Below are 71,509 nucleotides of genomic sequence, written 5' to 3'. Positions count from 1 at the left end.
AGGAGATGTGATGTCAACAAGGCTTCTAGACTGTGAGCCCGTTGTAGGGTAGGGACCGTCTCTATATGTTGCCAACTTGTACTTCCCAAACAGTACAGTGTTCTGCACACAGTAAGTGCTCAACAAATACGACTGAATGAATAAGGCTTTGAAGTATTGTAGTATTTGTTAAGCGCTTATTAGGTTCTAGGCAGTGTATGAAGAACTGGGATAGATACAAGTTAATCAGGATTAACTTCATTCATTCAATCGTATTTACTGCACACTTACTGTGTGCAGAGCACTGTATTAAGCACTTGGGAAAGTACAGTACAACAATACACAGTGACATCCCCTCCCCACAGTGAGCTTATGATCTAGAGGCGGGGAGATAGACATCAAATACAAATAAAATTACAGATATGCATAAGTGCTGTGGGACTGGGAGGGGGGAAGAGTAAGGAGAGCAGGGCGAAGCCGAAGGGAGTAGGAGATGAGGAAAAATGGGGCTTAGTCTCGGAAGGCCTCTTGGAGGAGGTGTGCCTTCAATAAGGCTTTGAAGTGGGGGAGAGTGGTTGTCTGTTGTAATAAAGGAGGGAGGGCATTCCAGGCTAGAGGCAAGACGTGGGCTAGGGGTCTTGTAACGAGACAGGCAAGATCAAGGCACGGTGAGAAGGTTAGCACTTGAGGAGCGAAATGTGTGGGCTGGGTTGTAGGAGAAAAGTTGGGTGAGGTAAGAGGGGGCAAGGTGACAGAGTGCTTTAAAGCCAATGGTGAGGAGTTTTTGTTCGATATGGAGGTGGATGGACAATCACTGGAGTTTTTTGAGGAGGCGGGCGGTGACATGTCCCGAACCTTTTTTAGAAAAGTGATTCAAGCAGCAGAGTGAAGTAGGGACTGGAGTGGGGAGAGGCAGGACTCTGGGAGGTCAGCAAGAAAGCTACTCTGTGTCCCACTTGGGGCTCAGAGTCTTAATCCCCATTTTACAGATGAGGAAGTGAGGATGGGAGAGCTTCATTTTCCAAGGATGGATAATGGATTTTGTGGTTTGCCTGCAGCAGATCTTTGAACTGCAACCAGTTGAGGAGTCTGTCTTCTCTCACGCCATCACACCAAGAGTCTGCAGTAGTAACTGTTTCTTCGCATCACCCAAAAGAAATGGGGCCCAATGTATCTCTCCTTTATTCAGTTAGCCATATATCACTTCTCCTTTTCTGTTAGCACAGGTAACTGAGGGTTGACTGTGTAATAAATCAATGTCCAGACATATACATTATCTCTCCCAGTGAACCATGGAGGAGGTGCAGTTTCTGGAACCGTTAGGATGAAGAAAAGGAGGAGGATTTAGGGAAGAGGTTCCTGGCTTCTGAAGCCCTGTTTAATTTTAACATGCCATTGCTCCTTATCTCATTAGGAAGGCAATGGTCTTGGTGAATTTTTTTTTTTTGTGTGTGTGTGTGTGTGTCCCACTCGAGACTGTCAGCTCCTTGTGGACAAGGAGCTTGTGTACTCTCCCAAGTGCTTAGTACAGTGCTTTGCACACAGTAAGTAAATATGATAACTGACTGACTGCATATGTGTATTGGAGTTGCCTTTTGTTTGAACCAGTGCATGCTGTGCAGATTTAGCATGGATTGCTTGCACACTCATTAGACTTGTAACCACCAGAAGGCAACAATCTAGCTGGGCCAGTGTATCAATCAATCAATCAAACAATCGATGGTATTTATTGAGTACTTACTATGTGAAGAGCACTACACTAAGTGCTTGGGAGAGTACAATACAAGAGAATTAACAGACATGTTCCCTGTTTGTTAATAATGATGGTATTCGTTTAGTGCTCACTACGTGTCAAGCACTGTCCTAAACACTGAATAGGTACAAGCTAATCAAGTTGAACACAGTCCATGTCCCACGTGGGGCTCACAGCTTTGATCCCCATTTTACAGATGAGGTAGCTGAGGAGCAGAGAAGTTAAGTGAGTTGCCCAAGGTCACACAGAAGACAAGTGGAGGAGCCAGTATTAGAACCCAGGTCCTTCTGACTCCCAAGTTCCTACTCTATCCTTTAGGCCATGCACTCTCTCTAGAGAGAGGAACTGATGACCAGATCTATCCCTCCTTCCTGCCCATTCATTTATTCGTTCAATCATATTTATTGAGTGCTTACTGTGTGCAGAGCACTGTACTAAGCATTTGGAAAGTACAATAAAGAAAGACAATCCCTGCCCACAATGAGCTCACAGTCAAGAGGGTTGGAGACAAACATCAGTACAAGTAAACAGGCATCAATATAAATAAATACAATTATAGATATATGCATAAGTGCTGCGGGGTGGGGGGCGGGAGAAAGGGTGACCCCAACCCCACCATGCACACAAACTCTGCTATGCCAAGGACCCTGCCCACAAACCTGGTGAGCCCCTTGACATTTTTAGCGTGGGCAGATTCACGGACCCAGAGGACTTCTGGATAAGCCCCTTGTGGACCAGGAACATGTCTACCAAGTTTCCAGTAAGTGCCCAATAAGTACCATTCATTCATTCATTCAGTTGTATTTATTAAGCGCTTACTGTGTGCAGAGCACTTTACTAAGCACTTGGAAAGTACAATTCAGCAATGAAGAGAGACAATCCCTACCCACAACAGGCTTACAGTCTAGAAGAGGGGAGACAGACATCAAAACAAGTAAACAGGCATCAGCAGCATCCATATGAATAAATAGAACTATAGATATATACACATCAAAACAAGTAAACAGGCATTAATATAGAGTTATAGATATGTACATATATACACACGTGCTGTGGAACAGGGAGAGGGGTGGTAGAGCAAAGGGAGCCAGTTGGGGTGATGGGGAGGGGAGGAGGAACTGAGGAAAAAGGGGGCTTAGTCTGGGAAGGCCTCCTGGACCAGGTGAGCCTTCAGTAGGGCTTTGAAGGGGGGAAAGTGTGATTGTTTGGTGGATTTGAGGTGGGTGGTTGTTTCAGGCCAGAGGTAGGTTGTGGGCTAGGGGTCAATGGCAGGACAGAAGAGAACAACGCACAGTGAGAAGGTTGACACCAGAGGAGCAGAGTATATGGGCTGGGATGTAGAAGGAGATAAGGGAGGTGAGGTTGGAGGGGGCAACCTCTATTGAAGCCAATAGTGAGGAGTTTTTGCTTCATACAGAAGTTGATAGGCAACCACTGGAGATTTTTGAGGAGGTGGGGTGACATGCCCAGAACATTTCTTTAGAAAGATAATCCGGGCAGCAGAGTGAAGTATAGACTGAAGCGGGGAGAGACAGGAGGTTGGGAGGTCAGAAAGGAGGCTGGAAGCAGTAATCCAGTAGGGATAGGATGAGTGATTGCACTAATGTGCTAGTGGTTTGGATGGAGCTGAAAGGGAGGATCTTGGCGAGGTTGTGAGGATTCATTGACTGAGTGACTGACTGACATCAAAGCCATATAAAGCCGAATCTGGTTATCAGAAGAATGTGGCTTCTAATCAGCTTTGTCACTTGTCTGTTGTATGATTTTGGACAAGTCACTTAACTTCTCTATGCCTTAGTTACCTCACCTGGGGATTAAGACTGTGAGCCCCATGTGGGACATGGACTGGGTCCAATCTGGTTAGCTTGTAACTACCCCAAGCGCTCAATAAATACCATTGATTGATTGAGTGAATCAGTGTGGCCTAGTGAAAAGAAGATTGGACTGGGAATCAGAGACCAGCATTCTAATTCTGATTCTCCCACTCATCTGCTGTGTGACCTTGGATAAAAATCGAAATAAATCCAAACAGCTTGGCAGGTTGGTAGACCCCAGTGTTGGGGAGGAGAGAGATGTGCCATTTCTGCATCATCCTGGTCAGAAAAGGTGCACTGCCACAGCTCCTCTGTACCTCAGTTTCCTCATCTGTAAAATGGAGAGCAAATACTGGTTCTCCTTCTCTTTTAGACCATGAGCCCTATGCGGGACAGGGATTGTATCTACTACTACTAATAATAATGATGGTATTTGTTAAGTGCTTACTATGTGGCAAGCACTGTTCTAAAGTGCTGGAATAGATATAAGGTGATCAGGTTGTCCCACGTGGGACTCACAGTCTTCATCAAGTGCTTGGCACATAATAACGATAATGGTAGTTGAGTAAGTGCTTAACAAATAGCACAATTATTACTATCAACTGGGCAGAGTGAGGCTCAGTGAAAAAGAGTAGAGGGCTTGTGGAGAGAGAAACAGGACAGATAGAGAGAAGGGACAGAGGACATAGCAAAGGAAAGAGAGGGCAGTCAAGGGAAGAGGAGAGGAGGCAAAGAGGGAGACAGAGTGAAACACTCTGAAAAAGGACAGACTGTAATTGTACCAGAGAGAGGGTGACAGGCGGAGAGGGAGATGGGCTGTAGTTAGGGACTTGGAAAGCAATTACAAGACCAGAAGAGAAGTGGGACCCAGAGAGGGACAAAAGATGGCTGGAGCACCCAATGGTGGTTAGAAGGGAGAATCAGAAGTGGAAATAAGAAGCACGAATTCAGGATAAGAGGAACAGAGAGTTGAGAGGCAGGAGGGCAGGGTTAGAGAGGGACAGATATGGACAAAGGCAGGTAAAAGGGAGGCAGTGATAGATCACAGGAGAGTTGATAAGAGGCGAAAAGTGATAAAAAGGACAAGAAGGAGAAAAAAAGGGAGCAAGGAGGAAAACTCTGGCATCTTTCTAACTTGGACAAAGAATGGGAAAGTCTACTGATCGCTCTCTCTCTCTCTCTCTCTCTCTCTCTCTCACACACACACACACACACACACACACACACAATGTAATGATTTTCCTTTCATTTGAAATAGCGGTCCAGACGTAAGCTTGAAGTTAAAGTTGATCCTTCCAATTTATATTATGAGATTATTGGTGACCACGTCATCTTCATCTGATGCCGAATGCCGAGCGACGCATTTCTTCTTTCTCTTTTGATCTCTCCCATTGAAAAATGAATCACTTATTGTCCCAAAGGGGGATTTTTAAAGTCAACCGAAGGACAGGTGGTTAAATACTGTTTTCCCTACTTAGTGTTTTCAAAGATGAGCGGTGTATGAGCACAACCTAGTGGTTAATACGCTCAGCACGTGAAAGCAGAGAGCAAGAAATACAGGAAGCATTATTCCGAAGTTTTTCAAAGAGAATCAATCATATTTAGCCAGGGCTTTCATTCATTCATTCATTCATTCATTCATTCGAATTTATTGAGCGCTTACTGTGTGCAGAGCACTGTACTAAGTGCTTGGGAAGTACAAGTCGGCAACACATAGAGATGGTCCCTACCCAACAAGGGGCTCACAGTCTAGAAGGGGGAGACAGAGAACAAAACAAAACATGTAGAGAGGTGTCAAAATCGTCAGAACAAATAGAATTATAGCTACATGCATATCATTAACAAAATAAATAGAATAGTAAGTATGTACAAGTTTTTGCTTGATTCATAGGTTGACAGGCAGCCACTGGAGATTTTTGAGGAGTGGAGAGCATTGTACTAAGTGCTTGGGAGAGTACAATATAACTAAGTTGCTAGACGAGTTCCCTGACCTAAAGAGATTACAATACAATACAGGAGACAGACGTTAAAATAAATTGAAGCAGTTTTGATCCTTTAATATTTTGTTCCTCTAGCAAAATAACCCTGCTCATTTTGGGTTTTGTCTATGTATTTGTCTCTGTGTTTAAATCCATCCTATTTATTGAGTGCTTACTGTGTGCAGAGCACTGTGCTAAGCGCTTGGGAGAGTACAATATAACAGAGTTGGTAGACATGTTCCCTGCCCACAACGAGCTTGCAGTCTAGAGGAGAGTGTAAAAATATGTTCATAAGCGCTGTAGGTGCTGAGGTGTATTAAGGTGATAAGTGTTAAGGGGTGAAATGCTCATGGGGTATATAGGAGATGCAGAAAGGAGGGTGAATAGGGAGAGGAAATGAGAGATGAGTCAGGGAAGGCTTCCTGAAGGAGATATGTTTTTAGTAGGGCTTAAAAGAAGGGGTTAGTGGTGGTCTGTAAGATATGAAGGGGAGGAGAGAAATGAGAAAGGGGTGGACGGTGAGAGAGATGAGATTGAAGTACGGTAAATAGGTTAGCATCAGAGGAGTCAAGTGTGTGGGCTTAGATTGTAGTGGGAGATGAGCAAAATTAGGGGGAGAGATGATCGAGGGGGAGAACTGAGTGCCTTAAAACCAAATATAAGGAATTTCGGTTTAATGCAGAGGTGGATGGGCAACCATTGGAGGTTTTTGAAGAGTGGGGAGATGCATGTAGAGCATAGTTTTAGAAAAATGATCTGGGCAGCAAATCGAAGTATGGACCCGAAGGGGGAAGGACTGTAATAATCATACCAATAATAATAATAATGGCATTTATTAAGCACTTACTATGTACAAAGCACTATTCTAAGCGCTGGGGAGGTTACAAGGTGATCAGGTTGTCCCATGGGGGGCTCACTGTAGGCAGAGAGGTGAGCGGGGAGGCTGATGTAGTAATCAAAGTAGGAAATAAGTGGGTAGAGAAGCATGGGCCTGGGAATCCGAAGGACCTGGGTTCTAATCCCAGCTCCACCCCATGTCTGCTGTGTGACCTTGGGCAAGTCACTTCACTTCTCTGTGCCTTAGTTACCTCATCTGTAAAATGCGGATTGAGTGTGAGCCCCATGTGGGACAGGGATTGTGTCCAGCCTGATTATCTTGTATCTATACCAGCACTTAGAACAGTGCCTCACAAGACCATAATTACTATTATTACCATTATTATTATTCACTAGCATGGTAGCAGCTAGGATGGAGAGGAAAGGGTGGATTCTAGAGATGTTGAGATGGAAAAACCAACAGGAGTTGATGACAGACTGCGTGCCGTTTGAATGAGAGAGATAAGTCAAGGGGAATGCCTTAAAAAGTAACAGAAACAAATACAGAGCAAAAGGACAAAGATGTGGAAATTTTTAAATTTAGAATGGGGAAGGAGAGAGACGGGAAAGGAAAGGGAGAAGAGGGAAGAGGCAGGGAGGGAACAGGAGGCTCATAACCTGAAAGGTGCCAATACGCTCCATCCTGTCTCTCTAGAACAACCTCACTGCTACTGCCATTTCACGGCATGCGTTTGTTTTTTGTGGCTTAGTGGAAAGAATGTGGGCTTGGGAGTCAGAGGTTGTGGGTTCTAATCCCACCTCTGCCACTTGTCTACTGTGTGACCTTGAGCAAGCCACTTAACTTCCCTGTGCCTCAGCTACCTCATCTGTAAAATGGGGATTAAAAGTGTGAGCCCCATGTGGGACAACCTGATTACCCTGTATCTACCCCAGCACTTAGAACAGTGCTTGGCACGTTGTAAGCGCTTAACAAACACTATCATAGTTATTATTACTATTATTATTTAAATGGTATTTGTTAAGTACTTTCCATGTGCCAGGCACTGTGCTAAGTGCTGGCATAGATATCAGCTAATTAGAATGGACACAGTCTATGTTCCACATGGGGCTCACGGCATTAATCCCCATTTTACAGATGACGTGACTGAGACCCAGAGAAGCTAAGTGAGTTGATGAAGGTCGCACATCAGACACGTGGAGGAGCCAAAATTGGAACCCAGGTCCTGCTCTGTCTTCTGGCCCCTTCCTGAACTGCTCTGGGCACTAATTTTTTTCCATTAATTCTAAGTTCCTTGAGGACAGGGAACATGTTTTGTGCTTCAGTTTACTGTCCCTAATAATAATAATGATGGCATTTATTAAGTGCTTACTATGTGCAAAGCACTGTTCTAAATGCTGGGGAGGTTACAAGGTGATTAGGTTGTCCCACAGTATTCATCCCCATTTTACAGTTGAGGTAACAGGCCCAGAGAAGTGAAATGACTTGCCCAAGGTCACACAGCTGTCAATTGGAGGAGGTGGGATTTGAACCCATGACCTCTGACTCCAAAGCCCGGGCTCTTTCCACTGAGCCACGCTGCTTATCTGCATTTTGGTACAATCCATCTGTCTCAGGAGCTGCTTAATAAATACCACTGATTGGTTGATTGCTTTTTAGAAGAGGACTTCTTATGGTAATTATGGTATTTATTAAGCACTTACTATGTGCTGGGCACTCTGGTTCTAAAAATGGCCTGTGCAGAGGCCAGCACAGTGCTCTCCCCAGAGCTGATCAGTGGGAACTTTTGTCCAGCCAATGTGAGCCTAACAGTGGTTTTCACACTCTCTCAGCTCAGCCCTCCAGCTCCTTTCCCTGTAGACCGGTTTGAAAGGTTCCAGAACTCCAGCTCAGGGAGAATTAGGTCTAGGGGCTAGAGCTCAACTGTAATTATGCACATATATGTAATATGTACATATCTGCAATTTATTTATTTTAATGTCCATCTCCCCCTCCCCACCCCCCCGCCTTAATCAATCAATCAATCATATTTATTGAGCGCTTACTGTGTGCAGAGCACTGTACTAAGTGCTTGGGAAGTACAAGTTGGCAACAAATAGAGACGGTCCCTACCCAACAGTGGGCTCACAGTCTAGAAGGGGGAGACACAGAACAAAGCCAAACGTATTAACAAAATAATATAAATAGAATAGATATATACAAGTAAAATAAATAAATAAATAGAGTAATAAATACGTAAAAACATATATACACATATACGTGTGCTGTGGGGAGGGGAAGGAGGTAAGGCGGGGGGGACGGAGAGGGGGAGGAGGGGGAAAGGAAGGAGGGGGCTTAGTCTGGGAAGGCCTCCTGGAAGAGGTGAGCTCTCAGTAAGGCCTTGAAGGGAGGAAGAGAGCTAGCTTGGCAGATGTGGGGAGGGAGGGCATTCCAGGCCAGGGGGAGGACGTGCGCCGGGGGTCGACGGCGGGACAGGCAAGAACGAGGCATGGTGAGGAGATTAGCGGCAGAGAAGCGGAGGGTGCAGGCTGGGCTGGAGAAGGAGAGAAGGGAGGTGAGGTAGGAGGGGCGAGGTGATGGACAGCCTTGAAGCCCAGGGTGAGGAGTTTCTGCCTGATGCGTAGGTTGATTGGTAGCCTCTGGAGATTTTTGAGGAGGGGAGTAACATGCCCAGAGCGTTTCTGGACAAAGATAATCCGGGCAGCAGCGTGAAGTATGGATTGAAGTGGGGAGAGACAAGAGGATGGGAGATCGGAGAGGAGGCTGATACAGTAGTCCAGACGGGATAGGATGAGAACTTGAACGAGCAGGGTAGCGGTTTGGATGGAGAGGAAAGGGCGGATCTTGGCAATGTTGCGGAGCTGAGATCGGCAGGTTTTGGTGACAGCTTGGATGTGAGGGGTGAACGAGAGAGCGGAGTCGAGGATGACACCAAGGTTGCGGGCTTGTGAGACAGGAAGGATGGTAGTGCCGTCAACAGAGATGGGAAAGTCAGGGAGAGGGCAGGGTTTGGGAGGGAAGAGAAGGAGTTCAGTCTTGGACATGTTGAGTTTCAGGTGGCGGGCAGACATCCAGATGGAGATGTCCTGAAGGCAGGGGGAGATGCGAGCCTGGAGGGAGGGGGAGAGAGCTGGGGCAGAGATGTAGATTTGGGTGTCGTCAGTGTAGAGATGATAGTTGAAGCCGTGGGAGCGAATGAGGTCACCAAGGGAGTGAGTGTAAATTGAGAACAGAAGGGGACCAAGAACTGACCCTTGAGGAACCCCCACAGTAAGGGGATGGGAGGGGGAGGAGGAGCCTGCAAAAGAGACTGAGAATGAACGACTGGAGAGATAAGAGGAGAACCAGGAGAGGACGGAGTCTGTGAAGCCAAGGTCAGATAGCGTGTTGAGGAGAAGGGGGTGGTCCACAGTGTCGAAGGCAGCCAAGAGGTCGAGGAGGGTTAGGATAGAGTATGAGCCGTTGGATTTGGCAAGCAGGAGGTCATCGGTGACCTTTGAGAGGGCAGTTTCCGTGGAATGTAGGGGATGGAAGCCAGATTGGAGGGGGTTGAGGAGAGAGTTGGTGTTGAGGAATTTGAGGCAGCGTGCGTAGATAATAGTAATAATAATAATGATGACATTTGTTAAGCGCTTACTATGTGCAAAGCACTGGTCTAAGCGCTGGGGGGGTTAGAGTGTGATCAAGTTGTTCCACGTGGGGCTCACAGTCTTAATCCCCATTTTTACAGATGAGGTAACTGAGGCTCAGAGAAGTTAAGTGACTCGCCCAAGGTCACACAGCAGACTTGTGGTGGAGCCAGGATTTGAACCCATGACCTCTGACTCCAAAGCCCGTGCTCTTTCCACTGAACCATGCTGCTTCGTTCAAGGAGTTTGGAAAGGAATGGTAGGAGGGAGATGGGGCGATAACTAGAAGGTGAGGTGGGGTCAAGAGAGGGTTTTTTTAGGATGCCTTACTTCCTTCCCTTCCCCACAGCACTTGTATATATGTCTATATGTTTGTACGTATTTATTACTCTATTTATTTATTTTACTTGTACATATCTATTCTATTTATTTTATTTTGTTAATATGTTTTGTTTTGTTGTCTGTCTCCCTCTTCTAGACTGTGAGCCCACAGTTGGGTAGGGACCGTCTCTATATGTTGCCAACTGGTACTTCCCAAGTGCTTAGTACAGTGCTCTGCACACAGTAAGCGCTCAATAAATATGAATGAATTAATAATAATAATAATGTTGGCATTTGTTTGGCGCTTACTATGTGCAGAACACTGTTCTAAGTGCTGGGGGGGATACAAGCTGATCAAGTTGTCCCACGTGGAGCTCACAGTCTTCATCCCCATTTTACAGATGAGGTAACTGAGGTTCAGAGAGGCTAAGTGACTTGTCCAAGGTCACACAGCAGACAGGTGGCGGAGTTGGGATTCAAACCCATGACCTCTGACTCCAAAGCCCGGGAGCTCTTTCCCCTGAGCCACGTTGCTTTGAATGAATGAATGAGTGAGTAAGTGAGTGAGTGAATGGGTGAGTGAATGAATGAATGAATGAGTGAATGAGTCAATGAGTGAGTGAATGAATGAATGAGTGAATGAATGAATGAATGAGTGAATGAATGAATGAATGAGTGAGTGAATGAATGAATGGGTGGATGGATGAACGAATGAATGGATGGATGGATGAATGAATGAATGAATGAATGAATGGATGAATGGATGAACGGATGGATGGATGAACGGATGGATAGATGGATGAAGGAATGGATGGATGGATGGATGGACGAATGAATGGATGGATGAACGGATGGATGGATGGATGAACGGATGGATGGATGAACGGTTGGATGGATGGATGGATGGATGGATGGATGGATGGATGGATGGATGATTGGATGGATGATTGGATGGATGATTGGATGAATGAATGGATGAATGAATGAGTGACTGTGGGCGGAGGCCGAGAGGCCGGAGCGCTTAATAAATACCATTATTATTATTACTGTTATTATTATTATTATAGCAACCGCTCAATAACTATGACTGACTGACTGAATGACTGACTGAGGGCGGGAGGAGGAAGCCCCGGCCGCCGGCTGCCGAGGCGGTTCCCCGCCGGGCCCTCCCGGGAACTACAACCCCCAGAATGCCCCGGGCGGGAGAGGACGGCACTGCGCAGGCGCCGCGTCTGCGCCTGCGTGTCGGTGCCGGTGCCGGTGCCGCGCCCCCCAGCGGCAGCATGGCGGCCTTCGCCGACCTGAACGTGCAGCGCGGCGGGGATCCCAAAGCGCTGCGGGAGCTGGTGGAGGCCGCGGCGCATGGTGAGCAGCCACACCCCCCACCCTCCTGCAGCCCAGGGACTCCCTTCTCCCAACGCCCATCCCGCATGCTCGCCCCAGCGCTTAGCACACTGCTCTGCCAATCCCTTCAAAGCCAAGCTGGCTCTCTTCCTCCCTTCAAAGCCCTACTGAGAGCTCACCTCCTCCAGGAGGCCTTCCCACACTCAGCCCCCTCCTGCCTCTCCCCCCCGCCTTACCTCCTTCCCCTCCCCACAGCACCTGGATATATGTTTGTCCAGATTTATTGCTCTATTTTATTTGTACAGGTTTATTCTCTTTATTTTATTTTGTTAATATGTTGTGTTCTGTTCTCTGTCTCCCCCTTCTCGACTGTGAGCCCGCTGTTGGGTAGGGACCGTCTCTATGTGTTGCCAACTTGGACTGCCCAAGCGCTTAGTACAGTGCTCTGCACACAGTAAGCGCTCAATAAATACGATTGAATGAATGAATTAGCCCCCTCCTTCCTCTCCCCTGCTCACCTCCTCCAGGAGGCCTTCCCAGACTGAGCCCCCTCCTTCCTCTCCCCCTCCCCCCCATCCCCCCCGCCTTACCTCCTTCCCCTCCCCACTGCACCTACATATATGTATATATGTTTGTACAGATTTCTGGCTCAATTTTGCTTGTACGTATTTATTCTATTTATTTTATTTTGTTAATATGTTTTGTTCTGTTCTCTGTCTCCCCCTTCTCGACTGTGAGCCCGCTGTTGGGTAGGGACCGTCTCTATGTGTTGCCAACTTGGACTGCCCAAGCGCTTAGTACAGTGCTCTGCACACAGTAAGCGCTCAATAAATACGATTGAATGAATGAATGAGCCCCCTCCTTCCTCTCCCCCTCCTCCCCTCCCCATCCCCCCCCCCCTTACCTCCTTCCCCTCCCCGCAGCACCTGTATATATGTTTGTACAGATTTATTACTCTATTTTATTTGTACATATTCATTCTATTTTATTTTGTTAATATGTTTTGTTCTGTTGTCTGTCTCCCCCTTCTAGACTGTGAGCCCGCTGTTGAGTAGGGGCCCTCTCTAGATGTTGCCAACTTGCTCTTCATTCATTCACCCAATCTTGTTTATTGAGCGCTTACTGTGTGCAGAGCACTGGACTAAGTGCTTGGGAAGTACAAGTTGGCAACATCTAGGGACGGTCCCTACCCAACAGCGGGCTCACAGTCCCAAGCGCTTAGTACAGTGCTCTGCACACAGTAAGTGCTCAATAAATACGATTGAATGAATGAATGAGCCCCCTCCTTCCTCTCCTCCCCATCCCCCCCCCATCTTACCTCCTTCCCCTCCCCACAGCACCTGTATATATGTTTGGACGTATTTATTACTCTCTATTTTATTTGTCCATATTTATTCTATTTATTTTATTTTGTTAATATATTTTGTTTTGTTGTCTGTCAACCCCTTCTAGACTGTGAGCTCGCTGTTGGGTAGGGACCGTCTCTAGATGTTCCAACTTGTACTTCCCAAGCGCTTAGTACAGTGCTCTGCACACAGTAAGCGCTCAATAAATACGATTGAATGAATGAATGAATGAATGTCTGTCCCCCTCTAGACTGTAAACTCATTATGGGCAGGAAACAGTCTGCATATTCTCTTGCATTGTAATCTATCAAATGCTTAGAACAGTGCTTTGCACATAGTAAGTGCTCAATAAATACCACTGATTGAGTGCTTTAAAACTGATGGTAAGGAGTTTCTGTTTGATACCATGGTGGTTGGGCAACCACTGGAGGTTCTTGAGGAGTGGGGAAACGTGGACTGAACATTTTTTTTTTGAAAAATGATTCAGGCAGCAAAGTGAATTTTGTCTTGGAGTGGGTAGAGACAGGAGGCAGGGAGGTCAGCAAGGAGGCTTCTGCAGTAATTTTGGCATGATTTGATAAGCACTTGGGTCAACAAGGTAGCGGTTTGGATGAAAAGGAAAGGGGAAATTTTAGCAATGTTGTGAAGTTACAACCAACAGGATTTGGTGGCAGATTGAATATGTGGGTTTAAAGAGTCCGGTCTCCCTCTGTCCTTTCCCCCTTCTTGAAGTTGTTTTAGATCGTTTTCTTGAAGTAATTATTCTTTGTTTATGCGTTTATTTTTTTTTAGTTGGGTATTCAACCGTTGCCATTAATCATGTTGTCGACTTCAGTGAAAAGAAACAGGTAAAGCTTTATCTGAAATATTTTGGTAGCACGGAATAAAATGCGGTGGGGATGGGAGGAGTTGAATGAAGGAATCGGTCCAGGAAAAACTTTTTATGTACTCAGACACATAAAGAGCTAATAGCGGACAGAGTGTAGGACTGGAAGTCTGGAGACTTGGGTTTTATCCTAGCTCTGCAACTTGCCTTTTGTGTGAGCTTGGGCAAGTCACTTAACTGCTCTATCTGCTCTTCCTCCTCTGTTCTCCTTCTCCCCGTAGACTGTGAGACAGAGACTATGTCTGGTCTGATTATATTGCATCTCCCCCAGCATTTAGCATAATACTTAGCACCTAGTAGACACATAATGCATTCCACAATTAGTACTATTAGGTTATTCAACTGCAGAGCAATCTACTGGAGAGAATACTGGCTGGGGACTCTGGACATCTGGCTTCTAATCCCACTCTGCTCCACCACTTGCTTGCTATAGGGCCTTGGCCAAGTCACTAAACGTCTTTGTTGCTCAGTTTCCCTCAGTGTGAGCCCCATTTAGGACAGGAACTGTGTCCTGATAATCTCGTATCTACCACAGTGCTTAGTACAGTGCTTGACCGTGGTAAATCCTGAACAAATATCGTAATTATTATCATTATTACTCTTAAAGAAAAGCAGCGTGGCTTAATGGAAAGAGCACAGGCTTGGGAGTCAGAGGTCATGGGTTCTAATTCCAGCTGCGTGACATCAGCTGTGTGACTTCAGGCAAGTCAGTTAATTTCTCTGTGTCTCAGTTACCTCATCTGTTGGGTAGGGACTGTCTCTATATGTTGCCAACTTGTACTTCCCAAGTGCTTAGTACAGTGCTTTGCACACAGTAAGCGCTCAATAAATACGATTGATTGATCGATCTGTTAAAAGACTGTGTGCCCCACGTGGGACAAACTGATTACTTTGTATCTACCCCAGCGGTTAGAACAGTACTTGGCACATAGTAATAATGATGGCATTTGTTAAGTGCTTACTATGTGCAAAGCACTGTTCTAAGCTTTGGGGATGATACAAGGTGATCAGGTTGGCTCACAGGGGGCTCCCAGTCTTAATCCCCATTTTACAGATGAGTTAACTGAGGCACAGAGAAGTTGAGTGACTTGCCCAAAGTCACACAGCTGACAAGCGGTGGAGCTGGGATTTGAACCCATGAACTCTGACTCCCAAGCCTGTGCTTTTTCCACTGAGCCACGCTGCAAGTGCTTAATCAATCAATCAATCAATCAATCAATCGTATTTATTGAGTGCTTACATTAGTACAGACCACTGTACTAAGCGCTTGGGAAGTACAAGTTGGCAACATACAGAGACAGTCCCTACCCAACAGTGGGCTCACAGTCTAAAAGAGAAGTATCATCATTATTAGAAAAGATACTGGTGTATATGAACTATAACAAAGATGAATCTTAAATCTTGAATTGAATTGAACCTTGAATCTGGGGGAAGCAGCGTGGCTCAGTGGAAAGAGCCCGGGCTTTGGAGTCAGAGATCGTGGTTCAAATCCCGGCTCTGCTGAATGTCAGCTGTGTGACTTTGGGCAAGTCACTTCACATCTCTGGGCCTCAGATACCTCATCTGTAAAATGAGGATGAAGACTGCGAGCCCCCCGTGGAACAACCTGATCACCTTGTAACCTCCCCAGTGCTTAGAACAGTGCTTTGCACGTAGTAAGCGCTTAATAAATGCCATTATTATTATTTAAAAAATGTTGTTTATGTTTAGAGAGATTTTATGTTTACAGTTGCTGCGTATAGATGAAGACTAGATTTATGTGAAGGAAAGCAGATGCTGGATCTGCCTCATCTCTTCCTTGGCTGACGGTTCTCCAGAAAAGCATTACAGTTTCAGTGGTGATGTGACCACAGTTTGTGGAAATTTAATTAAGGATCCTAGTTTACTTTGGATCACTTTAATGAAGCCAGGGCCATTGGCCTTAAAGCACATCAGTGTCTTTGCTTGAAGTGGGTGTAAAGAGAGTAGCCTAGTAGATAGAGTGCGGGACTGGGAGTCAGAAGTACCTGGCTTCTAATCCTTCCTCCATTATATGTTGCCAACTTGTACTTCCCAAGCGCTTAGTACAGTGCCCTGCACACAGTAAGCACTCAATAAATACGATTGATTGATCACTCATCTGCTGTGTGACTGTAACTGCTCTGGGGATTAAGACTGTTAGCCCCATGTGGGACATAGACTGTGTCCTACGTGGGGCTACATGCTACTTAGCTTGTATCTACCCTGGCACTTAGCAAAGTGCTGGCACATAGTAAGCGCTTAAGAAATGCCATTAAAAAAAAAAAAGATAACGGCTACTGAGGCCCAGCTTCTGACCCAACACCCGATTTCTGCTGGGGTACGGTTATTCCAAACTTAATAGGGCAGAGCAACCTAACTAGTAGTAATGAGAAGTAAGTAGTAAGTAAGTAGAAAGTAAGTAGTAGAAAGTAAGTAGTAGAAAGTAAGTAGTAGAAAGTAAGTAGTAAGTAAGTAAGAAGTAGTAAGTAAGTAAGTAGTAAGTAAGTAGTAGAAAGTAAGTAGAAAGTAAGTAGTAAGTAAGTAGTAAGAAGTAAGTAGAAATGAGTTTCTTAATTTTCAGCCCCCTTTTCTCTATTTCACATAGAGCATTTCAGGATAAAAAAAATACTCCTGGGAATATCTCACATCTCTGGGTGCTCTTAGCACTAAAAACAACAAAAAAATTACCTACCTCCTCTAGATTGTAAGCTCCTTGTGGGTAAGGAACATGTCTATCAACTCTGTTACACTGTACTTTCTCAAGCTCATAGTTCAGTGCTCTGCACACAGTAAGTGCTCAACAAATACCATTGATCGATTGCTCGATTTACCTTCATATCTTCTAGACTGTCAGCCCGCTGTTGGGTAGGGACCGTCTCTATACGTTGCCAACTTGTACTTCCCAAGCGCTTAGTACAGTGCTCTGCACACAGTAAGTGCTCAATAAATACGACTGAATGAATGAATGAATCTAGTTTGGTAGATTATGTGATATAGACTCAAGTGTTTATAAATAGGTATCCTTTTAGGGTAAATTTAAAAACCAGTTCTGGTTGAACTGAAGTTCAGTTTCTTGAAAAATTTTCATAATTTTCTTAAAACCACTAATTCCATTTTCATTCTTGTGTTGTGGTAGGAAATTGGCAAGCCAATATCTCCCTCAGATCTCTTTTCAACCTTGCCTATTATCCAGGTAGGTGTCACTTTATTGTTGAATTAGCTTATTTATCTGTCTGGCCTATACTGATTTGCTAGTTTTAGAGAAATAGGATTAAAAAGAAAAAGTATGAATGAGTTTGTCATAGAGCAGAATGGACAGAATGCCATGGAAGAATAAGGGAATGAAGTTGCCATCATGCAGTTGTGTACTGGTTATCTGAGCAACAGTGCTGCTAACAGTATTTTTCACTGTAAACTAAACTAGTTGCAGCTATTTCAAATTCATTGTTTTTGGAGATTGACTTTAAGTAGTTGTACGTTGATTCCCTGAAGGTGCTAATGACCTTTGGTTAAGGGACAGGCATTGCAGATGGCTTGAAGCAAGCTTCAGGTGGCTTTGTAGTCTTCCACAATAATCTTGAATTTTACCCTATGTGACAAGCTATGTATTGTTTCAGTTGTTTTTAAACCATCTTTCCCCAACTGTTTGTTTACTTTTGAAACAGTAAGAGGGTTTTATTGAGCAAAACTACTCCGTTGTAAGAATGCCAGTAAGTCAAATCCCATCATTTATAACCTTTTTTATTCCTTACAATCTTCTGCTTACAGGGGAAATCAAAACCAATTAAAATTTTAACTAGATTAACCCTCATAGTCTCGGATCCATCTCACTGCAATGCTCTGGTAAGTACATATTTTCCCTCCTCAGTATGCATCCTGTAGCAGATTTTAATTTTTTATAATATATGGGGATCAAAATTGGGCAAGTATTGAATTGTAGCTTGATGTCTCATACGTATGGGCGAGGGTGAGTGGCCATAGTTAAATATCAGTGTCTGTATTATGATTTAAAGTTTGTCGGTATTTCCTGCATTTTCATGAGTATATGATATTTCTTTTTTTTTGGTAAGAGAGCAACATCTTCGCGTGTCAGATTGTACGACATTGTCGCTGTTCATCCGAAGACAGAAAAACTCTTCCATGTAAGTAGGAGATGCTGAAGAAAGCACACACTAATCTTGTGAAGCAGTGTCGTTTAGTGGAAAGAGCATGGCTTTGGGAGTCAGGTTGTGAGCTCTAATCCCAGCTCTGCTACTTGTCAGCTGTGTGACTTTGGCAAAGTCACTTAACTTCTCTGTGCCTGTTACCTCATCTGTAAAATGGGGATTAAGATTGAGCCCCACGCGGGGCAACCTGAATACTTTGTATCTACCACAGCACTTAGAACAGTGCATGGCACATAGTAAGCGCTTTAACAAATACCATCATTATTATTTTGACCATATGTCTTGGCTCCATCATGGATGCATGATTAGATGTTGGTACAGACCTGTAATGCTTGGGTGAGATCTGCGTTACATTCGAAACAGTCTCATTCATTCATTGTCGTATTTATTGAGCACTTACTGTATGCAGAGTACTGTACTAAGCACTTGGAAAGTACAATTTGGCAATAAAGAGATACAGTCCCTGCCCACACCAGGCTTACAGTTTAGAAGGTCTAATGGTTTTTGTGGACCGGCAGGAGGGGTTGGCTTTTTGGAGTAGATGGACACCTGTTCCCAGTGAACGTCTGGGAAGGAGAACAGGGTGGCTGCAGGAGATAGTCTTGAGCAGGGTGAGGGTGAGCATACCTATGGCCTCTATCAATCAATCAATCAATCATATTTATTGAGCGCTTACTGTGTGCAGAGCACTGTACTAAGCGCTTGGGAAGTACAAATTGGCAACATATAGAGACAGTCCCTACCCAACAGTGGGCTCACAGTCTATCTTGCTGACAACAGTGCGCTCACAGTCTATCTTGCTGACAACATAGTTTGTGAGTTCATTGTTATCTTAGGAAGGAGGAAGGGCCACGGAAGAAAGAGGGAAAGTCAGTCAGTCCATTGTATTTCTTGAATGCTTTCTTTGTGCAGAGCACTGTACTCAGGGCTTGGGAGAGTACAGTACAACAACATGGCATAGAGGATAGAGCACGCATCTGAGAGTCAGAAGGTCATGGGTTCTAATGCTGGCTCTGCCACTTGCCTGCTGTGTGGCCCTGGGCAAGTCACTTCACTTCCTCGTGCTTCAGTTCCCTCATCTGTAAAATGGGGTTTAAGACTGTGAGCCCCATGTGGGACCTGGAATCTGTCCAACCTGATTTGCCTGTATCCACCCCAGCTCTTAGTACGGTGCCTGGCACGTAGTGAGCACCTAACAAATATCGTAATTATTATAGCAAACACATTCCCTTATGGTCTAGAGGTAGCTTAACACAATATGTCATTGCATAGGCCTGACTTTGACAGCTGCTTCCAATCTGGGCCAGAATATAGGCCACTCTGGAGGGCAGCATTAGAATTCAGAGCGACCCAAAAAAATTGAAATTGGGACCCACGAAAACAGGATGTGAAATGGATTAGGACAAGTAGATAGTGGAGCTCCCTGTAGACTGTCAGCTCGTTGTGGGCAGGGAATGTGTCTGGTTATTGTTATATTGTATTCTCCCAAGCGCTTAGTTCAGTGCTCTACACACAGTAATCTCTCAGTGACTATGATTGAATGAATGGTCCCCTAGGGACAAAAAGCAAATTATCTAAGTAGAGAGACTCTGAATGGAGAGAAGAGGGTGTAATGTGGGGAGAGAGAAGCGGAGGAAGCAGGAAGTTATTAGCCAGGAAAGGGAAAAGGGAGGTGGAGGAGGAGACATGATTTGAGGTTTTTTGTTTGGTTTTTTGGGTTTTTTTTAAAGCAGGGGAAAGTACCTGAGAAGGAACCAAGGTCATTATGGATGGTGGGTGCAGGGTTCGGGAGGAGAGGTTGAGATAGAAGTAAGAGGGGGAAAAAAGGATGGAAGCAAGGCTTCTTTGTGAGGTGAAGGGATTAGAGGCTTAAGTGGAGGGAAATAGCAGAGAAAGAAGGGGTAGATATAGTGGGAAAATTACACTTGAGTGAGGAGGGGTCCCCTGGGAAGTTCACTTCTGGCCTTCAGGCCATTTCTAGTTCCAAGATCACATAGGCAAGTGCCTGTGTTGTGATTAGAAGCCAGGTTGTCTGACTCCCAGGACTATGCTCTTTCCGCTAAGCCACTCTGCTTTTCTAGGCCAGGCTCCTGAAGATGCTCTGTGGCTAAGGAAAGGCTAAATTCTGTTGGCTATCGCCTGGGCCCAATACCCCATATTTGCTTGTGTTAGTTCCCTCTAGCAACTTCTCTTTTGCTTTAACAAAAAAAATTTATTGTTTTGGTGATATAGGTCGCGTGCACAAACCTAGATGTGGATCTAGTATGCATAAGTGTAACAGAAAAGCTGCCGTTTTACTTCCGAAGACCTCCTATCAATGTGGTAAGCTTTGGCACTTTATAAAATTCACTGTAGAACTTCTACTGTAGGTGGAAAGAAGTGAAGGAGTCAAAAACATGCATGACTCGAATATAAGCTGAAGCCTAAGAATATAAGAAGTACCACCCTTTCTAGCTCACTATTTTGTGTCCTGCAGAAATTCTTAACAATTATACAACTACCCTAATAGTTATGATTATGGCTCTAACTCCTGCAACCCCCTATGTCTTTAATTTTTTTAAGGAACTTAAGTGCTTACTCTGCACCAGGCACCATACTAAGCGTTGGGGTAGATACATGCTAATCATGTTCCCCATGGGGCTCACAGTCCCAGATGATATAACTGAGGCACAGGGAAATGAGAAATGCCCAAGGACACACAGCAGACAAGTGGTGGAGCCGGGATTAGAACCCAGGTCCTCTTACTCCCAGGCCCGTGCTCTTTCCAGTAGGCCACGCTGCTTCTCAGTTTCTCCTCCAGTGACATCCATTGAGCCAAGAACTTTGAAAATTACTCCAAAATCTCTTTCCTGAAATTGTGAAACCTTAACTAATTTGGATAATGCAGGTCGGTCTGAATTGTAGAATTTTAGAATACAAGGGTCTCCTCGGGGGTTCTTACTAGATTGTAAGCTCTGTGAGGACTGGGATCATGCCTGCCAACTGTGGGCAGGGAGTGTCTCTTTTTACTGTTATATTGTACTCTCCCAAGCACTTATAACAGTACTCAGCATACAGTAAGTGCTCAATAAATACAATTTAAGGAATGACTGTTGTACTCTTCCAAGCGCTATTGTTATTATGATGGTATTTGTTAAGCACTTACTATGTGCCAGGCACTGTACTAAGTGCTGGGGTGGATACAAGCAAATCAGGTTGGACACAGTCCCTGTCCCACGTGGGGCTCACAGTCCTGATCCCTATTTTACAGATGAGGGAACTGAAGCATAGAGAAGAGAAGTGACTTGCACACAGCACACAAGTAGCAGAGCCGGGATAAGAACCCATGACCTTCTTACTCCCAGGCCTGTGCCTTATCCACTACGCCATGCTGCTTCTCCCAGCATCTTCCTAAATAATAATAATAATAATAATAATGATGGCATTTATTAAGCGCTTACTATGTGCAAAGCACTGTTCTAAGCACTGGGGAAGTTACAAGGTGATCAGGTTGTCCCATGGGGGGCTCACAGTCTTAATCCCCATTTTACAGATGAGGAAACTGAGGCCCAGAGAAGTTAAGTGACTTGCCCAGAATCACACAGCTGACAAGTGGTGGAGCCGGTGTTTGAACCCATGACCTCTTACTCCAAAGCCCGGGCTCTTTCCACTGAGCCACACTGCTTCTCAAACAGAGAATTTAGTGTTGCTGCTAAGGCCCAGGAAGACCTCTTGGTCAAAGCGGAAAATGAAGCAAGGTCATTGCCCTTTGGGTGTGAATTAGCATCCAAGTTGGCAAGGGCTGGGGCACTGAGAGGACAAGAACACCCAAGTCAGAACAACTAACCTATCAGTTGGTTAGCATTAGTTGGAAAGGGGGAGGGATTAAAGCTTCACTGTGGCTATCTCTCTGTGGAAGAGCAGTAGTATTACTATTGTTAATGTTATTACTAATAGTGATAATTGTGGTATTTGTTAAACGCTTACTATGTGCCAGGCACTTTACTAAGCACCCGGGTAGGTACAAGCAAATTGGGTTGTACACAGTCCCTGTCCCAAGTGGGGCTCACAGTCTCCATCCCCTTTTCCCCATTTTACAGAAGAGGTAACTGAGGCACAGAGAAGTGAAGGGACTTGCCCAAGGACATACAACAGACAAGTGGAAGAGCTGGGATTAGAACCCATGACCTCCCGACTCCCGACCTCCCTGCTGTATCCACCACACATGTTGCTTCCCCCTGTTGGTGTGTGCCAAGCACCATACTAGGAACTGGGAAAGCAGCCTGGCCTTGTGGATAGAATGCAGGCCTGGGAGTTGAAGGACCTGGGTTCTAATCCCAGCTCCTCCACCTGTCTGCTGTGTGACCTTGGACAAGTCACTTAACTACTCTGTGCCTCAGTTACGTCATCTGTAAAATGGGGAGTAAGACTGTGAGCCCCAAGTGGGACGCAGACTGCATCCCACTTGATTAGCTTGTATCTACCCCAACACTTACTATAGTGCCTGACACGTGGTAAGTACTTAACACGTATTATTAAAAAATTAAACGTGTACTTTAAGAAAAAATTGAGTTTATATGAAGAGCATAAGTGGGAGTGTTACCCTGACAATCTTTTGTTCACCTACTTGTGCCCATGAGAATTACAGTAAGGCACCTTTTCCTTCGCTCTTATGCTCGAGCTGCCGAACGCTGCTGGCGAAAGTCTAAACACCATGCCAACCTCGTTCACTTCAAGTTTATCCTTTCCTGCCTTAACTCAGCCCTCTCTTCTGCCAGACAAAACTATTTCTCCTCCCTTATTGACACCCATGCCCATCACCCCCGCCAGCTCTTCCGTACATTCAACTCCCTTCTCAGGCCCCCGGTTCCTCCCCCTCCTCCTTCCCTCACCCGCAACGATCTGGCCTCCTTCATTAACAAAATTAAATCCATCAGGTCCGACCTCCCCAAAGTCACTTCCCCCCCTTCTCCAACCCCCCGGCTCTCAACACTCTCTGCTACTCTCCCATCCTTCCCAGCAGTATCCTCAGAGGAGCTCTCCTCCCTCCTCTCAAGTGCTCCGGCCACCTGTGCTTCTGACCCCATTCCCTCTCATCTCATTAAATCTCTCGCTCCATCCCTTCTCCCCTCCTTAACTTCCATCTTCAACCACTCACTCTCCACTGGTTCCTTCCCCTCTGCCTTTAAACATGCCCATGTCTCTCCCATCCTAAAAATACCCTCTCTTGACCCCTCCTCACCTTCTAGTTATCGCCCCATATCCCTCCTACCATTCCTTTTCAAACTCCTTGAAAGAGTTGTCTACACGTGCTGCCTCGAATTCCTCAGCAACAACTCTCTCCTCAACCCCCTCCAGTCTGGCTTCCGTCCCCTACATTCCACGGAAACTGCCCTCTCAAAGGTCACCAATGACCTCCTGCTTGCCAAATCCAACGGCTCATACTCTGTCCTAATCCTCCTCGACCTCTCAGCTGCCTTCGACACTGTGGACCACCCCCTTCTCCTCAACACGCTATCTGGCCTTGTCTTCACAGACTCCGTCATCTCCTGGTTCTCCTCTTATCTCTCCGGTCGTTCATTCTGAGTCTCTTTTGCAGGCTCCTCCTCCCCCTCCCATCCCCTTACTGTGGGGGTTCCCCAAGGTTCAGTGCTTGGTCCCCTTCTGTTCTCGATCTACACACACTCCCTTGGTGAACTCATTCGCTCCCACGGCTTCAACTATCATCTCTACGCTGATGACACGCAGATCTACATCTCTGCCCTTGCTCTCTCCCCCTCTCTCCAGGCTCACATCTCCTCCTGCCTTCAGGACATCTCCATCTGGATGTCTGCCCGCCACCTAAAACTCAACATGTCCAAGACTGAACTCCTTGTCTTCCCTCCCAAACCCTGCCCTCTCCCTGACTTTCCCATCTCTGTTGATGGCACTACCATCCTTCCCGTCTCACAAGCCCGCAACCTTGGTGTCATCCTCGACTCCGCTCTCTCATTCACCCCTCACATCCAAGCCGTCACCAAAACCTGCCGGTTTTAGCTCCGCAACATTGCCAAGATCCGCCCTTTCCTCTCCATCCATACCGCTACCCTGTTCATTCAAGTTCTCATCCTATCCCGTCTGGACTACTGCATCAGCCTTTTCTCTGATCTCCCATCCTCGTGTCTCTCCCCACTACAATCCATACTTCATGCTGCTGCCCGGATTATCTTTGTCCAGAAACACTCTGGGCATATTACTCCCCTCCTCAAAAATCTCCAGTGGCTGCCAGTCAATCTGCGCATCAGGCAGAAACTCCTCACCCTGGGCTTCAGGGCTGTCCATCACCTCGCCCCCTCCTACCTCACCTCCCTTCCCTCCTTCTCCAGCCCAGCCCGCACCCTCCGCTCCTCTGCTGCTAATCTCCTCACCGTACCTCGTTCTCGCCTGTCCCGCCATCGACCCCCGGCCCACGTCATCCCCCGGGCCTGGAATGCCCTCCCTCTGCCCATCCGCCAAGCTATTTCTCTTCCTCCCTTCAAGGCCCTACTGAGAGCTCACCTCCTCCAGGAGGCCTTCCCAGACTGAGCCCCTTCCTTCCTCTCCCCCTCGTCCCCCTCTCCATCCCCCCATCTTACCTCCTTCCCTTCCCCACACCACCTGTATATATGTATATATGTTTGTACATATTTATTACTCTATTTATTTATTCATTTATTTTACTTGTACATATCTATTCTATTTATTTTATTTTTTTAGTATGTTTGGTTTTGTTCTCCGTCTCCCCCTTTTAGACTGAGCCCACTGTTGGGTAGGGACTGTCTCTATGTGTTGCCAACTTGTACTTCCCAAGCGCTTAGTACAGTGCTCTGCACACAGTAAGCGCTCAATAAATACGATTGATGATGATGATGATGGTCCCCTTTGCCCTTCAGGATGCATCATATCCAGTCAATCTGTCAATCCGTAGTATTTATTGAGTGCTTACTTTGTGCTGTAATAAACCCTTGAGAGAGCACAATACAACACATTTCCTACCCACAATAAACTTACAGTTTAGAGTGCCTGGGCACCAGTGGTTCAAAGAGGAAAGGTACATTCTCTGTTAGCAGGACATGCTGTTGGGTCATTCCTGGAGAGGTGATGACGGTTTGCCCTGAGCCATCCCCAGTCTCTTGTCTGGTTCCCCTGCATCTAGCAGCACACATTGGGACACAGCTGGTAAGGAGAACAGGTGCAGTCCCGAAACAGAGTATCTTTGATCCCTCAATAGCAGCAGACTCCACTGTGCCCTCATCCATTTCCTTTGTCACCATTGAGAGGTCAGCACCCAATAAGCACTTACTAAACGCCATAATGACACCTAGGCCAGCTTAGAGCTGAGGAGCAAGAAGTGACAAATAAATCAACAATAGGAACCCAAAAGAGACAGTTGTCCTCCAGTCAGAGCTGGAAAATGGCAGGAGCATACACAGTCAACGGTGGTTAGTGCAGTGTTTCCAACAGCCTTTTTTTTTTTTTTGGTATTTATTGAGTGCTTACTGTGGGCAGAGCACTGTATTATGCGCCTGGGAGAGTACACTCTCAAAATATTACCGACACGTTCCCTGCCCGCAGCAAGCTTCCAGTCTAGATGGGGAAAGAGACATTAATAGAAGTAAATAAATGAGGGCTATGGATATAAGTGGAAAGGAAAGCTTAGTCAGGGAAAGCCTCTTGGCAGAGAAGGCAGATTTAGAAAGATTGTTCCCAGCAATTGTCTGTCCACAAAACCATCCTCTGACCCCCCACTGATCTGGTGTGAAAGGACTTTTCAAAAAAAAAAAAATGTCCAATACTTATCTCATTAAACCATCTATCATGAGACTGTACAACCTTGCCCAGTGCTGTATAATCATCTCCATATCTGTCCAGCCTGGGTGCTACAAGTGATGCCATCCTTTTTGGGAAATGAGTGTTCTCATCGTCACCCACTCTGATCAGCCCCCTAAAAAAGCTAAAATCTCAGATTCTTGGCCACAACAGCCAGGAACCTAGAAGCAAGGAAATCGCACTACCCATCAGCCCCCTTTTCTGGGTCAAGCCAACAGAAAAACATAAAAAAAGCCTTTTCACTCTGCATACTGTTCTCCTGTGCCTGATGCACATTGGCCATGACCTCCTTCTAGCCTAATCCAGTGGCCTTTACTCCATCCTATTCTTCCTCGACCTCTCACCTGCCTTCAACATTCTGGACTACCCCCTGTTCCTGGAAACATTAGCTAACCGTGACGTCAATGACCCTGTCTTCTCCTGGCTCTCTCATTTCTTGGCTGCTCGTTCTCTGTCTCTATCGTGGGCTCCTCTTCTGCCTCCCGTCCTCTGAACGTGGGAATCCCTCGTGGCTCAGTGACCCTTATGGGTCCCCTTCTAGTCTCCATCTACACCCACTCCCTTGGAGAACTCATTTGATCCTTTGGCTTCAACTATCACCTCTATGTGGATGATTCCCAAATCTGCCTCTCCATCCTTGACTTCTCTCCTCCTCGGCAGTTCCGCATTTCCTCCTGCCTCCAAGGGCATCTGTATTTGAATGTCCCGCGAACTTAACATTTCCAAAACAGACCTCTTCATCGTCCCATCCAAATCCTGTCCTCTCCCTGACTTTGTCATCACTATTGATTACAGCACCATCTTGCCTGTCTTACAAGGCCGCAACCTTGACATTATCCTCGACTCCTCTTTCATTTAACCCGCATATTCAGTCTGTCACCAAATTCTGTTTGTTCTACCCTCACAATGTCTTTAGAATCTGCTCTTCCTCTCCATCCTGTTATCATCATCATCAATCGTATTTATTGAGCGCTTACTGTGTGCAGAGCACTGTACTAAGCACTTGGGAAGTACAAATTGGCATCATATAGAGACAGTCCCTACCCAACAGTGGGCTCACAGTCTAAAAGGGGGAGACCCAAACTCTTACATCCCACTGAGACTTTGCATCAGTGTCCTTCTGACCTCCCTCCCTCCACTCTCTCCCCTCTCTAGTCCAAACTTCACTCTGCTCCTGTATCATTTTTCTAAAATTATTCAGTCCACATCTTCCCCACTCCTAAAAACCTCCAGTGGTTGCTCATCCACTTCCAAATCAAACAGAAACTCCATACCAACAGCTTTAAGGCACTCAAATCAGCTAGCGTCCTCCTGTTTTACCTCACTGATCTCCTCCTACTTCAACCCAACCCACACTCTTGGCTTCTAATGCTACCCTTCTCACTGTACCTTAATAGTAATAATAATGATAATAGTATTTTTAAGTGCTTACCATGTGTCAAGCACTATAGTAAACATGAGAGTAGCTCCAGATAGATAATCAGGTTGGACACAGTCCCTGTCCCTTAGGGGGCCTCACAATCTAAATAGTAGGACTAAATTCATGTTTTAAAGATGAGAAAACTAAGGTACAGAGAAGTGACTTGCCCAAGGTCACACAGCAGACAAATGGTGGAGGCAGTATTCAAACTCAGGTCCTCTGGCTCCCAAGCACATCCTCTAGGCAACTAGGCCATGCTGCTTCCTCAGTCTCATCTATCTCACCTCCAGCCCCTTGCCTGGGTACTCCCTCTGGTGTGGAACTCCATCCCCTTTCATTTAGGGCAGACCCCCCCTCTCCCCACCTTCAAAACCATCCTAAAATCACATCTCCAAGAGGCCTTCCCTGACTAGTCCCTCCTTTTTCCTCCTTCGTCTTCCCTTCTATTTTGCCTACGCATTTGGATCTGTACCCCTTAAGCACTTGATATTCACCTTATCCCCAGCCCCACAGTTCCCTCCTCAGTCCCCCTGTTCCTCTCCCTCCTCCATTCCTCACCCCCAACGACCTGGCCACCTACTTCATTAGGAAAATTAACGCCATCATGTCTGAGCTCCCCAAAGTCACCCATCCCCCTTCTCCACCCCCCCCCACCCCCCCAACCCTCTCCTCTGCTTTCCCAACCTTCCCAGCAGTATCTTCAGATTAGGTCTCCCTTCTCTCAAATGCCACCCCATCCACTTGTGCTTTGGACCCCATTCCCTCTCATCTTATGAAAACTCTCAACCCTTCTCCTCCCCTCCTTAGCTTCCATCTTCAACCGCTAATTCTCCAATGGTTTCTTCCCCTCTGCCTTCAAACATACCCATGTCTCCCCCATTCTAAAAAAACACTCTCGACCCCACTGCCCCTTCCACTTATCATCCTATCTCTCTCCTACCCTTCCTTTCTAAACTCCTAGAACGAGTTGTCTACACTCGCTGCCTCGAATTCCTCAACTCCAACTCTGTCCTAGACCCCCTCCAGTCTGGCTTCAGTCCCCTACACTCCACTGACACTGCCCTCTCAAACGTCACCATTGACCTCCTTCTTGCCGAACCCAATGGCTCCTACTCTATCTGAATCCTCCTCTAACTCTCAGCTGCCTTTGACACTGTGGACCATCCCCTTCTCCTCAACACCTTATCCAGCCTTGGCTTCATGAACTCCGTCCTCTCCTGGTTCTCCTCGTATCTCTCTGGCCGTACATTCTCAGTCTCCTTCGCAGGCTCCTTCTCCCCCTCCCATCCCCTTACTGTAGGGGTTCCTCAAGGGTCAGTTCTTGGTGCCCTTCTGTTCTCCATCTACACTCACTCCCTTGGTGAACTCATTCACTCCCACAGCTTCAACTATCATCTCTATGCGGTTGACACCCAAATCTACATCTCTTCCCCCTGTTCTCGCTCCCTCCCTCCCTCCAGGCTCGTATCTCTTCCTGCCTTCAGGACATCTCCACCTGGATGTCCTCCCACCACCTAAAGCTCAACGTGTCCAAGACTGAGCTCCTTATCTTCCCTCCCAAATCCTGTCCTCTCCCTGACTTTCCCGTCACTGTGGACGCCACTACCATCGTTCCCATCTCACAAGCCCGCAACCATGGTGTCATCCTTGACTCTGCTCTCTCATTCACCCCACACATCCAATCCGTCACCTAAACCTGACGGTGTCACCTTCAAAACATCGCCACAATCCGCCCTTTCCGTTCCATCCAAACCACTACCTTGTTGGTACAATCTCTCACCCTATCCCGACTGGATTACTGCATCAGCCTCCTTTCTGATCTCCCATCTTCCTGACTCTCCCCGCTTCAGTCTATATTTCATTCTGCTGCCCAGATTATCTTTCTACAGAAACGCTCTGAGCATGTCACTCCCTTCCTCAAAAATCCCCAGTGGTTGCCTGTCAACCTACGAATCAAGCAAAAACTCCTCACTCTCGGCTTCAAAGCTCTCCAACACCTCGCCCCTCTTACCTCACCTCCCTTTTTTCCTTCTTTCCTTCTACAGCCCAGGCCACAAACTCCGCTCCTCTGCTGCCGCTAACCTCCTCACTGTGCCTCGTTCTCGCCTGTCCCGCTGTCGGCCCCTGTCCCACGTCCTCCCTCCCTGGAATACCCTCCCTCCACACATTCGCCAAACTAGCTCCCTTCCTCTCTTCAAAGCCCTACTGAGAGTTCACCTCCTCCAGAAGGCCTTCCCAGACTAGCCCCCCCTTTTTCCTCTGCTCCTCCTCCCCTCCCCATTACCCCCACTTCTCCCTCTGCCTTACCCCTTTCCCCTCCCCATAGCACTTGTGTATATTTAGGCATATTTATTAACATATTTATTTTTTAATGATGTGTATATTTCTACAGTTCTATTTATTTTGATGATATTAACACCTGTCTACTTGTTTTGTTTTGTTGTCTGTCTCCCCTTTCTAGACTGTGAGCCTGTTGTTGGGTAGGGACTGTCTCTGTCTGTTGCCGAATTGTAGTTTCCAAGCACTTAGTACAGTGCTGTGCACACAGCGCTCAGTAAATACGATTGAGTGAATGAATGAATGAAGTACATGAAACAGCATGGCCTAGTGTTGAGAACACAGGCCTGAGAGTCAGAAGGTCATGGGTTCTAATCCCAGCTCCACCACTTGCCTGCTGTGTGACCTTGGGCATGTCACTTAACTTCTCTGTGCTTCAGTTACCTCATCTGTAAAATGGGGCTTAAATCCTGCTCCCTCCTACTTAGACTCTGAGCCCCGTGTGGAATAGGGATTGTGTCCAACTTGCCTAGGGGCAAGAGCCCAGCCTTGGATGTCAAAGAATGTGGGTTCTTGTCTGCTGCTGTGTGACCTCGGGCAATTCACTTCACTTCTCTGGGCCTCAGTTACCTCATCTGTTAAATGGGGATTAAAACTGTGAGCCCCGAGTGGGACAACCTGATTGCCTTGTACCTACCCCAGTACTTAGAACCATGCATGGCACTTAACAAATACTCTAATTATAATTATTATTACTCCAGCACTTAGTACAGTTCTTAGCACATAGTAAGCACTTAAATGCCCTAAAAAACCCTCTCTATTCTCTACCATTCCCACATCAATAATTTATTTGAATGTTTGTCTCCCACTCTAGACTGAAGTTCCTTTTGGGCAGGGAATGTGTCTCTCAACTCTATTGTATTGTTCTTTCTCAAACACCTAGTACAGTGTTCAGCACACAGCTAGCACTCAGTAAATACCACTGACTGATAGATGAAGTTCAGGACTAGTTTCTTTTGATAAAAAAATCTTGGGAGGAGCACATAGTCTTAGCACTCAATCCTGTTTTCTTCAGCTATTTTCTCAAAAGCTCTACCTAATTTTAGGGTTTCATCTCTTCCGATTCCAAGTCTTATATACTTTCTCTTAGTATATAAGGACTTTATATTCCTGATTGAAACTGCTCTATCAGAGAAAAATATGATCTTCCCAGTCCAGAAGAATTCGTCTGTAAGATTTAAAGACCATTCATGTAGAGGCTTTATGATCATTTAATGATCCCAAAGAAATTAAACAGTTTTTGACAACACAACTCTGGGTTACTTGTAAGCTTATATTTTAACTCAACCCAAAATAGGTCTGTTTATTTTGAGAAACAGCAGTTCATTCCTTGAGCCCCTCTGGGTTCTCTGGAAGGGTTTATCAATTTAGAATAAGATACAGTCATATACAACATCAGATTTCCTTTGTTCAAAACCAAAATGAGTGCTTTGTAAGTATGGGAAGCAGCGTGGCCTAGCGAATAGAGCGCAGACCTGGGGTCAGAGGACCTGGGTTCTAATCCTGTTTCTGCCACTTGTCTGATGTGTGACCGTGGGCAAGCCACATCACTTCTCTATGCCTAAGTTACCACATTTGTAAAATGGGGATTGAGACTCAGCCCAACATCGAACAGGGACTGTGTCAAATCGATTTGCTTGTGTCCACCTCAGAGCTTAGTACAGTACCTGGAACATAGTAAAAGTGAAACATATCACATTCATCATCGTCAAGTCACTTAAACTTCTCTGTGCCTAGGTTACCTCATTTGTAAGATGGGGATTGATTGTGAAACCCTGTGTGGGACAGAGATTTTGTCCAACCTGATTATCCTATATCTAACCCAGCACTTTGTACAGTACCTGACACATAGTAAGCACTTAACAAATACCTTTTTAATAAAAGGATTTCCCAAGATTTTGTATTTGACCATGTGAACTGGATGGGAGAAAGGGGTAAATGCAAATTTCATCAGATTATGGGCTGGGGAAACCACTGGTCTGAGCTGGTATTGGCTTTGTTTATTTGCTCCCTGTCTCTCAGCTGAAATTTACATCACTGTCATAGAAGCGCCCCGTCAGTCATAGGGCTTTTATTGTTCTCTCTTCCTTTTGATGACTGTCTCATACGCTGTCATGACTGAAAAATAAATCCCATCACTGGAAGTGGAGCAGCTGGGGAATGTTTTCCTCCTTAGCATCTGATTATTTCGTTTCTCTCATGTGAAGGCCATCGACAGAGGTATTGCCTTTGAACTTATTTACACCCCAGCCATCAGAGACTCTACGATGAGAAGATATACCATCTCCAATGCCCTTAGTCTGATGCAGATCTGCAAAGGAAAGGTATGATAACACTCCTCTCCTCTCTTCCCCTCCCCTCTCCCTGCCCATGACCTGTCTTGCCCGCAGAACTGACTTCTGAGAAAAGACAGTGTAAAGTAAATCAGTTCATAAAAAAAATATCCATTAGAAGCTGGTTCTGTGGAGATCCCTTCAGAGTGGATCTCTGCTTCAGTAAACTCCCATAGGACTCTGGGTGTTTTCACCTCAGATGGAGCATCTTCGGCTAAAACGTAACCCTGACTGTTGTGATTATTTGCTCTGCTGGCATGAGCATTTGAGTAAGGTCTATCTTACTCAAGCAACGTGGCTCAGTGGAAAGAGCCTGGGCTTTGGAGTCAGAGGTCATGGGTTCTAATTCCGCCCCGCCACATGTCTGCTGTGTGACCTTGGGCAAGTCACTTAACTTCTCTGTGCCTCAGTTACCTCATCTGTAAAATGGGGATTAAGCCTGTGAGCCCCCCGTGGAACAACCTGATCACCTTGTAACCTCCTCAGCGCTTAGAACAGTGCTTTGCACATAGTAAGCCCTTAATAAATACCATTATTATTATTATCTTGGGCAGGTCTGGCCTACTTTCAGGCAACTGTAGCCTCCCTCCTTCTTACTTAGACTGTGAGCCCCATGTGGGGCGGGGAATGTGTCCAACCCGATTTGCTTGTATCCACGCTGTAGAGAAGCAGCATGGCTCAGTGGAAAGAGCACGGGCTTGGGAGTCAGAGGTCATGGGTTCTAATCCCGGCCCCGCCACTTGTCAGCTGTGTGACTATGGGCAAGTCACTTCACTTCTCTGGGCCTCAGTTACCTCATCTGTAAAACGGGGATGAAGACTGCGAGCCCCATGTGGAACAACCCATTTACCTTGTATCCTCCCCAGCACTTAGAACAGTGCTTTGCACATAGTAAGCGCTTAACAAATGCTATTATTATTATTATTATCCACCCCAGCTCTTGGTACTGTGCCTAGCACATATTAAGTGCTTAACAAATACCATAATTATTATTCTACTGAGGTAGCTACTAGCGAGTACATCCTAAACCATGCCTGCGATGACATTTCCCATAGGGCTTTGAGACTTTGCACCACCATGAGAGGGCAAACTCACAGATTCTACCAGCCCAGTTTTTCAGTTTCATGTCCCACCTCCTTGTCTTCACCGGCTGCCTCCATTTCCTTTCTGATGTCTCTCCAAAAAAGTGTCGATGGTCTGAAAATAATAATAATAATAATGGCATTTATTAAGCACTTACTATGTGCAAAGCACTCTTCTAAGTGCTGGAGAGGTTACAAGGTGATCAGGTTGTCCCATGGGGAGCTCACAGTCTTAACCCCCATTTTACAGGTGAGGTAACTGAGGCACAGAGAAGTTAAGTGATGTGCTCAAAGTCACACAGCTGACAGTTGGCGGAGCCGGTATTTGAACCCATGACCTCTGACTCCAAAGCCCATGCTCTTTCCACTGAGCCACGCTGCTTCTTAATGGCAAAAATGGTCCTTCCTTATTGACTGATAATGATCCTTTTTCTATGGTTTTCCCTTTGAGTTCTTTCCTTCTGGGTGTGAAACTTGGCATTTCCTTTCATGTAAATTCTGGGCTTCTCTCTTCCCTCTACTACTCTCTTAGTTGTCTTATCTTTAGTAGAAAGGAGGCTGGGTTACAGCGAAGTCTTACGCTGCACTGTTGGTATTAGAACATTCTTCAATTTCTTTGTGACATTTATCTAAGGTTAATATTGATCTTTTCTCGTTTTGTAGAATGTAATTCTGTCTAGTGCTGCAGAAAGGGTAAGTCTGGCATTTAGTGTTTTTCTTTTCAGTGTTTTGATCTGTTAGAGATTGGGTTCTGCAAAAGCACATTATAAAGAACAATGCTCAACAGGCAGTTTTGGCATTTTCCAAAGAAGTGCTGTTTTCTCTTTTCCTTCGTAGTGAAATGGCTTCTAGTTTGTTTTTAATGAGTTGAACTTCTGTTTATAGCCTCAGAGCTCAGGAGCCCATTAGCATGCTGACAACTCCTGGTATTTGTACTATTTAGTCCTGCTCCTGTATTTTGGCTGGAATCATTATGGAGTGATTGTTAATCATAACTGCATTTAAGAAGCAGCATGACCTTGTGGAAAGAGCATAGGATCTAATCCCGGCTCCACCATTTGTTTGTTGCATGTTACTGGGCAAGTCACTTAACTTCTCTGTGCCTCCTGTGGCAATTAAGACTGAACTGTGTCGGACAGGGACTCTGTGTCCTACCTAGTTATCTTGTATCTACTCCAGCGCGGAGAAAAGTGCCTGCCACATAGTAAGCACTTAGCAAATACTATTAAAAAACTGTAAATGCTATATTTCTTTTTGGCTAGCTTAAATTGAGAAAATGTTCTATTTTTTCCCATGTGTGTTTGTATCTTAGCCTTTAGAAATACGAGGACCTTATGATGTGGCTAATCTGTATCCTTTTCTGAATATGATGTTGTTGGGACTGATCTTTGAAATTTCACTTTAAAGGGCTGAGAACAGTTTTTCCTTGAATCTCTCAGCTCTTTAAGTTCATTGGACAGGCTAATTGACTCTAAGCAATCGTTTCTATTGGTTTGTTTTATAGGGGACACATTATTTCTCCATTATGACATTTCCTGTGAATAGAGAAGAGTCAAAAGGCATGAACTTCAGTTCAGTTTCTGGTGAAATTCTATTTCATCATTTAAAGGAAGTCAATTCAAAAGAGAAACCCCAGACTTTCATTCATTTTGGGGATTTGTATTATCTGGTTTCTCCAGGTAGTTAGACTCTTTTAGGGGTTATTGTACCATAGCTGAGAGCAGACGTATTTTCTGAGAGGCTTCACCCGTGTGCTTTGGGAGCTCTGGCGGAAACTCCGTTGAGAATTCTGTGCGCTCCAGCGTGGGTGAGGGGGACGCTGGTGGGAGTTCATTCATTCATTCATTCATTGAATCATATTTATTGAATGCTTATTGTGTGCAGAGCACTGTACTAAGTGCTTGGAAAGTACAATTCGGCAACAAATAGAGACAATCCCTGCCCAGCAGTGGGCTCACGTTCTAGAAGGGGGAGACACAACAAAGCACACAAAAAACAAGTGGACAGGCATCAACAGCATCAATATAAATAAGTAGAATTATAGATACATACACATCATTATGGGAGCTCCAATGTGAGCTCTGGTGGGGTCTCTGGATCTGGTGGGAGCCTCAGTGGAGGCTCTGGTGAACTCTGGTGGGATCTGTGGAGGAGGTGGGGGTCTCTGGTGGGAGGTCTGGTGGGAGTCCCTGTGGTAACCTGGGTTTCCACTGTGAAGAACTGGCATTAAGAATTGCAAGTTTGCTAGCTCTGAGTCACCGGCTCGGGCAGATCCGTCTCCTTGGCTGTGTAGAGATGAAATCCTCAACGAACGGGACAGAGGGCTTTTGTTTGGTCTGTCTGAAAATGATGCCAAGGCAGCAGTGTCCACCAACTGCAGAGCGGCCCTTCTTCATGGCGGTGAGATATCACTGTTTAATGTTTGTTCTAAGTGTGTTTCCTTCTCTGTTTAGGGATCCTTAATTCTCTCATGATTTCCCCCCCATCAAATCCTGGGGGCACACATTTCCTGGAAGTATTTTACTGGGATTAGCGTTTCCTCAGGCTCTTAGAGAACAGAATTTTCTCCCTGACATGTACTTTACTTGGATTTGAGTTTTGAAGGCTGCTCTGCCTTGCAGTATTTCCTCCCCAAATGGATGATGGAATTCAGGTGTCTTGAGAAACAGCATGGCTTAATGGATAGAGCCTGGGCCTGGGAGTTGAGGACGTGGGTTCAAAGCTTGGCTGCTGTGTGAACTTGAGCAAGTCATTTAACTTTTTTGTGCTTCAGTTCCCCCTAAAATGGGGATTAAGGCTCTGAGCCCCATTTGGGACAGGGACTGTGTGCAACCTAATTAACTTGTATCTATCCCAGCATTTAGAATTAATAAATTAATCAATAATAGTATGTGTTAAGCACTTAATATGTGCTAAGCACTCTTCTAAGTGCTAGGGTAGATACGAGGTAATCGGGTTGTCCCACGTGGTGTTCATAGTCAGTCAATCAATCGTATTTATTGAGCGCTTACTGTGTGCAGAGCACTGTACTAAGCGCTGGGAAGTACAAGTTGGCAACATATAGAGACAGTCCCTACCCAACAGTGGGCTCACAGTCTAAAAGGGGGAGACAGAGAACAAAACCAAACATACTAACAAAATAATCCCCATTTTACAGATGAGATAACTGAGGTACAGAGAAGTGAAGTGACTTGCTCAAGGTCACACAGCAGGCAAGTGGCAGAGTTGGGATTAGAACCCATGACCTTCAGAATCCCAGGCCCCCTCTCTATCCACTACGCCATGTGGCATATAGTAAGTGCTTAACAAGTACCATAATTATTATTATTACTATTATTATTATTGAAACCATTTTCTTTGTAGTTTTTCTTGTGGTAAAACCCTGCATTGCTCGCTCCTGGGTCAGGGACTATAAAAGAAGGTGAATGCCCAGATTTTAAACAATGAAAATTTAGTTTCAAATCAGGATCTTGCACACTCAGTCATTCTCTGCTGTTTCTTTGGTATGAGCCGTTATGAATAGCAGAGGGCGAGAAGCAGATGAATTCACAGGACTGAGACAGTGACTGAAACCTGGCTATTTTATTTGCAGAATACATTGACTATCAATAGAATTGTACGTTATATGATGTTCACAGGTAATTGGACTTGTGTACCATCCATCTCAATATCAGCAGGTCCATTAGCATGCTTGCCTGTCTTAATATGTGGTTTTTGTTTGGTGAATACTGTTTAATTTTTGAACTCTGAATCAAGCCGTGCATTCTATACATAAATTGGTTTTTCTAATCTAAGGGCATGTCGTCACTGTCGTGACTGCTTTGGGAAGACCAATAACTTCCCCTACTTCTCAGCAATGAATTTGGGTATTTGACCCAAGTAGAATTTTTATTTCTGAAAAACACATCAGTAACTAATATGTTTATGGATATATTTACCACCTTTAGACTATAAGTTAATTATGGGCAGGGAGCACATCTGTTAATTCTGCTGTATTGTACTCTCCCAAATGCTTAGTATAGTGCTCTGCACATAGTAAGCATGCAGTAAATACCATTGATTGACACATTTGTAACTGCTGCACTGAAGTATGAGCTTATCACTCACTTCAGGCAGTATGTGTAGCAAACATTCAAATGCTAGATGCTATAGGATTCTTCCAGTGATTGCTGATACATGCAATTCTAAAATGTTTATTGATTCCCTGCACAAATGGGAAGCCCAGGGACTTCTATAGGCTAGTTACTAAATGCAGAGTTTCCATTTATTGAGAAATGCCGGCTGAATTTATTTGACACTGACGTGGTCGCTAGATGACCCTGACATGGGACAGGGACTGTGTCCAACCTGATTTACCTCTGTCCATCCCAGCACTTAGTATAGTACCTGGCACATAGTAGGCAATTAACAAATACCGCAATTATTATGATCAGTATTATCATTATTCGATTGTGAACTCCTTGAGGGCAGAGATTGTTTACCAGCTGTATGATATTCTCCCAAGCTCATCAGGATCTTGCACACTAAGTCATTCTCTGCTGTTTCTTTGGTATAAGCCACTATGAATAGCAGAGGGTGAGAGGCAGATGAATTCACAGGATCCAGACAGTGACTGAAACCTGGCTATTTTTTTGCAGAATAAATTGACTATACATAGAATTGTATGTTATTTACTCTCCCAAGCCTCTAGTTCAATGCCCTGCACAGAGTAAGCACTCAGCAAATGCTATGATTGATTGATTGGTTATTCTGGCCCAAGGTTATAATCATTTAATGAGGGCCCCATGGTAATCTCATCCATCTGATTGTTTTCTATCTGCCCCAGTGCTTGACACATGTTAGAGAAGCAGCATGGCATAGTGACTAGAGCACGGGCTTGGGAGTCAGAACGTCATGGGTTTATCCCCGCTCTGTTTGTCTGCTGTGTGACCTTGGGGAAGTCATTTCACTTCTCTGGCCCTCAGTTACCTCATCTGGAAAATGGGGGTTGAATCTGTGAGCTCCACATGGGATAGGGACAGTGTCCAACCCAATTTGCTTGTATCCATCCCAGAGCCTAGTACAGTGCCTGGCACTTAGTAAGTGCTTAACAAATACTACAATTATTATTATTGTTACATATTTAATACCGTTATTATTATCATTACTATAACTATTAACACGATAAACTAATCCTCTCCCCATGCTAAATACCTATCAGCTGCGAACTAGGGAAGGTCAGATATTCTCCCAAGCGCTTAGTACAGTGCTCTGCACATAGTAAGTACTCAATAAGGACCATTGATGATAAAAATTCAGAAAACTGCTAACTCTAGTTTTGTCCTCAGACAAGCCCTTACCTGATTTGGTTTATTGTCAACATTTAATTGTTATTTTTGATTATCCAAGTTAGCCTCCATTCAGGTGACCTGAGTTCTGTAATTACAGTGGTAGAAGTAGAGACGCCTGTGTACTTTATCGTATTTACTGGGTACTTAATTGTGCATAGAGCCCTGTGCTAAGTGCTTGGGAGAGTACAGTATAATAGAGTCGACAGACACATCCCCTGCCCACAGTGAGCTGACTTTATGAGGGGAAAGATTCTCTGTGTCCTTTTGTGTTTGCGTGATGCAGTTGGTTTTCCAACTATTCAGGAAAGACAGAGATGAATCAGGGAGCTCAGCAGGAGGACATTTATTTTGGAAATAAATGCTAGATGAACCCGATGAGGCAGCGGAAACGATTTGGGAAGTGATCAGAGAGGCTAATGATGTTCAGGTTTCCTTTCTCAGTAGTTGTAAAGTCCAGGTTTATGGGCGGCGGCAAATAAAGGAGCCAGATGGTTTCCAGAAGCTCACCACAGGAGCAGCAGGGACCACGGAGGAAGGAACTGTAATCCATTGTGGAGCGGAGGAGTTGGCCAAAGTACATAAATGGCCTCAAACAGTCCAATCAGTTGTGCGATGACTTTGTTTCCCTTGGGATTCCCGTCACTAGTCTGACAGTGTAGGGCGGATCACCTTCTCTCCGAGGCCGAGTCTGGGAGAAACTTCCACGTCACCTCCTAATGGGCCTTCAGTCAGTCAGTGGTATTTATTGAGTGCTTACTGTGTGCAGAGTACTGTATTTTTACAGTGCCTGGGAAAATGCAATACACTAGACTTGGTAGGCATGATCCCTGACCTCAAGGAAATTACAGTGTAGCCGGGGAGGACAGACACAAAGTTACAAAGATCTGAACAAAAGAGCGATTATGGGAGATCCAAGTACCCAAATACTTAGGGGCTTTAGGGGATGTGGACTCTAGACTGTAAGCTCGTTGTGGGCAGGGAGCATGTCTGTTTACTGTTATACTGTACTCCCCCAAGTGCTTCGTACAGTGCTGTTTGCACAGTAAGTACTCGAATGTGGTCAAATGAAATAAATACGATTGAACGACTAAAATGCACAGGTGATGCAGTAGGATGGGAAGATGAAAGATTAGTCAGGGAAAGCTTCCTAGAGGAGATGTGATTTTTAACAGGGCTCTGAAGGTGGGGAGAAGAGTGGTCTGTCGGATGTAACGGGGGAAAGAAGGCGTGAGTAAATTGCAAGAGAGACGAGAAGAAGATGAGTAGGTTGGCGTTAGAGGAGCGAAGTGAGCCGGCTGGACTGAAGTCGGGCAGGAATGAGGATGTGGAGTGGAGAGCCAGCTAAGGGGCACCAGATCTCCCCCTGGCACAGTGGGACCAGTGGAAGCAACTGTGGGAGTAGTGATTGCCTCCTTGTGCAGCTCAGCATGTAACACCTCACAGTCTCCTGGGAGGTTTTCTAGGAATGTCCGGTATCCTGACCAGCTTGTGATGAAATACTCTCAGGTGGGAGCAGTTGTGACCGAACAGAGCTCCAGCCTGGAAGTCAGAGTACCTAGATTCTAATCCCGGCTCTGCTGCTTGCCTGCTGTGTGACCTTGGGCAACTCATTTCTCTGGGCCTCAGTTATCTGTAAAATGGGTATCCAGTGCCTGTTCGCCCTTCTACTTAGACTGCGTGGGATGGGGACAGTGTCACGTGACTCGTAAGTGCTTACTAGACCCCATCATTATTACTAATGACCTTGGGGGAATCCACATATGGGCTGGAGATGGCCAAACTGCCCCATCTATTTGGGGTTTCTTAGACTGGTGGTAGTATGGTACTTTATTGATAATTGCATTGTGCTGAGCACTGTGTTAGAAGCAGGGGCGAAGGTGAAATCTGTGAAATGGGACCCTGCCCCAGCTCATCTCACAGTCTTGGTGGGAGAGAAAAGCTACTTAAGAAAGAGAAGTAAATTACAGGCAGAACACAAAGTTTAGAAGCAGTAAAAAAACAACAATCGAAAGCAAGCGGAATGGAAAGTATGTGACTGAAGCAGCAAGGTGCCTAGTGGAAAGAGCAAAGGCCTGGGACTCAGAAGCCCTGGGTTCTGATCCCAGCTTTGTCATTCGCCTGACGCGAGTGACCTAAGCAAATCACTTAACTTCTTTGCCTCCACTTCCTTATCTGTAAAATGGGGTTAAAATACCTGCCTTCCTTTACCTTAGACTGTGAGCCCCATGTGGGACAGGATCTAATCTGATTATAACTTCTCCATGTTCAGTTCAATACTTGGCACATAGTCAATAATAATAATCAATCAATCGTATTTATTGAGCGCTTACTGTGTGCAGAGCACTGTACTAAGAGCTTGGGAAGTACAAGTTGGCAACATATAGAGACAGTCCCTACCCAACAATGGGCTCACAGTCTAAAACTATAATAATAATGATGGCATTTATTAAGGGCTTACTATGTGCAAAGCACTGTTCTAAGCTCTGGGGAGGTTACAAGGTGATCAGGTTGTTCCACGGGGGGCTCACAGTCTTAATCCCCATTTGACAGATGAGGTACTGAGGCACAGAGAAGTTAAGTGACTTGCCCAAAGTCACACAGCTCACAATTGGCGGAGCTGGGATTTGAACCCATGACCTCTGACTCCAAAGCCCGTGCTCTTTCCACTGAGCTACGCTGCCACAGTGATCATTACTCTCATTTTGGGAGAATACAGTACAACGGGATTAGCGGCCGCGTGCCCTGCCCATAACGGGTGGACAGTTTAGAGGAAGAGACAGACATTAATAGAAATGAATGAGTTAAGTTGTAATAAACAGCTCTTGGGGGAGCAGTCGTGGTACCCTTCCAATCTCCAAGCACAGTCCTGGGTTTCAAACCACAGCCGCCTCTCCAACACATTGACGCTTCCAGAGGTTCGGAGTTTGCAGGTCCCCGGAGTTCCTGATGTCTGGTTCCTGCCAGGGTGGCATCTGGGCCCCTACGAAGACTAGCTGGGGGAAGACAACTGTTTGGACTCCAACTGGGGGCTCCTTTCACCCCCAAAGGCAGACGCCGTCTTTAATCCATGGGGTGGCTCGCCTGGAAAGGATGGGTCCAAGTCCTCCCCATCCCCACCCTCGCCTCCCTGTCTACTCGGAGTTGTTGGGGGATGAACAGCCCCACAACTTGAGGCAACAGAGGTGTTAGGGTGTCTGCCCCTCCTTTGGGGTTGCATGATAGGTACGTGCAGTTGCATGAAAGAATTCTGGTGTCGCAGCATATGATGATCTTGTCTCAGGAGCTGTAAGACACCAATCAATCAATAGTATTTATCGAGCACTTACTGTGTGGAAAGCATGGTACTAAGCACTTGGGAGAATGTAATAAAGCAAGTAGACACCATTCGTGCTTATGGACTAGAGGGGGAGATAGACATTATTTTAATTACAGATTACGGAAATGGCAGAGTATAAGGATATGTACACTTAAGTGCTCTGAGGCTGGAGGCTGGGTTTAACACTAAAGTGCTTAAGAAGCAGCGTGGTTTAGTGGAAAGAGCCCGGGCTTGGGAGTCAGAGGTCATGGGTTCTAATCCCTGCCCTGCAACTTGTCAACTGTGTGACTTTGGTCAAGTCACTTCACTTCTCTGGGCCTCAGTTACCTCATCTGGAAAATGGGGATTTAGACTGTGAGCCCCACATGGGACAACATGATGACCTTGTAGCTACCACAGCGCTTAGAACAGTGCTTGGCACATAGTAAGCGCTTAACACATATCATCATTGTTGTTATTATCATTATTAAGAGGTACAGCCCCATTGCATAGATGACAGAAGGGAAAGAGGAATGGGTCCCACAGTTAGAGGATGGGAGGCAGAGGATGAGCTGGTGAAACAGACTGAGAAAGAGCCGCTAAAGAGATAAGAGGAGAACCAGGAGAAGACACTTGTCAGTGAAGCCAAGGTTGGATAAGGTTTCCAGGAGAAGGGTGGTCCACAGTGTCGAAGGCACCTGAGCAGTTGAGGGCTATGATGGAGTAGAGGCTGTTGGAGGTCAGGGAAATGTTACCAAAGTTGTCCAGTCACTGGTATTTGTTGAGCTCTTACTTTGTGCAGAGCTCTGTACTAAGTGCTTGGGAGAGAGTCAAATCCCAGCTCCATCACTTATCTGCTGTGTGCCCTGGGGCAAGTCACTTCATTTCTCTGGGCCTCACTGACCTCTTCTGTAAAATGGGGATTGAGACTGTCAGCCCCACGTGGGACAGGGTCTTTGTCCAACACAATTTGCTTGTGTCCACCTCAGTGCTCAGTACAGTGCCTGACACATAATAAGCCCTCAACAAATACCATCATTATAATTATTACAGTGCAACAGAGTTGGTAGATACGTTCCCTTCCCACAAGGAGCTTAGATTTTGAGCAGACATCTGCCTCCGCCCCGCCCTCCCCAGCACTAGAGACACTTTTATTGCATTTTTGCTTGCCCTTAAATGTAAGCAGCTAGTCCCAGGACCCATTAAATCGTCTCCCCTTTATTCCAGAAACTAGGAAGACTGCTTTTGGCATCGTCCACACGGTGAAGAAGCCGCAGACGTCTGAAGATGTTGACGCTGGTCCAGCCTGCAAGAGAGCCAAGTGTGAAGATTGAAAAGAATCTCTTGGGCTCCTTCAGGCCACCCTTCCTCTCTGCCACTGCACGAATCATCAGCCTTCTCAAGAGTTCGTACTTAGCTTGTGAAGGAATCAATATTTTTGCAAAACTTTACTGTTTTATGCAAGTAAGAAAGCGAATGTAATTTAGGCGTTCATCAGTAAAAATTTGATAGTGAATTTATTATGGAGAAAGAAGAAATAGACTCATTCCTTCTGAACATGAAAAATTATAGGAGGGGCGGGGGTTACTGGGATGAGAAAATGTTGCAATTTATTAAATGGTTTTCCTAAGCAGAATGTGAAAATTTCCACGTTTTTCTCCTGACTAAGCTTCTCAGTTCTAAACTTCCACATTTTTCTCCTGACTAAGCTCCTCATTTCTACTGTCTACAATAATCTGTACCAGGCTTTGGGATAGGGTAAAATAGTGCCTAATGAACAATAATACTATTTATTTTTATACTGCATCTATTCCAGAATTCTCTGAAGAAAAATTAAAACTTGCATTGTGTTAAACTCCTAAATAATCTTGTTCATTTCCCCCCTCCCGACCCATCCAAACCAATTTTTTTTTTTAACCTTACTTCATATCAGCTTCCCCACCTCCCATCCATAATGCTTTGGATAGATCCAGGTGAGCCCCTGTAGAGTGGGAGCAGAAGAAACAGTGGGGAACTTAGAGTGGGAATCAGGGTTCTCAAAGTACTTTTTGAAGCATTTCATAATTTCATAATGAGAAGCAGCATGCTCTAGTGGGCAGAGCACATCACAGGCTTGGGAGCCAAGAGGTCCTATGTTCTAATCCTGGCTCTGCCACATAAAAATGATAATAATAATAATAATAATAATAGTAAATAATTGTGGTATTTGTCTCCCAACAGACATAAGGACCTGAATTCTAATCCTGATTCCACCACTTATAATAATGTTGGCATTTGTTAAGCGCTTACTATGTGCAAAGCACTGTTCTAAGTGCTGGGGGGGATACAAAGTGATCAGGTTGTCACATGTGGGGTTCACAGTCTTAATCCCCATTTTACAGATGAGGTAACTGAGGCTCAGAGAAGTTAAATGACTTGCCCAAGGTCACACAGCAGACGTGGCGGAGCTGGGATTCGAACCCATGACCTCTGATTCCAAAGCCCGGGCTCTTTCCACTGAGCCACACTGCACCACTTGTCTGCTGTGTGACGGTGACCAAGTCACTTCACTTCTCTGAGTCTGTTACCTCATCTGTAAAATGGGACTTAAGACTGTGAGTCCCATGTGGGACAGGCAGGGACTGTACCCCACCCAATATGCTTGTATCCACCCCAGTGCTTAGTACAGTGCCTGGCACATAGCAAGCGCATAAGAAATACTGCTATTTTTTTGTCCTAATTCTGGTTGTGCCACTTAGCGCTGTGTAACTTTGAGCAGGTCACTTAACTTCTCTGTTTCTCAGTTCCCTCATCTGCAAACTGGGGATCAGTACCTGTTTTCCCTCCTACTTAAGACTGTGAGCCCCACCTGGGACCTGATTATTTTGTATCTACCCCAACACTTAGTACAGTGCTTAGCACGTAGTAAGTACTTAACTAATGCCACAGTTATTGTTATGATTATTGCTATTAGTCCAGGAGCACAGGTGTTTGCCCCCATAAGTTGCTCTTTGGCAGTGTAAATCCCGTTCAGCAGACAGTTGACTCGGAGAAATGGTGCTAAAGTGGAAGTAAGAACCAGAAACCTTTTTGGCAAAAGTGCCTGAATGCTTCAGTGAGAGAAAGCTCCTTCCACAATCAAGCTGTCTTAGATCAGAAAGCCTCAAGTGATGGGAACATGAAACTTGAGTAGGTGGAGGAAGATAAATTATGTAAGATTGCCATTTTGGGTCCAGCACTTTGTCTCCAACGGTGACGGGAAACCATGTCAGAACAGTACGATCCTTACCTTCCCCGTCGCCCATATTCGAGGAGAGATGGAACTCCCCAGCATCCTGCACACTAAGCGCTCAATAGATACCATTGATTTACTGATTAATCGATCCCTAATTTTCCTCTAATCCATTCTAGACCTAATGTCGCTGGATTGATCTAAGTCTTTTCTCGAGAGGTGGCGTGGCCCAAGGGATAGAACTCGGGCCTGGAAGTCAGAAGACCTGGGTTCTAATCCTGACTCCACCGCTTGTCTGCTATGATGTTGGGCAAGTCACTTTTCTGTGCCTCAGTCTCCCCGTACGTAAAATGGGGATTAAATCCTTCTCCCTCCTGATTAGACTGTGAGCCCCATGTGGGACAGGGGCTGTATCTGCCTTGATTGTCTGCTACCCCAGTGCTTAGCACAGAGAAGCAGCGTGGCTTAGTGGAAAGAGCACGGGCTTGGGGGGGTCAGAGGTCGTGGGTTCTAATTTAGCTCCTGTGTGACTTTGGGCAAGTCACTTCTCTTTGCCTCAGTGACCTCATCTGTCAAATGGGGATTAAAACTGTGAACCCCATGTGGGACAACCGGATTACCTTGTATCTACCCCAGCGCTTAGAACAGTGCTTGGCACATAGTGAGTACTTAAAGAACGTCATTATTTACAATACTTGATGCATAATAACCGCTTTAACAAATACCACAATTATTAAGTGGTATTACTTTCATGCTAAAAAGCAATCTGAATGCTCTTATGGCATTAACTTAGTGGACTGTTGAGCTTATGGCTCTGGTTGCAGGGACCTACAGAGAGGAGTAAGGGTCTTCTCAGGCCCTGGGATTTGGGGTCAGCCTTTCCCAGCCAGCTGAGCACTCAGACTATGCTAGCAGCAGCCTCCCTAGCATGGCCTCTCAGTACCCAGAAGGAGGTTTCAACCATAAGAGAAGACTGCTGGAATGCTGATTTGGCTCAGATTTTGGAATGAACCACAGAGCATGGGGAATGCTCTATCTTGGGGAGGTACCTATTTTCAACTTTCCCTTTCCCTCTCACCACCTAATGTATCTGCTACCGATAGGTACGTGATAAGAATGTGATTTGCAGAAGAGGCAATTGTTAGGGTTACAGTTGTGTCTTGGCATCCTATCAGATCTATCGGTATTTAGTAGAAGGAACTGAATTAGTTATATTTATTGAGTGCTTACTATGTGCAGAGCAGTGTACTAAGCACTTGGTAGGCATATTCCCCGCCCACAAGTTTATAGTGTAGAGGGGGGAGACAGACATTACTATAAGTAAACTTTGGATAGGCACAGAAGTGCTGTGGAGCTGAGAGGGGTGAATAAAGGGTTCAAATCCAAATGCAACGTTGACGCAGAAGGGAATGGGAGAAGAGGAAGTGAGGGCTTAGTCGGGGAAGGCCTCTTGGAGGCAATGTGCTTTTAATAAGGATTTGAAGGTGGGGAGAGTGATGATCTGTCAGATAGGAAAGAGGAGGGCCTTCCAGGCCAGAAGGAGGATGTGGGTGAGAGGCTGGTGGTGAGATAGACAAGATGAAGGTACAGCAAGTAGTTTGTGTTAGAGGAACAAAGGCTGCTTGCTGATTTGTAGAAGGATTATGTAGTAGGATTATGACCCAACATGGTGCTGTTCCCCTATGATTGATGTCTGCCAGTCATATGATGTAATCTGAAATCGGCTTGTCATCCGCCCCCTAGTCCAGCAGGAGAAACCACGCATATCTCCCTCCCCACACTCTGCTCTTCCTAGCCTCCCCTGGGGGCCGTGGTTCCGGGAGGAGAACGCCCTGGGTGGGCACGAGCCCTTTCAAGGAACTGGGCCAGCTGGCTTCAGTGTGCACCCGCCCCCAGATCTAGCAGAGGGAAAGGCCTCCGTCCACTTCCACCCCCATAGTCCCTCTGGCAGCTCCCCTCCACCTCCTCTCCATCCGGGGTGGCTGTGGAGGCCCAGACAGGGGTCTGCTCTGGGGAAAAGGCCCGCTTCCCTCTTCCTTGGCACCACCCCCTCATTGAAAGATCAGGAGATTTCAATCAATCAATCAATCAATAGTATTTATTGAGGACTTACTGTGTACAGAGCACTGTACTAATCAGTTGGGAGAGTACAGTACAACAGAGTTGGTAGACATGTTCCCGGGCCACAAGCAGCTTACCGTTTACAGTTTTCGAGAAGCAGTGTGGCTCAGTGGAAAGATCATGGGCTTTGGAATCAGAGGTCAGGGGTTCAAATCCCTGCTTCACCAATTGTCAGCTGTGTGACTTTGGGCAAGTCACTTAACTTCTCTGTGCCTCAGTTACCTCATCTGTAAAACGGGGATTAAGACTATGAACCCTCCGTGGGACCACCTGATCACCTTGTATTCCCCCTCAGCACTTAGAATAGTGCTTTGCACATGGTAAGTGCTTAATAAATGTCATTATTATTCTTATTCTTTTCATAATTTAAACTATGAAGACTGTTAATCAGGAGCTGCTTGTCAATCACGTCATCTTGAAGAATTTCTCCTGATTAACATATCGTAGCACAAAACGCACCGATTCATCGCGGAACCCTCCTGGCATACTCTGTGCACACAGGATCGGGGATAAAAGCTGCTCCTGCTTGCTCTCGGACTCCTGCGTCGGCAAGTCAAGAAAAACACCGTGGAAATTGCCACCTTCCCTCCCACCATCGAGGGTCACTGCTCCCACCATGCCCCGGGCCCCCTGGGCTGACGAAAGCTGCTCCCTCACACTCTTGGACTCCATCGCTGCCAAGACACTGAGTCTATTTTGTCTGTGTTGTGTTAGAATGTTTTGTTGCTCCTGATATGTCTATCTCCAGAAAGCAGCTTGGCCTACTGGAAAGCAACATGGCCTTGTGGATCAAGCATGGGCCTGGGACTAAGAGGACGTGGGTTTCTACTCCCAGCTCTGCCACTTGCCTGCTGTGTGACCTTGGATAAGTCACTTCCTTCTCTGTGCCTCAGTTACCTCATCTGTAAAGTCGGGGATTAAGATCAAGCCCTATGTGGGGCATGGAGTGTGTCCAATCTGATTAGCCTGTAGTTACTCCAGTTCCTAGTACAGTACCTGACACAGTAGGTGCTTAATGAATACCATAAAACAAATAAAATATGAAAATCTCTTCTACCCACTTAATTCTTAGATTGTGAGCCCCATGACAGACAGGTACCATGTCTAATTCCCACCTGTGTATTCTCTCCCAACACTTAGTGCAGTCCCTGACATATAGTAAGCATTTAACAAATATAGTTATCTGTTATTATAAGTATTCTAGACTGTGAGCCCGTTGTTGGGTAGGGACCGTCTCTATATGTTGCCAACTTGTACTTCCCAAGCGCTTAGTACAGTGCTCTGCACACAGTAAGCACTCAATAAATACGATTGAATGAATTTAGTACAATGCTCTGCACACAGTTGAACATTAGTAAATACTGCTACTATTATTTTTCCCGCCTGTCTTCCCTCTTTGCCTCCTGTCTACCCTCTCTCCCATGGCTGTTCAGCCTCTGATAATAATTAAACATCCACTAAGAATTCTTCCTAGGTAATTAATTAAACTCCCCCAGCCACATTCCGAAATCTGTTTTGCTCAGCAGTGATGCAAGACTCATTTGGGCTAGAGGGTGGTGTTTCCTCCAAATACTCTCCACCTCATCATTTAACCGACACAATTAGTTTCCTCCAGGTAAATGACAGTCCAAGGCAAGGCACTAAAAAGAGCATCTCAGTTTATTAGGTTTAATTATTAATACTGTACAAAATAGGCTTACGAAGAAATGCAAATTTACAGATAGACTTTATTTTCATTTTTCAGTTGAGCAAGTGTTGAAAACCTTCAATTCCAGATTAGTTTAGTTGCCTTCCACTGCCCAGCCCTTTCCATCAGAATAATATCCTTTCTCCCTTTAGCACCAGACTCTGATTCACCAGTCTGCTTGGTTTGGGGGCAGTCCCTCTAAACTGTAAGCTCGTTGTGGTCAGGGAATGTGTGCAAACTCCATTTGTATTGTACTCTCCCAAGTACTTAGTACAGTGATCTGCACAAGGCAAGTGCTCAATAAATGCCATGGATGATGACAATGCTTCCTGGCCTCCCCAATAATATGTGCCAAGCACTGTTCTAAGCGGTGGGGCAGAAACAAGCTAACTGGGTTGGACACATCCCTGTCCCACACAGGGCTCCCAATCTCAATCCCCATTTTACAGATGAGGGAACTGAGGCCCAGAGAAGATAAGTGACTTCCCCAGGTCACACAACACACAAATGGCAGAGCTGAGATTAGAATCCAGGTCCTCCTGACTCCCAGGCTTATCTAATATCCATCCACTCAACCATGCTGCTTCCACACATTCTCCCAATCCTGATCCTGTTCTCAGAGTCTCAGCCCATGCCAAGTTCTGAACCAGCATTAAGAAACCAGGAGAGACAAGAGTTCGGGCAAACGTTTATCACCAGGGTGCACCATGGAAAAGTACTTATAGTGTTGGGTGTAATAGGCTTTGCCAGTGATGCTGGCTAATTGAAAACTAGCAGAAACCCACAACATAGTCCCAATATTTTGAAATATACCTTTTTTAATGATATTTGTTAAGCATTAACTATGTGCCAGGTACCGTTCTAATGCTTGGGTAGATACAAGTTATTCAGGTTGGACACAGTGCCTGTCATACATAGGGCTCATAGTCTTAATCTTTGCTTTACAGATGAGGCCCAGAGAACCTAAGGGACTTGCCTAAGGTGTCACAACAGACAAGTAGGGAGTCAGGATTAGAACCCAGTTTCTTTTGACTCCTGGGCCCCTGCTCTATCCACTAGGCCACACTGCTGCTCTGTTCTTCCATTCCCTCACCAGGCCTCAGTGAGCCTGCCTCTGAGTTTGGGTCTTTCCCTGTCTCTGACCCCCCTTCCCTTTCCCTCTGGGACTCAGCTTGGGGTCTCAGAGGCCCTGGAGGCCTGGACCCTCTCCGCCTCCCCATCGTCGCCTTTCCCAGCCTGGCTCTAACCAGAACTGAATTTTGGCCTCTCAGTTGGGCCCTCCTCCGACCCACGCTCTTCTCCATCTTCTGACCTGCAGTGCTTCTCTTCCCTCTGAAAAGGCAACTCAAAAGTGGCATGTGCATTTGGGGACAGGATTCCAGGAAGATTGTCTATATTAAGGTTCCTGGAGCTCTCTGATAAAGTTACATAATAAGCCTTGATTAGCATTGGAATATTCATGAAATTACTAACAAAATACATAAATAAATAAATAAATAAGAAGAATAAATAAAGTTTAAGTACACCAAGGGGGATTTTAAGCCCTAATTAAACTAGGCCTTCCAAATTATTTTCTGCATAATTTTCCCTTCTTAGTCCTATCAGTCAAGGCTTTTACGATTGCTGTTCTTGGAGATTTGGGGGTTTTATGTGCTTTCTGTGGAGCAGGGCTGGAGGAATGGGTGGAAGCTTTCCTCCTTCAGGCTGCTGAAGATCTCCTTCGTGCCGTTCTGCCACTGGAGAACGAGGTCCATCGGGGTTTTTCCTTCCTGTCCCAAACAGAAGGGGAGTTGACTGTTAATATGTGGGCGTGTTGCATTAGGTGGTAGAGGCTGGTAGTTATTTCGGGAGTATTGCGGGTTTGCCACAAAGTGGGTGATAGGCTTCCTATTCTGGCTGGTTATGCTGTGTGTGCCAGGGATTCACTAAGTAAAACTGGTTGGGAATGAAGTTTGGGAAACTGCATTTCAATCCCTCTTTTGGGCATGCTTCTGATTAGGTAAATATATATAAATATATATATATATATATATACACACACCTAATAAATAAATAAAATAAATGTATATATATATATATATATATATATATTTATGTATCTGACACATAGTAAGCGGTTAACAAGTACCATTTGTTAAGCATTTACTATATGCCAGGCACTGTACTAAGCGCTGGGGTGGATACAAGCAAAGGGAGTTGGACACAGTCCCTGTCCCACGTGGGGCTCACAGTCTCAATCCTCATTTTATAGATGAGGTAACTGAGGCACAGAGAAGTGAAATGACTTGTCCAAGGTCACACAGCAGACAAGAAGGGAAGTCGGGTTCATAGCCCATGGCCTTCTGACTTCCAGCCAATGCTCTACCCACTAAGCCATGCTGTCTGCTCCCATAATCCCAAAGTCCAGGAGAATCTCTCTCCCCTGCCCCAGACTGTTAAAATTGTTATGGGCAAGGAACGTGTCTGCTAATTCTATTGTACTCTCCCAAGAGCTTAGTACAGTGCTCTGAACATAGTAAGTGCTCAGTAAATACCACTGATTGATTCTACGAGTGGCTAGAATAGTACAAAGTTACAGGACAAGCTCAACTGGGTTTTCAGGCTTTCCCTAGATTTCGTATGAAACCCCTGGATGTTCTCTTGGGAATTTTACCTATATTCTTAAATGCAGAATTCAGGAAATTTTTTTTTGTTGTTGGTTTTTTTTTTCAATTTTCCTTTAGCAGAAAAGACTTGCATATAAATTAAAGGTGAAGTTGAGTGCTAGCAGCAATGGTGACGTGTAAAGACACTTTGCGATTATCACAAATGGTAAGTTTGGGGTGTCTGCTGTTCTTTTCTAGGTCCTTCAATTATGCAAATTTTTATCTTTCCGAGAATAAAGTTGTCTTAAATGTCACACTGAGTACAAAATTCTGCCTTAGGGAAGAGTGATTTCAAAATTTCTAAGCAAGCTTGTTTTCTATGAGTTGTGTTTTTTAAAAATCTAATAGATTGTGATGATGAGTAACGGATGAGAAATAATTTGATTACACTTAAAACTCCAGAGATGAAATTCCTGGGGGCAGTAGAGACTTTGCCTGGTATCTGGATAATAGTAATAATAATAATAATAGTAATAATAATAATAATAATAACTGCATTAAGTGCTTACTTTGTGCCACATACTGTACTTAGTGCTGAGGTAGATAAAGATAATCAAGTCCCCCATGGGGATCGTATTCTAAGTAAGAGGGAGCACAGGCATTGAATCCCCATTTTGCAGATGAAGGAACCAAGGCTTGCCTAAGGTCACACAGCAGGTAAGTGGAGAGCTGAAATTAGAACCCAGGTCCTCTGATTCCCAGGCCCATACTCTTTCCACTAGGCCACACTGATTCTCCAAGATTTAATTCTTTCTATGCAGTGCTCAGATACAGTGGTCACAAGGACAACGGTGCCCTTGGTGTGGAGTGGGGGCAACTAGATATTGCCGCATAAAGGCGTGGGGACTGGGAAGCTGCTAAATTAACCCTGGAGCTGTTCACCCTTTCAACGTATCTGGTGCATCTTATTTTTATGCAGATCAATTGCTATACTGAGCCAGACTTTGTCCTCTGAAGAAGGACCCCAGGGAGAGATGAATGAGGATGTCCCAATAGTCACTCAGTCAGTGGTATTAATTGGTACTGTGGTGCAGAGCACTGTACTAAATGCTTGGGAGAGTACAATATAGCAACAAACAGACACGAGATGAATGCAAATGTCACTACCAGAGCCCAGGTGCCCAGAATATAAAGTTCTTCCAGTAGCCAGCCTGTTTCAAACCCCTGCCCTCCTCTTAGGCCCTTCTCTGCGAGGAGTTGGAATCCAGTCTGAGAAAGAAAGGGTGCTCTCCTACCCTCAGCTTGAGTTGTGCCCCCTTTATTTTTTAATAGTATTTGTTAAGCCCTTACTAATAATGATAGCTGTGGTATTTGTAGAGTGCTTACTATGCACCAGGCACTGTAGCAAGCACTGAGGTAGATACAAGCTAATTCATTCATTCAATCATATTTATTGAGTGCTTACTGTGTGCAGAGCACTGTACTAGTGTGGCTCAGTGGAAAGAGCCAGGGCTTTGGAGTCAAAGGCCACAGGTTCAAATCCCGGCTCTGCCACTTGTCAGCTGTGTGCCTTTGGGCAAGTCACTTCACTTCTCTGTGCCTCAGTTCCCTCATCTGGAAAATGGGGATGAAGACTGTGAGCCCCCCGTGGGACAACCTGATCACCTTGTAACTTCCCCAGTGCTTAGAACAGTGCTTTGCACATAGTAAGCTCTTAGTAAATGCCATCATGATTATTATTATTACTAAGCTAACCAGGTTGGGCACAGTCCACGTCCCCACATGGGGCTCACAGTCTTAATCCCCATTTTACAGATGAGGTAACTGAGGCACAGAGGAGTGAAGTGACTTGCCCAAGGTGACACAGAAGACAAGGGGCAGAGCCAGGATTAGAGCCCAGGTCCTTCTAACTTCCTGGCCTATACTCTATCCACTTCTCTTTTCTCTCTCCCCACTGAGGACATGGCAGGATTAGAACCCAGTCCCAAGCTCGTGCTCTATCCACTTGCTTCTCAGGCAACCCCTCTGGGGCTGAAGGGAAGAATTGGGCACATTACAAGAGTGAACTGAGTTTGGATGGCGCCTGTATTTTAAAGGCAAAAAGAACAGAATGTCCTGGATCCTAAGAAAAAGAAGCAGTCTTTCCTGGCACAGACTGAGTTGGAATAAATACTCCAAGTTAAACTCATGCCAAAAACTCTAACCTGGGAATTGCTGATTTGCTTGGAGCTGGCCTACATCCAAGTGAATTTGAAGTAACCTCTGAACCTGCACTTAGCTGCCCATTTTTCCCACTATAAATAGACACATTCCACGTTGCTCATGGTTTTGTGTAGCAAGGGGCAGCGCAGCCCTAACTGTGAACTTCTAACTTTGTTATACCCAGAAGTTCCCAATTCCCTCCCAAAGGTAAGAATTCTGAGGGATTAAACACCGTGGCAAGGCTGTCTGAATTTTGCACAGTGAAGAGGTGACTGCTGAATGGGCCACGTGCACTGTTCAAAGACACCCCAGAGCTGTTTATTTGGGGGGCAAATGAGCATTTTTAGACGGTCAAAAGGGGCAGGGTGAGCTCGACTATGAGCCCGTTGTTGGGTGGGGATTGTCTCTATCTGTTGCCAAATTGTTCTTTCCAAGTGCTTAGTACAGTGGTCTGCACACGGTAAGTGCTCAATAAATGCCATTGAATGAATGAACCGTGGAGGGGATACCTCCATGTAGGACAAAGACAGTGCTTATCAGGAGGTGGAACAGCCTCACTACTGGAAGTGACTGGTTTTAAAGGGCTCCCTGGGAATCATAAGCACAAGGATATAGCCCGGGCCCTGGGGGTCAGAAAGATCTGGGTTCTAATCCTGCCTCTGCCATTTGCCTGCTGTGTGATCTTGGACAAGTCACTTATCTTCTCTGCACCTCAGTTCCCTCATCTTTAAAATGGGGATTGAGTCTGTGAGCGCCACATGGGACAGGGACTGTCTAAATTGATTTGCTTGTATCTACCCCAGTGCTTAGTACAGGGCCTGGCGCATAGTAAGGGCTTAACACATACTACAATTATTATTATTATTAATAATAATAATGACATTTGTTAAGCATTTACTATGTGCCAAGCACTGTTCCCAAGCACTGGGGGGATATGAGGTAATCAGGTTGTCCCACATGGGGCTCACAATCTTAATCCCCATTTTCCAGATGAGGGAATTGAGGACCAGAGAAGTTAAGTGACGTGCCCAAAGTCACACAGCTGACAAGTGGCGGAGCTGGGATTAGAACCAAAGACCTCTGACTCCCAAGACCGTGCTCTTTCCTCTGAGCCATGGTGTTTTCTCTTTGCCTCAGTTCCCTCATCTGTAAAATGGGGATTAACATTGTGAGCCTTATGTGGGACAGGAACTGTGTCCAACCTGATTATCTTATACCTACTCCAGAGCTTAGAACAGTGGCTGGCACATAGTAAGTGCTTAATAAATATCATTATAATTATTATTAATATTGGCTGGGAGTTGTACTTACGCAATTCTTGATGGTGAGGTTGGCCCCGTGAAGAATAAGGAGTCGGATCATTTTATAACGATTCAGTCTCACTGCGTCATGCAAGGGGGTGTCTCCTTCCTGAGAACAGCAAAACCAACAATACCGAGATTGATCTCAGACCCAACAAAGTCTTGGGCAGGCTTCGCTTGGGTGCCTGACAGGTTAGAGGTGGGTACAGCCAAGAAGGAAATCATGGCCATAGGACCAGTATGGTCTGGTGGATACAGCACGGGTTTGGGAGTCAGAAGGACCTGGGTTCTAATCCCAGCGCCGCCACTTGTGTGCTGTGTGACCTTGGGTAAGTCACTTCCCTTTTCTGGGCCTCAGTTACCTCGTCTGTAAAATGGGAATTAATAATGGGCGCCCCATGTGGGACAGGGATTGTGTCCAACCTGATTAACTTGTATCTACCCCGGTGCTTAGAACAGTGCTTGGCACATAGTAAGCACTTAACAAGTATTATTATTATTATTATTATTATTATCATTATCATTAATGAAGACTGTGATCCCTATGCAGGAGAGGGACTCTGTCCAATCCGATTTGCTTGTATCCACCTCAACACTTAGTACAGTGCCTGGCACATAGTAAGCACTTAACAAATGAAATTATTATTATTATTATTATTATTATTATTATTATTATTATTAAAGATTGGAGCTCGGGTACATACTCTGTCTTTGGTGTTGAGGTCCGCTTCACAGGCGATGAGGTGTTCCGCACATTCATAGTGCCCTGTCCTCACTGCCACATGCAAAGGGGTGCTGAGCAACTAGATCAGAGCAAATATGTCCATTAGAAACAAATGGGAGAGACAGGGGGATCATTTGATAATTTCTCTTTTTCTTTTAATCATGCACAGCATTTTGGGATAAAAAGTACTTCTTGGGACATCTAACACCTCTAGGGGCTCCTAGCACTAAAAACAAGAAAATGACCTACTTCCTCTAAACTGTATGCTCCTTGTGAGCCAGGAGTGTTTCTGTTTTATTGTAGTCAGTCAGTCACATTTATTGAGCACTTATTGTGTGTAGAGCACTGTACTAGGCATTTAGGACAGTACAATATAAAAGTAAAACAGACATATTCTCTGCCCACAACAAGCTTACAGTCTGGAGTGTGGGGAGACAGACATTAATATAATTAAAGTTATAGATAGATAAGGGCTGTGGGGCTGAGAACTGGGGGTATTAATAAACCTCCTCCCCCTCCCCCTCCCCCCCACCATACCTTCTTCCCCTCCCCACAGCACCTATATATGTATATATGTTTGTACATATTTATTACTCTATTTATTTTACTTGTACATATTTATTCTATTTATTTTATTTTGTTAATATGTTTTGTTTTGTTGTCTGTCTCCCCCTTCTAGACTGTGAGCCTGTTGTTGGGTAGGAACCGTTTCTATATGTTGCCAACTTGTACTTCCCAAGCTCTTAGTACAGTGCTCTGCACACAGTAAGCGCTCAATAAATATGATTGAATGAATGAATGAATGAATAAAGGGAGCAAGTCAAGGCAACGCAGAAGGAAGTGGGAGAAGAGGAAAGGAGGGCTTAATCAATCAATCAATCAATCAGTCGTATTTATTGAGCACTTACTGTGGGCAGAGCACTGTACTAAGTGCCTGGGAAGTACAAGTTGGCAACATATAGAGACGGTCCCTACCCAACAGTGGGCTCACAGTCTAGAAGGGGAAGGCCTCCTGGAGATGTGTCTTCAGTAAGGCTTTGAAGTTGGGGAGAGTAATTGTCTATTGGATATGAAGAGGGAGAGTGTTCCAGGCCAGAGCCAGGATGGGGGCGAGAGATCGGCGATGAGCTAGACTAGATTGAGGTACAGTGAGTAGGTTGCCATTTGAGGAGCGAAGTATACTCTTCTAAATGCTTAGTACAGTGCTCTGCACACAGTTAGAAATCAATAAATACTATCGTTGGATTGATGGATTGATGGATAGACTGAAATCGGGGAAACCCAAACCCCAGAGCATTACAGACCACCCCATTAGCCCCATTCCAGCAATGGACTGGAATTACTAGTCAGTCAGGGGAAGCTACCTTATCTCGGGGGTTGATTTTGGCTCCTTTGTTCAGCAAGAACTTCAGAACGTCCAGGTTTCCTCCTCGGCTCGCCCAGTGAAGGCCGGTGGACTCCAGCTGAAATGTGGGAACACGGAACCGCCAGTGAAATTCCAAGTGAAGCGCTCCAGTGACGGTGCCCAAAACTCTCACTAGAGGTCAGGCCAATTCTGACTCCACTTCCTCCGGCTCATGGTCATTTTTCTGGATCTCTTCCCTGGAATGGCCCCGGGGACAGCTGTCCCTCCCAGCCCAGCCCCTAGAATCGGCACTCCATCACCACTCCCAGGCTGGGCAGGCTGGATGAATTCCCTGGGGGAATTTCACCAGCCCTCCCCAAGGGGTTGGGCACTTGACCTGATCCGTGGTTCAAGGGACGCAACCGCAATTGTCCTGAGTTTCAGCAGGAATCTGTTTTAGATATCGGCCTTTTCTAGTCACCTCTTGAAACTAGTCAGCTCGGGAAGAAAGCCTCAGAAATTGAGCATCTAACATCAAACCTGTGTGAGCTGATGATTTGAGCATCAAAACTCATTCTTTGTCCAGACTAGCTGTATAAACCTTGTGACTATTTAGAAATTGCCCCTCTTCCCAATGCTTCTTCATCCACTCCCCTCCCCCTCCACCCAGTTGTCCCTCCCTGTGAAACAGCTGTCTCTGGTAGCCTGCATCCTGTTTGGGGAGATGGGGAGCGGGCAAGGAATTTGTTAAGCACTTCCTATGTGCCAGGCACTGTATTAAACATTATGGAAGAAACAAGCTTATCAGGTTGGACACAGTCTGGTCCCACAAGGGGCTCACATATTTAATCCCCATTATAATAATTATGGTATTTGTTAAGTGCTAAGTGCCAAGCACTGTTCTAAGTGCTGGGGTAGATACAGGTTAAACAGGTTGTCACCCGTGGAGCTTACAGTCTAAATCGCTTTACAGATGAGGTAACTGAGGCACAAAGAAGTTAAGTGACTGGCCCAAGATCATGCAGCAGACAAGTGGCAGAGCTGGGATTAGAACCCAGGTTCTTCTAACTCCCAGGCCTGTGCTCTTTCCACTAGACCATGCTGCTTCTCAGAGTTTCAAGTTGCTGGAGGTTGATTCCCCATATGGAAAGGAGGAAGGTTCCCTGAAGGCTGTTTGTATGTGAGGTGGGGCAGTGAGGAAGGCTGAGAATGTGGAGAAGCCTCAAGTAAAACAGTGGGAATGTGCAGAGGCTCCCATAGATAGAAGAAAGAAGAGAAGTAGCTAGAAAGGGAGCAAGAGTAATGACAACAGCAGTATGGAAGAAGAGGATTGAAGGGTGGGGTAGAGGATTAGGGTGAGGGAAGGATCAGGAATAGGTAATGATAATGATAATAATTGTGATATTTGTTAAGTGATTACTATGTGCCAGGCACTATAGTAGGCGCTGAGGTGGATACAAGCAAATGGGGTTGGACACAGTTCCTGTCTCACGTGGGGCTCACGGTCTCAATCCCCATTTTGTTGACCAGGGAACTGAGGCCCAAAGAACTGAAGCGCTTAGTACAGTGCTCTGCACACAGTAAGCGCTCAATAAATACGATTGATGATGAAGCAACTTGCCCAGTGTCATTCAGCAGACAAGTAGCAGAGCTGGGGTTAGAACCCATGATCTTCTGACTCTGAGACTCATGCTCTAGCCACTACGCCTGAGGGAAACTCATCAGAAATAGATATATTGAGTAGGGGGGTGGTTGGTAGCTGGCAGAGTTTCAATATTGGACTCTTCTGCTTTTTCTGGGAGGAAGAGGAGAGGCAAAGATGGAGGGAAACCTTAGCATCGTACTTTCCAAGCGCTTAGTACAGTGCTCTGCACACAGTAAGCGCTCAATAAATGCAATTGAATGAATGAATGATGCATTGGAAGCAAGCTTTGAGTTTGTATCACACAAACTTGTCCATCTCTTTGTAGATAGTTTGATTTGAAGTTGTCCAATTGTGACCACTTGTTATGGGCCTGCCTGATGCTCCTGACTTTCAGCTCCTTCAGTCAGTCAATCAATCATATTTATTGAGCGCATACTAGGTGCAGAGCACCATACTAAGTGCTTTGGAGAGTACAATGCAACGGAATTAGCAGACTTGTTCCCTGCCCATAGCGAACTTACAGTCTAGAGGAAAAGACATACAAGGAATGTGTCTACCAACTATATTGTATTGTACCTTCCCTAGCACTTACTACAGTGCTGTGCCAGCAATAAGTGCTCAATAAATACCACTGATTGATTGATTGCTGTGCAGTCGGAACCACTCTCACTGATGACAGTGAGGGTCCGTGTTCACCTCTAGAACTTTTCTGACCCTGCAAGGCAAGGAGCCAATGTTCCAATTTAGTGCAAAGCGTGATGGGGAGTTGAGGAGAAGGAAAGCATGATATATCAGATAGTCTTTACTGTATTTCATACCTCTTAAGTCCCTGATGTGACAATAGCTGTCTATTTATCTATTTTGATGCTATTGATGACTGTCTACTTGTTTTGTTTTGTTGACTGTCTCCCCCCTTCTTGACTGTGAGCCTACTGTTGGGTAGGGATTGCCTCTATCTGTTGCTCAGTTGCACTTTCCAAGTGCTTAGTACAGTGCTCTGCACGCAGTAAGCGCTCAATAAATATGAGTGAATGAATGAATACCTGTGCTCAGGTCAATATTGCCATGTAATATTATCCATTTCCCCCCTCTCCTTTTCCCTTCCCACCTCTTTCCGCTTATCCTGCATTTATTCCCTAAGGATATTGGCCCTGACTGGTTATTTGATTTAATATGGCCCATCTATCATTTTTCTTGGCTTCACCTTTCCTCATGCATTGCCACACTGCAAAGCAAAAATAGAATCTATTTACCATATCTTGGAATTCAATTTGGGCTCCAGCTTCTATCAGCTTTTCCACAATTGCCAAGTGTCCTTCTGAGCATGCTCGGTGAAGGGCCGTCCTTTTGTACTGTCAGAATCGCAAGAGAAAGTGGGCGGTAAATACTTCCTTGACCCGCAAGAGGAGTGAGAGCAGGCAGTGTCCTGGCTTGGTTTATGGTTTAGAGAGGGAGAGTCTACCTACGAGGAGTGGGGTTGGGGCGAGAGTGATGTAAGGGAGGTCCAAGCTGACTCATAATAAAAATAATAATAATATTGGTACTTGTTAAGAGCTTACTATGTGCCAAACACTGTTTTAAGTGCTGGGTTAAACACAAGTTGATCAAGTTGGACAGTCTCTGTCCCACATGGGGCACAGTCTTAATCCCCATATTATGGACGAGGTAACTGAGACCCTGAGAAGTTAAGTGACTTGCCCAGGTTCACACGGATGTTTGGCACTTCCAGAGAGAAGTGTGGGGCTGCAGGAGAGAGGTCTTTTGAGGACAGAAATACCCAGGCCCAGCCCTGCGGGAGGAATGTCTGCCATGTGACACTCCTTCTTGGGCCCCACATGCCCCTCCAGGCAGCGTGGCAACCTTGCCACCAGTTTCCTTGTTCTGCCTCAGCACCTCAAGGCCCAGCCCGGGCCTACTGGTTTGTCTGGGGATTTTTGTTCTTGGATCTCTCTGTCCTCTTTATCCGGCCATGTGGCCTAGGAGAGGGGAAAGAATGGAGGGGGTGGGAGAATGGTTTCTGGACTCCTAGACCCTGCCAGCAAGGCCACATTAAAGGTAGGAAATGGTTCCATAGTAATAAGTGTTCTTCCAGAAACACGACCGAGGGCGTACCTCATCGCAGACATCTGGAGTCTTCTGGTCTGACAAGAACTTTTCTATTATTGGCATTCTGTTCTCCAGGGCAGCCTTCAGAAATAGAGGGATGTCCACAGCTTCTGTCTGGAGGCAAACAGAACAACAAAGAAGGTCGACCAGGTTTCTCTACCTGGGAGTCGCTTTGCGGGACTAGGTACCTCTGGATGCTGATATTTGCCTGAACAAATAGTCCTCAATAATGGTGGTATTTGTTAAGTGCCTACAGTGTGCCAAGCACTGTACTAAGCACTGGGGTAAAGGCAGGACAATCAGGTGAGGCAGGGCCTCTGTCCACATAATAATAATGATAGGATTTGTTAAGCACTTACTATGTGCCGAGCACTGTTCCAAGCACTGGGGTAGATACAAGGTAATCAGGTTGTCCCACGTGGGGCTCACAGTCTTAATCCCCATTTTACAGTTGAGGGAACTGAGGCACAGCGAAGTGAAGTGACTTGCCCGAAGTCACATAGCTGAGAAGTGGGGAGGTGGGATTCAAACCCATAACCCCTGACTCCCAAGCCTGTGGTCTTTCACTAAGCCATGCTGCTTCTCATGGGGCTCACAATTTAAGTCTCCCCCACCCCACTAGATTGTGAGCTCGTTGTGGGCAGAGATTGTCATGTGGCGCAGTGGAAAGAGCACGGGCTTTGGAGTCAGAGGTTGTGGGTTCAAATCCCGACTCCACCACTTGTCAGCTGGGTGACTTTGGGCAAGTAACTTCACTTCTCTGGGTCTCAGTTCCCTCATCTGTAAAATGAGGATGAAGACTGTGAGCCCCCTGTGGAACAACCTGATCACCTTGTAACCTCCCAAGCACTTAGAACAATGCTTTGCAAATAGTAAGCACTTAACAGATGACATTATTAATATTATTATTAGTAGTATTTTACTTTCTCAAGCACTTATTACAGTGCACTGCACAAAGTAATGTCTCAATAAACATAATTGAATGAGTGAATGAATAAGTAGGAAGGTGTAGGATTTAATCTTCATGAGACACAGAGAAATCCTTACTATCACTTCAGGCTCCGGTTCCTTTAATACTGGGACTTTTACATTCTTGCATTTTTTCCTCTTCTTCAGGTGAATGATTTTTTCAAGATCTTCTAAACTTTCAAGCTTTGATCGCTGCTCAAGTTTTTTCTTCTTGAGCTAAAAGAAAACAAGGGTCGAAATGTGTCCAAGTGAGCTCCTGCAGAAAAGCCCTCCAATCCCCAAGAGTTAATGTTGTTATTATTGGATGGGACCGTGGGGATTTAGCTTCTTTTTTTTCCACACTGTAATCATACTTCAGTATCTCATAAAATGGTAATGGATGGCCCTGGCTGTTTTCAAATTGTTCAAATAGTGCTCGGAAAATCAATCTCTAATGGTACTATCGCAGGTTCTATGAATCTGGTTCTTTGACAAATGAGTGAGTTGTAATCCCGATTTCATAGGTTTTCTCTTAAATTTATGTTTAGAGTTACATGAAAACTAAACCTGCAGCAATGACTATGTCGTCACAACAAAGGTAGGGTGGAGACTGAAGGCAATTATTTGGATAATTCTGGTCTTAAAGGGCTGCTGTTCTGGCCTAAATTACCCCAGTATTTTAGTCAGTTGCAATTCTGAAACTACTGATAATAGCACAGTGCCTCAGGTAATTGATTAATTGATTGATTGCTCAATTTTCCACTTCACTTGGGCTGTGTAGACAAGGTCACATAATACTGAAAAATGATGTCTCAGAGTCCAAGTGCATTTATTAGGAAATTTCCAATAGTCATTCCCCTCTCAAAAAGAGGGAAATCTATTTTTTCTCCTGGTTTTACTCAAGATCTCTTTCCAAGGATCTGTCCCTGTCTGGTTTCTTTGTTCTCTGGACTGAAAGGGGGAACAGGGAAACACCACAGTTTTTACCTCAGCCTCTCGCTGCTTCTCAATTTCCTCAGTTTGACTTTCCAGAGCCCCAAAGCGAAGTGTCCGAAGTGTTTTCCGATCCTCTTGTTTCTCTAAGGTTTTAGCAGATTCGTAGTCTCCATTTTTGAAATCCTCTGGTAGGAAATTTCTTGTTTCTTTGCCATCGTTCTTTGTCCCAGTCACCTATCAAGGGAACAGAGTGTTTGTCTTAGTGCCACCTGAAAGGATGCTGATTGTCCACTCTCAGCTGCCAATTCTACCGAGAAATTCCTCCACCTCTGCTGAGGAGGAGCTACAAGCCTGCTGGAATCCCTGTGAGTAGAATCTTATTTGTTCAATATTTATACGAATATACAAACTAGGAGGCTGAGCCCTTTTGACAAACCCCTGTTGGCTTAACCCATTTTGGCATAATATCCTTCCCAAAAAACCGTGCCCCTACCTCATACCGCTGGAAAATTTGAGAGGTGGATGTATTTTTTTGGAGTTAAAACTATTCCCCAAGAAATTGCAATTTCTATGCAATTTCATACAGATATAATCAGTAAGACAATAAGCGCAAAGAAACTATAGAACTAATTCAATACTGGGCCTCTCCATCCTAACAACCCACATCACGTTAATTCAATTTATAACTATCTTTAGCCATGAAGTTTCAAATCTGAAAATGGATGATGTCTTGGCCAGGAGAAGCCAGGGTCAATTCCACAGCACCTCCCCACTCCCGAATTCCAGAAAAGGAGTATCGATAAGTATAAGACTCAGCTGGACTTACCAGTTCCTCCACTCTCAGCATCATCTTGTCTCTGTCCTCTGTGCTGTCCTTCTTGAAAAATGGGAAACTCTATTTCTGCTCCGCACAATAGCTCTCTCCGTGCCGTTCTCCTTCTGGATGAGACCCCCTCCTTCGCTCCTCAGGTCCGCTCTGCTGGGACCCACCCTACTGCCTCACCTTATATATCTTTGGGAGAGACCGGAATGAGATAATCTTCCAACCTGGGAATCCAAGTAGCCCCTCCAAGCCCCCACCTTTGACCAAGTCAGAAGCAGGTGAATATGTTCATTCCAGACCAAGTGTCTGGCAGCCGGGGAAACAGAGGGGCGGGGAGGGCTGTCTCAGTGCAATCACTCAGAATGTGGGAATCGGGCAGAAAGACGAGATGCTCATACCATGGGAGTGACACAACAGCTCAGCCCTTCCAGGCATCCCGCCCCAGGGTCCAGTGGGACAGCTGCCTGAGAATGTATCGCTCTTCTCTTTCCTTCCTGCCCGGCTTTCCCCTTGACTAATTAAGAAGACAGCACCAAAGGCCCTGGCATCCCTCTCGTAGCACTCGCTCTCCCCGAGAGCTGCCTTCCTGCTCAGTCCTGCCTGGAAACAGTTTCCCAGAAGGGGACGCCACGTCCCAGTGGCGCGTGTCTATATTTGTTTGGAATTCTCTGCAGGGTGGCAGAGCCAGGATGATGTCTCCACTGCTAAAAAGACCCCTGACGTGATCCACCCCGACCCCTGACAGGACCCAGAGAGGAGGGCTTGGCACAGCTTCTCCGTGCCATCATCGGTTATAATCCTAGCAGTACGTATCACCCTGTTCTGCTAATAGAGCCTTACAGACTATTACCAAATGGCCTTCCGCCATCCCACCCCCGCCACCCTAGAAAGTCCTGCACCAGGAGACTGAGGAGAGGTTGGAAAATGGCTGGCAGGGGGTATGAAGTCAGGTGAAAACACAGCAAGCCCCCTGGGAAGGTAGAGTGTTCTGCATGCAGAAAACACTTCAGAGTATTTCTTAGGCACTTTCTGCATGCAGAGCACTGTACTAAGTGTTGAGAGCGAATGTACAGGTGAGAGTTCATTCATTCATTCAATTTGTTCAATCATATTTATGAGCACTTACCTTGCACAGAGCACTGTACTAGGCACTTGGGAGAGTACAATTTTACACACAGTCCCTGCTCCTGGGTGAGCTGATGCAAAAGTCTAAGGCGAGAATTGTCTCCAGGACATGTGTTCCCTGATCCACTGGCTCCACCCTTGGAAGCAGCATGGCTTAGTGGATAGAGGATGGGCCTGGGAGACAGAAGGACCTGGATTCTAATCCCGGCTCTGTCACGTGTCTGCTTGGGCAAGTCACTTAATTTATCTGGGCCTCAGTTACCGCACCTGTAAAATAGGGATTAAGAGTGGGAGCCCCATGTGGGATAGGGACTGTGTCTAACCAGATAAACTTGTATCTACTCCAGTGGTTACAACAGTGCTTGGCACATAGTAAATGCTTAGCAAGTACTAGAATTATTATTATTATTGTCATCATCATCATCATCAACAATCATATTTATTGAGTGCTTAGTATGCGCAGAACACTGTACTAAGTGCTTGGAAGAGTACAGTATGACAGAGTTAGCAGTCACATTCCCTGCCCACAACAAGCTTCTAGTCTAAAATGGGACAGTGGGTTTTGGCTTTCCTGCTTTGCAAGGGATAGTGCCAACGCAGGCTCTAGGGTTGCTCCGTCCTCGCTGTTTGCCAATAGGGAGAACTGGACCATTATCGGGCAGGGATTGTCTCTATTTGTTGCTGAATTGTACTTTCCAAGCTCTTAGTTTAGTGCTCTGCACACAGTAAGCGCTCAGTAAATACGATTGAATGAATGAATCGATGAATGAATGAAGGGACAGAGACCAGAAAATGAGAGGCCTGGAAAACCAGGATGACCAGTCTCTTCCTTAAGCAGGATTGGAGGTTGGGCAGCAGCTGGTCACCTATGTCACATCCTGTCCCCTAGCAGCCCTCCCTCCATCTCCTATCCTACTTGGCAGGGTGGCAGTGATTTGGGGAAGTGTTCCGATATATAAAGGGGGGTGCAGGGAGATCTAGCCCCAGATGATAGTCACTCTGACACTGCTCCCTCTCAGGGAAAACTGATGCAAACCCTGAGACCCTGGGGTAATGTATTGAGAGCCCCATTCCCTGCAGGGGTCTCTGAGTATCCCCCCCAGTCCTGCTCTGTCTCTGCAGTCCTGGTCAGTTATCCCAGGAGACAGATTCACCTGACTGACTCAGTGACAGAATGGCCAGTCTGATGAGGGTCCGGGGGGTGGGGGGGGAGCTAGAGGTCATTAATCTCGACTCCAAGAGGCTCCTGTTTCTGTCTCACATAGCCTGGAAGGCCACTAACCTGGTGAGCAGGGAGGACCCCAGCTAAGAGACACTTCCCCCTTTCTTACCCACCCGGCTCCATTTCTCTTAAGACCCGTGGCAATCTGTGAGGCTTCATGAAGACAAAGGATTTGCATATCTTTCCCTGGGAATCAGCTCTATTCATTCTCAAGGGTCTGTCATTCTCGAGCAACCCCAACCATCGAGCATCCCAACCATTTCAGACAAAGGTCTGAAATGACCAAAATCCAGGCAGGATGCAAAATGGGTGGTTTTGCCGTAAACTTGCCCAAAAGCTAACTCTGCAGGAAGCAATAAGGTTTCACCCGGTGGTCGGTGAGATGAAATGGAATTGGCATTGAGGCTATTTTTAAACGTCTCCCTAGTGATTGTCATAGTAACACTTAAAAAAGGCATTGATGCGACTTTGGAATTGCCTCGCATCCAATTATGTATGACACCCTCTTGGGACAGGCGATAAGTACATCTGTGACTGCAAACCCAGAGTGAAAATTCATTTTCCCTTTGAATCCAAGTTATGAGAGGTAAGAGTGGATCTATTAAAAATGCAAATTTCTGAGCTCAGCTTTGGTCATTCCTGATGGGAGACTCCATCCAGATAGCTTGGGAGTTCGTTTGTAGTTTTGTGAAAGAAGGATAGTCTTAAGCAAAAATTCCTCTGCAATCGTGGAATCGAAAGATCTGCTGGTTGAAAGTGACTTTGTCCACCCCTTCTGCCTCTAGGCAATACCATGCTGACGGAGTAAACAGACGCTTTGCACTGGTGTCCGGTGATCATCACTGTTAGGAACTATAACTTCTAACTTAAATCCATCATGCTGGATGTTAAGTCTGCTTCCTCACATTTTGTTCTCAGGAAAGTTAGTGATTCCATAGTTTTTATTAACCTAATCTGCCCTTAGGTTTCTCTTTTCAATCAATCAATCAATGGTATTTATTGAGTGCTTACAGTGTACAGAACACTGAACTGAGTGCTTGGGAGAGTAAAATACAACAGAGTTGGTAGATGTTCCTGGTCCACAATGAGCACAGTTCACTGTCTAGAGGTGGATACTGACATTGATATAAATAAATAATTTGTAGATATATAGACAGGTGCAGTGGGGCTGAAAGTGGGGCGAATACCAAATGCCCAAAAGAGACACATCCAAGTGCATAGATGACGCAGAGGGAGCCGGGGAAAAGAAGACTTCTTCGGGGAAGGCCTTCTCGAAGTTGAACGAGGCCATTTCCTCTAAATTCTCTTCATTGTTCCAATTCTCCAGCCCATTTCTTCATCTCTGTGGTTCACTTCTGAACCTGCTCCTAAGCTGGCCTCATCCCTCATTTTCTGTGGAAGCAGAGCTAAATGAAGGCCAGTAGAGCAGGACTGGTCAAGATGGAGTGCAGTGAGAGGACGTAACCTCAAGCTCTTCTCTTCAGTGTTCTTGTTGATGGTCCCAGGATCAGGCTGGTATTGGAAATTCATTCATTCATTCAATCATATTTATTGAGCACTTACTGTGTGCAGAGCACTGTACTAAGCACTTGGGAAGTACAAGCTGACAACATATAGAGACGGTCCCTACCCAAAAGCGGGCTCACAGTCTAGAAGGGGAAGACAGACAACAAAACAAAACATATTAACAAAATAAAATGAATAGAATAAATATGTACAAATAAAATAAATAAATAAATAGAGTAATAAATACGTAGAAACATATATACATATATACAGGTGCTGTGGGGATGGGAAGGAGGTAAGGCGGGGGGATGGGGAGAGGGAGGAAGGGGAGAAGAAGGAGGGGGCTCAGTCTGGGAAGGCCTTCTGGAAGAGGTGAGCTCTCAGTAGGGCTTTGAAGGGAGGAAGAGAGCTAGCTCAGTGGATGTGCAGAAACGAAAAGAGTAGTGGTATTTCACCGGCAGGCCGGAGCCGGGGGACCACCCCCGGCCCCACCGCCCCACCGCCCCCGGCCCCACCTCGCGGAGAGGGCATGAGGGGGAGTGGGGGGGGAGGAATGGGGGGCCCCGGGGGCCTCCCACTTATTCTATCCTAGCCTTCTGATTCTTGGACAATATGCTAACCATGCAGATGCTGAGTGATGGATGAAGGTTGTCTTTGTCCGTTTTGTTTTTGTGCCATGTGAATCTCCTAACTCTTTTTCTTAATGGTATGTGTTAAGCGCTTACTATGTGCCAGCCACTGTACTAAGTGTTGGGATAGGTACAAACTAATCAGATTGGACACAGTCCCTATACCCACATGCTCCCCTGTCTTGGGTGCCTCCTGCTGCCACCCCAACCACCCACGGGATCTTCCTCTTCCTCTGGGGCCTGTGGCTATCCCAAAAGCTTATCCTTACCCTTGTCCACTGCCGGCCACCCCCGGGCCCTACCAAGAAGTGTCTGGTCTAGGGTGGGGTTTCCATGTTGGGGGATGCGTGTGCTTGGAGGGGCAGACTGAAAGCCTTGTTTGAATTCGAGCTACTTTATCATTATTAATTATTGTATTTGTTCAGTGTTTACTATGTGTCAAGTGGTGTTCTAAAGGCTGGTGTAGATACAAGTTAATCTGGTTGGACACAGTCCCTGTCTCATTTGGGGTTCATATCTAAGAGGGAGAACAGGCATTGACTCTCCATGTTACAGTTGAAGAAACTGAGGGACAGAGAAGTTAAGTGACTTGCCCAGGGTCACACAGCAAGCAATTGGCAGAGTCAGAATTAGAATCCAGGTCCTCCAACTCCAAGGCCCATGCTCTTTCCACTAGCACCTCTAGAGTGTAAGATCATTATGGGCAGGAACTGTGTCTCCTAATTCTGTTGTATTGTGCTCTCCCAGGTGATTAGTACAGTGCTCTGCACATAGTAAGCACTCAATAAATATCATTGATTGATTGATTGATAGGCCACACTGCTTCTCATTTTATGCATTCAGTCGTATTTATTGAGCACCAGGTCTGTCCCCCGACTGGAGGAGAAGAAATGGACAGGAGATCTTCACCAAGCTGTGTCATCGCCGTGCAATTCCCGTTCTCTTCTATGTGGATGCCACTTTTTTTTTTTAATGGTATTTGTTAAGTGCTTACAATGTTCCAGGCACTGTACTAAGCCCGGGGTAGATTCGAGGCAATCAGGTTGGACACCGTCCCTGTCCCACATGAGGCTCACAGTCTGGCTCCACCACTTACCAGTTGTGTGACCTTGGACAAGTCACTTAACTTCTCTGTGCCTCAGTTCTCTCAACTGCAAAATGGAGATTCATTGCCTGTTCTCCCTCCTAGTTAGACTGTGAGTTCCATGTGGGACCTGATTATCTTGTATCAACTCCAGCACTTAGTATAATAGTCAACGCTTAACAAATAGAAGCAACGTGGCTTAGTGGAAAGAGCATGGGCTTGCGTGGCTCAGTGGAAAGAGCCCAGGCTTGGGAGTCAGAGGACATGGTTCTAATCCCAGCTCTTCCACTTGTCTGCTGTGTGACTTTGGGCAAGTCGCTTAACTTCTCTGTGCCTCAGTGATCTCATCTGTCAAATGGGGATGAAGACTGTGAGCCCCAAGTGGGACCTTGTATATACCCCAGTGTTTAGAACAGTGCTTGGAACATAGTAAGCACCTAACAAATACCATCATTATCATTATTATTATTACCTCAACTGTAAAATGGGGATTAAGACTGTGAGCCCCGTGTGGGACAACCTGATTACCTCATATCTACGCCAGCACTCAGAACAGTGCTTGGCAGATAGTAAGCGCTTAACATAAATACCATCATTATTAAAAACTATTATTATATGAAGGGGGAAGAAGTTCCAGGCCAATGGAGGATGCGGGCAAGGGGTCAGTGGTGGGATAGAGAAGATAGAGGTAGAGAGAGTAGACTGGTGTTCTAGGAAGTAAGTGTGTGGCTTGGGTGATCAATCAATCAATCGTATTTATTGAGCGCTTACTGGGTGATGGTAGAAGGAAATCAGCAAAGTAGGAGAGGTATTTATGGCATTTGTTAAGTGTTTACTATGTGCAAAGTAATCAATGCTGTTTTGGGGACACTTACCATGTGCAGAACACTGTACTAAGCACTTGGGAGAGAACAATACAACAGAGTTAGTTGACAAGTTTCCTGCCCACAAAAAGGTCATAGTCTAGAGGGACTAGAGGTGTGGACTAAATGCTTTTTTCTAGAAAAAAATTATCTGACACTAGAAGCCCCTGAGTGTCTGGAAATTCAACAGAGCTAGCCACCACAATGTTCCCAAACTTTCCGGAGGATTAAGCTTTTTCTGTGACATTAGCAGGTGGTTTTCAGTGATGAAGGCTGACAATTCAGAACAAAAAGTTGTCTGGATCAGGCGGGCTTATTGTCCAGATTTATTGTATAATGGCCATGGCACTAATTTGCCTTTGAGTTTAGTAGGTCTTCCCTCTTTTTTTTCTCATCTGTATAGCCCCCTACCATACCTATGTTGTGTGGTTGGCCAGTAGGTGTGAAGAAGAAGAGTCATTCAGGAAGAATAACTTCCCAGTAGTTAGTCAGCTCGTATTCCCTTCCCTCAGCCTTCCCAGCACCTGATCTGATGGTCATGGAAATGGTATGTAGACATTCCTGACTCAAGGCGGTAAGATATTGTTTTATTTAGCAACAGATGGAGAGCCCAGAGAGAGAGATAATGGGAGAGAGAGAGAGATAAGGGGGAGAGAGAGAGATAAGGGGGAGAGAGAGATAGAGAAAGGGGAAGAGAGAGAGAGAGAGCCAGAAAGAGGGAGCAAGAAAGAGACAGAAAGAGAGAGATAGAATAGAGAGAAAGGGAGAAAGAATAGTGAGAGAAAGAGAGAGAAGGACACATCAGGGACACCAAGACAGGGAGAGTGGTGTTTCCTGGGTTTTATAGATGCAGCTCCTTTATTGAGCTGCAACAAGCCACATGTGGCACAGCTAATAACTTCAAAGTCGGCTGAAGATCAATCAATCAATGATAGTTATTGAGGGGTCACTATGTGCACGAGCACTTTGGAGAGTACAGCGCAATAGAATAAGCAGACAGATGCCCTGCCTATAAGGAGCTTATAAGGAGCTTATGGTCTAGAGTGGGAAATAATGAAAGATCATCTCTGCCCCTTAACCCTCACCCTTTTTCCAACCCTCCAAATGATGTTCAGGGACTCCTCTTGCCTCTCCACTCACTCTCAAGGCGGGGGGGGGGGGGACTTCTGCTCCTTTGCCATTGGTGGGTAAGGTGGGGAAACAAGACCTTGCTTCTGGGAAATAATGTTGGCTTGACTGACCCTGATCTCAGGAAGAAGAGTGAGGAGGGGAGCCTTTTTTTTTTTTTGATGGTATTTTTAAGCACTTACTATGTGCCAGGTACTGTACTAAGCATTGGGGTAGATACAAGGTATTCAGGTTGGACACAATCCATGCCCCATATGGGGTTCACAGTCTTAATCCATATTGTACATATTGTACATTTGTACATATTTATTACTCTATTTATTTATTTATTTATTTTACTTGTACATATCTATTCTATTTATTTTATTTTGTTAATATGTTTGGTTTTGTTCTCTGTCTCCCCCTTCTAGACTGTGAGCCCACTGTTGGGTAGGGACTGTCTCTATATGTTGCCAACTTGTACTTCCCAAGAGCTTAGTACAGTGCTGTGCACACAGTAAGTGCTCAATAAATACGATTGATTGATTGCTTGATTGATTAATCCCTGTTTTACAGATGAGGTAACGGAGGCACAGAGAAGTTAAGTGACTTGACCAAGGTCACATAGCACAGTGGTGGAGCTGGGATTAGAACCCAGATCCT

General features: G+C 45.5%; 2 protein-coding genes across 2 annotated transcripts; one reads left to right on the top strand and one right to left on the bottom strand.

The window, feature by feature from the left end:
* The first annotated feature begins 11,593 nt into the window (after positions 1-11,593).
* On the top strand, positions 11,594-43,539 carry RPP30 (ribonuclease P/MRP subunit p30). The gene is made up of 11 exons (XM_038744353.1): positions 11,594-11,675; positions 13,793-13,848; positions 17,023-17,079; positions 17,655-17,729; positions 17,957-18,028; positions 20,285-20,374; positions 31,844-31,960; positions 33,715-33,744; positions 34,364-34,401; positions 35,372-35,451; positions 42,904-43,539. The coding sequence occupies exons 1-11, from the start codon at positions 11,594-11,596 to the stop codon at positions 43,008-43,010; spliced, it is 804 nt and encodes a 267-aa protein (XP_038600281.1). The 3' UTR covers positions 43,011-43,539.
* A 6,313-nt stretch (positions 43,540-49,852) lies between these two features.
* ANKRD1 (ankyrin repeat domain 1) lies at positions 49,853-63,482 on the bottom strand. The gene is made up of 9 exons (XM_038744329.1): positions 63,314-63,482; positions 62,539-62,721; positions 61,651-61,788; positions 60,610-60,717; positions 59,751-59,849; positions 56,872-56,970; positions 55,488-55,586; positions 54,794-54,892; positions 49,853-50,464 (listed from the first exon to the last, which is right to left on the bottom strand). The coding sequence occupies exons 1-9, from the start codon at positions 63,335-63,337 to the stop codon at positions 50,342-50,344; spliced, it is 972 nt and encodes a 323-aa protein (XP_038600257.1). The 5' UTR covers positions 63,338-63,482; the 3' UTR covers positions 49,853-50,341.
* Between the last annotated feature and the right edge of the window lie 8,027 nt (positions 63,483-71,509).

This window comes from Tachyglossus aculeatus, chromosome 3 (assembly GCF_015852505.1).
Source record: "Tachyglossus aculeatus isolate mTacAcu1 chromosome 3, mTacAcu1.pri, whole genome shotgun sequence".
NCBI classification, from domain to species: domain Eukaryota; kingdom Metazoa; phylum Chordata; class Mammalia; order Monotremata; family Tachyglossidae; genus Tachyglossus; species Tachyglossus aculeatus.
The sequence above is the reverse complement of the archived record's forward strand: the minus strand, read 5'-3'. Positions and strand labels throughout refer to the sequence as shown.

Coding starts and splice junctions, on each gene's coding strand:
- ANKRD1 (XM_038744329.1), bottom strand. CDS start 63,337: ATGATGCTGAGAGTGGAGGAACTG. Junction 56,971..59,750: donor AAATTGAATTCCAAGATATG/GTAAATAGATTC, acceptor CCCACATTTCAG/CTGGAGTCCACCGGCCTTCA. Junction 55,587..56,871: donor AAATCAACCCCCGAGATAAG/GTAGCTTCCCCT, acceptor GCTCTGATCTAG/TTGCTCAGCACCCCTTTGCA.
- RPP30 (XM_038744353.1), top strand. CDS start 11,594: ATGGCGGCCTTCGCCGACCTGAACGTGCAGCGCGGCGGGGATCCCAAA. Junction 11,676..13,792: donor GGTGGAGGCCGCGGCGCATG/GTGAGCAGCCAC, acceptor ATTTTTTTTTAG/TTGGGTATTCAACCGTTGCC. Junction 17,730..17,956: donor CATCTCACTGCAATGCTCTG/GTAAGTACATAT, acceptor TTTTTTGGTAAG/AGAGCAACATCTTCGCGTGT.